Here is a 69,983-nt window from a genome sequence, read left to right as displayed (position 1 = left end):
ACAACGGAGATTATAATCACACTCGAGTTACTCAAACACTCTAAGTGTTTCCCAAGCCCTAATTATACCAAATAGCTCACATAGTGTTTAACCCCACAATTACTCACGAAATAATCTCTCAATCTCACGAAGGAATTATACATAAATCTTAGTATAAGATTTAATCGCTACAAACACTTGAACTCTTGATGTAATTTCACGAACAAAATCACGAACCCAATGCCAAGCACTCGCTTAGAATATCTCACGTTAACCGCGGCGCTTCAAGACTTCTCTTCGCGTCCTCTACGTCGTGCACCCTCGAGTATATATATAAGTCACCGCCAGAGATTAATGAATCTTTGGATTGTCATCAAAGATAACTAACTGTGTTGGAGAAGTAAATAGAATCCAACTGGAATTCGGTCAACCAACCCAACTTTCTTCTTCTTCTTTTTTTAATTTTTTTGTTGCTTTCTGTCTTTGTTTGACACATTAACCGAGTCGATGTCTAACTCAAAGTCCATATTGAACTTTCCAGTTTCTAGCTGCAGACTCCAACTTAAATCTGGAAACTACCTTAAAACACAACTCGTGCACCGCAGCTAATATCCGTAATTTGCAATTTTATATTTTCAACTTTCTTGCACCAAGTTTATACAAAAAAAATCAATTCGGGTCGAGTTCGTTCAATGGGCTCAAACTCGAGACATATTTTCAACAATCTTCACCTTAGCTTGACGTCTGAGGCAAGTCACAATCGCTTCGATAGAATCCGAATTTTGCTACTACTCTCCCACAGCCCCAATGGGCTCAACCGCCATAGACGTCTTTCAAGTTCAAGCCGTGCTTGAACTTCATCATGACCATGGACCTCATCTGAACACCAACTCCATATATGCCTTTAACCGCTTGCACAAGGATTTTCCGACATAACCTCCTTAATCGCAGATAAAGCAAAATCATCATTGCATTCATATCTACGAGGAAATCGAATACGCACCTTGTCAATTTCAGCAGTTACAGCAACTGTCGATTCTATAGGCTCCACCTCGCTATAAGCACAATCTATGTCGATTACTTCGCTAGTACACACTACCTTAGAAGTTTCTAATTGCAACTCCACCTCAAGTTGAACACCATTCAAATCTCTATGAACACTGCCAATAACATTCCTAGCCAGAAGTACTGGAGACTCATCAAATGTAACTTCTCTGTTGATAACAGGTGAATTTAATTCTGGGCACAACAATTTATAGCCCTGCTCACCTTGTGCATAACTTAGGAATATGCATTTTGTTGCCCTTCTATCGAGCTTACCATCACTAACTCGAACATACATGGACAACCAAATATTTTAAAAATAGAATAATTAGCAACGTTACCTGACTACACTTTTTCGGGAGTCCAACATTCAATCGTAGTCGATGGGGATCTATTTTTCAGATAGCACGCCGTACTAAGCGCATCCGCCAGGAATCTCCTAGCTATACCAACATTAGAGAGCATTTTATGGGCCGTCTCTAGTAATGTCCTACTCATCAACTTTGCATCATGTTGTGGTTCATTGGCACTAGTGCGGTGTCTTACTATACCTTCCTTCATGCAAAATTCGTTTAATAGCTTCAAGCAAAACTCCATACTACTGTCAGTCCACACCTGCTTGATTGTTTTACTAGTCTCATTTTCGATCAAAGCTTTCAACTGCCTGATTCTAATAACAGCATCAAACTTGTGCCTAAGCACAAACACCCACGTCTTCCTCGAGTAGTCATTAACAACTGTTAGCATAAATATGGTAATCTACCTCGAAGGAAACCGCGATAACCCGCGAACATCCAAGTAAATTAATTCTGCACTATCCGTAGTTTCTCTAACAGTCACACTGAACTGCACTTTCCGCCATTGATCTAAATCACAACACCTGCATACATTTAGTACGTTAGCCACATAATCACATAGCAAATTTCTTTCACTTAGATCCTTAAGGCTTCTCTCGCTAATGTGCCCCAAACGCATATGCCACAATTCAGACTCTCGAACTGATGCATTCGACGTCTCCATGACAAATTTTATCACTATCTCATCTTGAAGTTCATACAAGCCACTATGCTTGATTCTTTTCATTATCACCAAGGTACCTCGAACAACCTTCAAAATTTCATATTCTGAAGAATACCGACATCCAGCTGAATTCAGGGCACTCAAGAAAATCATATTTTTCTTTAACTCTAAAACATGCCTCACTTCAGTCATTATCCACATAATACCGTTGTGTATTCTGATTCTAACATCATCAACACCTACAACATCGCACTTTGCATTGTTCCCCAACTGCACTTTACTACTATCCGTGCACTGATAAGTAGTAAACTAGTTTTTGTCTAGTGTAGCATGAAACGAACAACCAGAATTCATAATCCATCCGCCAAACGATAAATCATCAATGACAGACAAGACATAATCAGCACTATCCGAATTACTGTATGCTATAACCGCAATATCATCCGCAGACTCAACTTTAATTCCTTTACCCTTGTCGTTTTTCAGCTTAAAGAAATCCCTTCGAAGATGCCCCTTTTTGCCACAGTTCCAACAGACAACACTACCAGTCCTACACTGACTACGTCTATTTGAGTTCATACTATTCCTGCTAACACGTGTACCGATTCTTCCTCTATTTTCACCTACTAAAGCAGCAGCTACATGTTCACCAGATTCTCTTCGACGGATATCCTCATTCAAAATTAAATCTTGAACACCATCAAACATCAAACTTGTTGATCCATAGGAATTACTAACAGCAATAACAATAATATTCCAACTATCAGGCAATGAGGATAATAGAATCAAAGCACGTACCTCATCTTCAAAGTCAATGTTAACCGAACTCAATTGACTAATAATCACATTGAATTAATTAATATGATCAGCCACTGACGCACTTTTGCTCATCTTCAAATTAAACAAGCATCGCATCAAGTAGACTTTATTGATTGCAGAGGGTTTCTCGTACATGTCCGACAAGGCTTTTATCAAACCCGTAGTGGTTGTCTCTTTCACGATATTAAACGCGACGTTACGAGCCAACGTCAGCCGAATAACACCTAAAGCTCGTCTATCCAGCAATTTCCATTTAGCTTGCTTCATCGTCTCTGGCTTCTTCCTAGATAGAGGCAAGTGCAGTTTAATCTGATATAGATGATTTTCAATCTGCATTTTCCACAAACCAAAATCATTCTTATCAAATCTATTGATTCTCACTTTTCCTTTTTCTGTCGCCATCGATTCACTTCAACTTAAGCAAGCCTAGCTCTGATACCAATTGTTACGGAAGCCAAGCGATCGAACAATAAAATTGATAGAATAAGAAAATAAATTGAACACCAGATTTACGTGATTCGATCGTAGTGACCTATGTCCACGGGAAGAGCAGCACGGAATTTCACTATCGATCAAGTGATACAACGGAGATTACAACTATACTCGAGTCATTCAAATACTCTAAGCGTTTCTCAAGCCTCAATTATACTCAATAGCTCACATAGTGTTAACCCTACAATTCCTCACGAAATAATCTCTCAATCTCACAAAAAGAATTATACACAAATCTTACCATAAGATTTAATCGCTACAAACACTTGAACTATTGGTGTAATTTCACGAACAAAATCACGAACCCGATGCCAAGCACTAGCTTAAAATATCTTCACGTCGACCGCAGTGCTTCAAGACTTCTCTTTGCGTCCTCTACGGTGTGCACCCTCGAGTATATGTATATGTCCTCGCTAGGGATTAATGAATCTTTGGATCATCATCAAAGATAACCAACTATGTTGGAGAAGGAAATAGAATCCAACTGGGATTCGGTCAACCAACCCAACTTTCTTCTTCTTCCTTTTTTAATCTTTTCGTTGCTTTCTTTCTTTGTCTGACACATTGACCGAGTCAATGTCTAACGCAAAGCCCATATTGGACTTTCCAGTTTCTAGCCGCAGACTTCAACTTAAATCTGGAAACTACCTTAAATCACAATTCGTGCACCGCAGATAATATCCGTAATCTGCAATTTTATATTTTCAACTTTCTTTCACCAAGCTTATGCAAACAAAATCAATTCAGGCCGGGTTCATTTAATGGGCTCAAACTCGAGATATATTTTCAACACACTATGTATCTAATGAGCTCAACGAAGGTGGAGTTGTTCATGCCGTGAGGAGGAGGAGCTAGTAAGGGTGATGGGGAGGCTAAGGGTGGCGGCTTTGAGCAATAGAGAAGTAGAGAAATGGAAACTTCCATGCTTGTGTTGGTGGAGGCGGCTGAGATGGTCCTCATGACCCACGGTAGCACATTCTCAAGCCGCCGAGTGAAAGCTCTACGCTACATGTCTTATAGCAATAAGGGTATCGTGTTCACTAAGAGTCGCGTATACTGGTAGGGCATGAGGAGGATGTGCACTTGGTATCTAATGAACTTGACGCAGGTGGAGTTGTTCATGCCGTGAGGAGGAGGAGCTAGTAAGGGTGATGGGGAGGCTGATGGCGGTGGCTTTGAGGCATACTCTCCACAAGCTGAAACACTTCATCGGATCACACCAACAGCTTAATTTCACTATTTAAAACTTTTGAGAAATTTAATGTAATATTGTTGTAAGTCTCGAGATTGTAGTCTCATTTATTTCGATATTTAAAAAATTTTCCTTGCACATTCAATTATATGGTGCTAATACATATATGGTGGGAGAAAGATATTAGAAGTACTAAAAATTGTGTACGACGCTCACTTTAGTGTCAAAAGCTTACTTTAGTGCCAAATTTTTTAAAAAAATGCTCATTTAAGTACTAACTTTTATTAGTTTGGTTGGAAATCCGATGTAGCCTTTTTTTTTTATTAGTTTCTTAAACTGATGTGGCTCGTTGGAGAGTTCAGTCAGCATTTGAACCCTAAAACGACGTCGTCTAATACATTTCCCCAAATAAGATCCTAAATACCCAAATTGAAGAGAACTCCCTCAAATTCAAACCCTAACCGGCCATTGAACCCAAATTCACTCTCGGTTTGCCTCCAAAATTACAAGCTCAATCTTGTAAATGGAGTTCAGGAGCTTTAGCAGCTGTTCAAATTCGTTTCAACGAAGCAAATAAGATGGTAAGTATTACTGTTTTGCAACGGCGAGCGAGCAAGGAGGAGTTCGTAGTGTTGTGAAGGAATAGGAACTTAAAGCCCCAATTTTGATCCGCTTTGTACGATGTCGTTTTGGCCGGAGGCTGTGCGATATCGTTTCGTTTGATCGAGCCACGTGGACTTGGTTTTTAATAATTAAAAAAAGCCACATAATCAATTTTGCCCTTCACCAAAAAAAAATCGTTGGAATATCTCGCTGTTGATATTTAAGCGATCGTTTTTTCTTTAATTTGGCACTTAAATTATCTAGGGAAAACTTATGTCAAAGAGCGTATACATCTTTTTTACACTTCTAACGTGTTCTCCCCGTTGACGAAAACGTTGCACGCTCCCCTTAGTACCAAAACGTCGGAATGGATTGGGCAAAAAGCTTTGACTTGGGATCGATTTCAAAATTGAAACGTTAAGAGTCAAAAACCCTAAATCGCATTCGACGCCAACGGCCTTCTTCAAAGGAGCCCGCAGTGAAGAACCTGCGAGAGACACCATCGTCACCACATCAGGACACGAAACCTTCGCCGCCGCGGAATCGCTCCGGTGTCGGAGCGAAACGAAGGTCCAGTCCATTTCGGAGTTTCATGAAAGTCTCGCACGTCCATCGCCGGTCGACTCGATCCCATGCTCGTCAACCTCGCTCGCAGAGCCCTGCTTCAGGCTAGGGTGGTCCTTGCGCTTCCCACCGCCGGAGCTCGAACCCTGCTCCGACCGTCCTCGACCTCCTCGGAATCGCGCTCCTTCACGGTCTCCTACCTCGTCAATGCCTGCGGGTTGTCTCCAGAGTCTGCCCTTTCGGCATCGCAGCGCGTCTGCTTCGAAACCCCTTCCAGACCCGACTCCGTCCTGGGTCTGCTCAAGGAACGAGGTTTCTCTCCGACCCAGATCTCGGACGTCGTCGGCAGATACCCCGGGGTGCTTTTAGTGAGCCCGGATGCGATTCTCTTGCCAAAGATCGAATTTTTGTGCTCCAGAGGCTTTTCCGACTCTGATCTAGCCAGGGTCATCAGTACAGCCCCGAGGTTATTGGCCAGGAGCTTGGAGAACCATTTGAGGCCTACTTTGGATTATATTGGCGATCTGGTGCAATCAGGCGAGGATGCCGTTGCGGCCATCAAACGTTGTCCGAGAATGTTTTACGAGGATCCGGGAGTTCTGCTCATTCCAAAAATCGAGATTTTGAGGGATAATGGAGTGCCTCCAGCAAACATTGGGCACTTAGTTCTGTACCATGGGCCGATATTCCTGGCATCGCTTGAACAGTTCGATGAGGCCGTGAATAAGGTTAAGGCGCTGGGTTTTGAGCCTTCGAAAGTGGGTTTTGTCACGGCTTTGCACATAATTAGGGGCTTGAGCGAGCCGTTGTGGAGGAGGAAAATCGGTGTGTATGGCAAGTGGGGTTGGTCGGAGGAGGAAGTTGCTTTAGCTTTTAGGAGGCATCCGTGGTGTATGGCGGCGTCGGAGAGCAAAATTATGAACGTGATGGACTTCTTTGTCAATGAGATGGGGCTTGATTCTTTGCATATTGCGCGGCGTCCGGTGGTGATCTCACTGAGCTTACGGAAGCGAATTGTTCCTCGGTGTTCAGTGTTTCAAGTCCTGTTGTCTAAGGGCTTGGTCCATCCCCATAGCTTGGCTACATCCTTGATAGTTCCGGAGAGCAGGTTCCTAAAGGAATTCGTGACCCCTTATTTGGGAGAAGCACCCCAATTGTTGGATCTTTATGTGGAGAAGATGGGTCTTGCAAGCTAGTTCTTTGCTTTACGAACTTGTTCAGGCTAATCTAGGATGCTTATGAAAGCAAAAGAAATTCTACTCCTGCTGTTTTGGGCTATTTCTGATAAATTGGGAAGCTGAGTTTTCTTTACTTACCTTCTTTGTTTCATCCCTCCAGTTCTCCATGTCGAGCTGTGTTATATCATAAGATGTTCTGTCTTTTTAGGAATAGTATGCTCGCTCATGAAGAAAGCTTTGCTCTTAAATTGAAACTAAAGTAATTCACTGCAGATTGTTGAGTACGTAGTCTGACTTTACTCTAGTTTAAACTAAACTTTGCACTTTACTCTTTATTTATATTTATTCCCCCAGTTACCTATTGCCACACTCATCGATCTTTATGTGAGACCAGTTTTATTTATTTCAAATTCTCTGATTAGACTTTGCTATAGCTTCTCTTTGTTCTATACCTCCAGAAAAACATGGATGTATTGGTAAGTCTGCGGTTGCTCTAGCTTCATGATGGGTTGCCATCTGAATGCTTATCGAAATTGCTCCAATTTGTACTATCACTGGATTCCATCCTTTCGTGCATGGATCTTGGGCTTATGATATGAGATCATAAGAGCTGAGTTTTCCATTCTGTATCGTTGCTTGTTTTGGGGTATGATGATACTGTGCTACTGGTCCTGTTCTATGTGAGCCTATCACCGTGGTAAGAGGCTAACAGAGCAGAAGTAAATTCTTGAAATCTCTGCAGCTGTTTGATCTACCTTGACTAAATTGATTTTCCGAGCCGTTGAATGAGCTTATGCAGCAAATTGTCAGCTCTTTATTGTTGCTACTCTAATGAGAATACAAAGTGTGTGGAAGATTCACTGAGCTGTAAGATGACCTGCTTTTCTGCAAGCTTTCCCACTATCGATCGCTAGAGTGGCTAACCTTGTTGATTCTTATGTCTTTTGAAGCTTAAACTGCCAGGGATCACAAAGTTGCAACCCAACAAGAAGTGATGTTAATGAAGAATACATCCATTGACTCCTCTTTTTCTTCTGTCTTTAGTGGCACAATGAACTCCCTCGTGGCATCCATGGCTCTTGACATGAGAGATCATCTTGCATTAAACAGGCGGGCTTCAACACTTGTAAGCATCACGTGGATTGCGGGTTGCGGCTGTTCGGTGAGTTTTGGTTTCGATGTTTTGGCTAAAATGTTTATCACTTGCAAGAATCATTTGTTGAAAGCAGCCTTCTATGAGAAAGTGGCTTTAATTTCATTGACTTTAAGGGGTAAAATTTCTGCTTTGCTATTTAGCTTGTCGTTTAAGATGAAGTAATCACTCCTCTCTCCTCCTTGGAGAGTAGAAGAATCCATTTTTGCATGCTTTTTTCTTAACAAACATGGTCTATCTAAAATAACAATTGACATGTCTCGCCGTGCCTCTAATCTTTCTGAAGAGAATTTGGTGGAAATCGTTAACCGATTTGGGTGCGGTCCGTAAACTCATACTTAGGCGAATAGCTATGGTCAACGAATCATGTCCCTTGAGTAAGTCCTTGGAACAGTTTGATCACCTCCTTTGGCATGGTGAGCTTGCTTCACTCTGCATGCTCGCGTCACCCTTGAAACTGTATCCGCTCGTTTTACTATAGTGCAACTCATCTATAGTGGTATATCTATCTCTAGCTGTAGTATATGATTTCTATTCGATGAATTTAAGCTTTGTTGCGTAAACCATTGCGAGCGAAAACATCGCGTTGGATGCTTTTGCACAACAATTTGCTCTCACAAAGCCGGAGCATCTTTCCAATTGCCTAGGTCGATCTGTTTCACCACTTCACCATTCTTTTTGCACCAAACTTGCCTTCTCTAATGGTTTCAGTTTCTAAATGACGACTGAAAATGGAAATAGAGGGAATTTCCATAACCGAACACCATAGAACGTCAACGTTCTTTTGTTTCTTCTTCAATTCACAAGAGGTGATGCTCTCTTGTCGCGGGACTTATATAACCTTCGAGAAACCGATTCTTGATGAGTTTGTGATCGTTGGATTGCAAAGTAATAGAGATCTCTTTGTTGTTTGAAAACTTTGAAGAAAACTTTTGTATGTTACACACTTTTGTCATAGCCTATGTTCTGTCTTTGTACTTTGTCATCTCGTATCTTCCTTCCAATTTAGCAACATTTCATGCTTGAGAATATCATTTCATAGTGTCGTCTTCTTCTTCTTCCTCCTCCCTCTGTCTCCCTCTCGTGTGCGAGCTAGTCTCATTGATTTTGTCTGTCTTTGTACTCCTTTTGTCATGGCCTATGTTCTGTCTTTGTACTTTGTCATCTCGTATCTTCCTTCCAATTTAGCAACATTTCATGCTTGAGAATATCATTTCATAGTGTTGTCTTCATAAGTTGCTAGTACTGATCATGGGTAATTGGCTAATTACTTTTGTCTGTGCTTTGACTAGTAACTTGATAAGCCGTTGAAAATTCCCTTTTTCCTTTTTCTCTAGGTTTGCCATGTAATTTCCAGCAAGTATCAACCATGTGATACGGACGTTTACAATAATCGCAATATAGTTTTCCCTTGCCTTTATAATTATTCTTTGATGACGTGGAAGAATATGAGCCATTGGATGGCTTGAAGATGGGGGTTGTCGCGGCTTCTTGAAGACCGTCCAATCCAGATGATGGTGGAGCAGTCCGCGAGCCGTCTGATCGTGTTATGCCATCTGAGCTGTTCATTCCATTCCCTTTTAAGCCTTTTGTTTCCTCCTCCAGAAAACCTAGCGTTCCCCTTCTCCTCTCTCCTTGTCCTCTGTTCATGGCACCTTTCTGTGGGGCGTTTGCATGAGCCGCGAGCACGACTCCATCTCCGATCTTAACATATTCCGACGAGGCGAGGCGCTGGCTTTCCTCTTGGACGGCGAGTTGGTAGATCTGGCCAAGCGTCGGCATGGGCTCCATGGCCACGATCTGGGACCAGATTGATAGGTACGATTCATTTAAAATCAAGAAAAATCTAGTTACCTTTTCTTTGTCTTTCATCGCCTAATACTGCCGTAGGGTTGATTCCGGCCCTTCAAGTTTTCCCTCGACCGCCTCTAATTCGTTCCAGAGGGCTGATAGTTTGTTGAAACATGCGGCAATGGTCATGTTTCCCTGCTTTAGATCCGAAAGTGCTTGAGTTAATGAAAATTTTTTAACTCGATCGAGTTTTCCATACATTTCCTTGATGTTTTCCCACATTTTCTTCGAATCCTCCGTCGGGGGAAGTCTGGCCGCAACTTCGGGAGTGATGCAATTTTCGATCCACGTTTGGACTAGTTGATTGCATTTTCTCCAATGTCGCGCTAGACGCTTGTTGGACGGAATTGGGATAGTCCAGTCGAGAAATTCGTCTTTATCCTTGGTGACCAGTGCTCGTCGGAACTCTCGCGACCAAGCTGAGTAGTTGTTGGGGCCGGATAACTGTTGGGTAATGAGTCGCAACTCCGGTCCGTCGGCCGTTGATGTGTATAATGGGTCGCCGGGTTCCAGGCGACCACTGGTGGCGGCGATCTTGTATGGCAAAAAACTGGGTTGTGGAACCAGGTAGGGATTTGCTCCCAAACCCGATTCGGATGCTTGACCCGTGTGAAATGGTTGACCCGCATGAAAAAATTTTTACCCAGTGGCAGGGCTTGCCCCAAAGATGGTTGGAGGGCCTCCATTGGGCTGGATCGGTTCTCCGTGGCCTTGATTTGCTAACCATGGAACAGGTTGTGTTGGCCCATAAAACCATAGGCTGGATGGTATCTGGATAGGTAGCCACTGGATGGATTGGCCCATATTCAGCTGGCCTTGAGTGGGTTGGCCCGAGATGGGTTGTCCCTGGTTTGGCTGGACGTGAACATGTTCCTGATTCGCGACTTTAGCAGGTGGGTCCGAGGTAAGTATTTGGACCGATGCATTTCCTTGCGGAGTGGACTCTTCTGGAGTTCGTTCCTCAAAACTTGATGAGTGATCTTTTGTCATGGTATCGATAAGAAAAAAACGATTTTCTTTCCCCTTTTTTTGAGAAAGTTCAAAAACTGATTCCTATATCGGAGTGCTAATCTTGTTTTGTAGGTTAGTGTTCCCACAATAACGAAGGCGCAAAAAATCCGAACGGCAATCAAGGTGTGCGGAAGCTAGGCTAGGAAGAATGGCTCTGATACCATGAAAGAAGTTGAAGAAGAAGTTTTTTTGTAATGTTTTTCTTCTCATTGTATTGTCTTCATGTACAATGTCAAGTATATATAGTACAAAATGTGAGAAATGAAAGGAAAGAATATATCTATTCTAATCCTAGATTGATTCTTATCAATCAAGTACAATCATTGATTGATTATACATATCAATTGTAATCAGGATAGATGACACAAATCTTCGGCATATCTTCCAACATAAGTCTCGAGATTGCAGTCGCATTTATTCTGATATTAAAAAAAAAAATCCTTGCACGTTCAATTATATGGTGCTAATACATATATGGTGGAGAGAAGGACACTAGAAGTGTTAAAAATTGTGTACGAAATTCACTTTAGTGTTAAAAGTTTCTTCCGGATAACTTAAGTGCCGAATTTTTTGAAAAACACTCATTTCAGTGCCAACTCCGATATATTTGGTCGGAAATCCGACGTGGCCTTTTTTTATTAATTTATTAAGCCATCGTGGCTTGGCAGAGAGTCTAGTCAGCATATAAACTCTAAAACGACGCCGTCTAGTACCTTTCGCCAAATAAGAGCCCTAAATCCCCAAATTGAAAGAGAACTCCCCCAATTTCAAACCCTAACCGGCCATTGAACCTAAATTCACTTCCTATTTTAGTTTGCTCCCAAAATTACTAGCTCAATCTTGCAAATGGAGGACAGGAGTTTCAGCATCGGCTCAAATTCATTTCAATGAAGTGAATAAGATGGTGAGTGTTACTGTTTTTGCGGGTTACCGAGTCAAATTCGTTTCAACGAAGCGACGGCGAGTGAGGGTGAGCGGCGAGCCAGCGACGGCAAGCGAGCGAGGAGGAGTTCGTAGTGTCGTGCACGAATATGAATTCAAAGCCCCAATTTTGATCTGCTTTGTGCGACGTTGTTTCGGCTAGAGGCTATGCAAAGTTGTTTCTTTTGAACAAACCACGTAGGCTAGAAATCCACTGTCCTTTTTGTACTCCACGCGGACTTAGTTTTTAAAAAATATGCCATGTCATATTTTTTTAATTAAAAAAGCCACATATTCAATTTTATTGAAATATCTCGCTGTTGATATTTAAGTGATCATTTTACTTTTTAATTTAACACTTAAATGATCCAGCGAAAATTTTTGTTAATGAGTATCAAAAATAAATTTGGCACTCCCCCTTGGTACCAAAACGTCAGAATAAATTGGGCAACAGCTTTGACTTGGGATCGTTTTCAAAATTGAAACATCAAGAATCAAAACCCTAAATCGCCTTCGACGCCAACGGCCTTCTTCATAGTAGCCCGCAGTGAAGAAGTAACCTGCGAGAGAGACATCGTCACCGCATCACGACACGAAACCATCGACGCCGCGGAACAGCTCCGGTGTAGGAGCGAAACGGAGGTCAAGTCCATTTCGGAGTTTCATGAAGTTCTCGCACGTCCGTCGCCGGTCGACTCGTTCCCATGCTCGCCAACCTCGCTCGCAAGGCCCTGCTTCAGGCTAGGGTGGTTCTTGAGCCTCCCACCACCGGAGCTCGAACCCTGCTCAGACCGTGCTCCGCCTCCTCGGAGTCGCGCTCCTTCACGGTCTCGTACCTCGTCAATGCCTGCGGGTTGTCTCCAGAGTCTGCCCTTTCGGCGTCGCGGCGCGTTTGCTTCGAAACCCCTTCCAGACCCGACTCCGTCCTGGGTCTGCTCAAGGAACGAGGTTTCTCTCCGACCCAGATCTCGGACGTCGTCAGCAAATACCCCGGGGTGCTTTTAGCGAGCCCGGATGCGATTCTCTTGCCAAAGATCGAATTTTTGCGCTCCAGAGGCTTTTCCGACTCTGATCTAGCCAGGGTCATCAGTGCGGTCCCGAGGTTATTGGCCAGGAGCTTGGAGAACCATTTGAGGCCTACTTTGGATTATATTGGCGATCTGGTGCAATCCGGCGAGGATGCCGTTGCGGCCATCAAACGTTGTACGAGAATGTTGTACGAGGATCCGGGTGTTCTGCTCATTCCAAAAATCAAGATTTTGAGGGATAATGGAGTGCCTCCAGCAAACATTGGGCACTTAGTTCTGTACCATGGGCCGATATTCCTGGTGTCGCCTGAACAGTTCGATGAGGCCGTGAATAAGGTGAAGGCGCTAGGTTTTGAGCCTTCGAAAGTGGGTTTTGTCACGGCTTTGCACGTAATTAGGTGCATAAGCCAGCCGTTGTGGAGGAGGAAAATCGGTGTGTATGGCAAGTGGGGTTGGTCAGAAGAGGAAGTTGCTTTAGCTTTTAGGAGGCATCCGTGGTGTATGGCGGCGTCGGAGAGCAAAATTACGAACGTGATGGACTACTTTGTCAATGAGATGGGGCTTGATTCTTTGCATATCGCGCGGCATCCGGTGGTGATCTCACTGAGCTTACAGAAGCGAATTGTTCCTCGGTGTTCAGTGTTTCAAGTCCTGTTGTCTAAGGGCTTGGTCCATACCCATAGCTTGGCTACATCCTTGATAGTTCCGGAGAGCAGGTTCCTAAAAGAATTCGTGACCCCTTATTTGGGAGAAGCACCCCAATTGTTGGATCTTTATGAGGAGAAGATGGGTCTTGCAAGCTAGTTCTTTGCTTTACGAACTTGTTCAGGCTAATCTAGGGTGCTTATGAAAGCAAAAGAAATTCTACTCCTGCTGTTTGGGCTATTTCTGATAAATTGGGAAGCTGAGTTTTCTTTACTTACCTTCTTTGTTTCATCCCTCCAGTTCTCCATGTCGAGCTGTGTGATATCATAAGATGTTCTGTCTTTTGAGGAATACTATGCTCGCTCATGAAGAAAGCTTTGCTCTTAAATTGAAACTACAGTAATTCACTGCAGATTGTTGAGTACGTAGTCCAACTTTACTCTAGTTTAAACTAAACTTTGCACTTTACTCTTTATTTATATTTATTCCCCCAGTTACCTATTGCCACACTCATCGATCTTTATGTGAGACCAGTTTTATTTATTTCAAATTCTCTGATTAGACTTTGCTATAGCTTCTCTTTATTCTATACCTCTAGAAAAACATGGATGTGTTGGTAAGTCTGCGGTTGCTCTAGCTTCATGATGGGGTTGCCATCTGAATGCTTATCGAAATTGCTGTACTATCACTGGATTCCATCCTTTCATGTATGGATCTTGGGCTTATGATATGAGATCATAAGAGCTGAGTTTCCATTCTGTATCATTACTTGTTTTGGGGTATGATGATACTGTGCTACTGGTCCTGTTTTATGTGAGCCTATCACCGTGTTAAGAGGCTAACAGAGCAGAAGTCAATTCTCGAAATCTCTGCAGCTGTTTGATCTACCTTGTCTAAATTGATTTTCCGAGCTGTTGAATGAGCTTATGCAGCAAATTATCAGCTCTTTTTTGTTGCTACTCTAATGAGAATACAAAGTGTGTGGAAGATTCACTGAGCTGTAAGATGACCAGCTTTTCCGCAAGCTTTCTCACTATCGATCGCTTGAGTGGCTAACCTTGTTGATTCTTATGTCTTTTGAAGCTTAAACTGCCAGGGATCACAAAGTTGCAACCCAACAATAAGTGATGTTAATGAAGAATACATCCATTAACTCCTCTTTTTCTTCCGTCTTCAGTGGCACAATGAACTCCCTCGTGGCATCCACAGCTTTTGGCATGAGAGATCGTCTTGCATTAAACAGGCGAGCTTCAACACTTGCAAGCATCACGTGGATTGCGGGTTGCGGCCATTCGGTGAGTTTTGGTTTCGATGTTTTGGCTGAAATGTTTGTCACTTGCAAGAATCATTTGTTGAAAGTAGCCTTCTATGAGAAAGTGGCTTTTATTTCATTGACTTTAAGGGGTAAAATTTCTGCTTTGCTATTTAGCTTGTCGTTTAAGATGAAGTAATCACTCCTCTCTCCTCCTTGGAGAGTAGAAGAATCCATTTTTGCATGCTTTGTTCTTAACAAACATGGTCTATCTAAAATAACAATCGACATGTCTCGCCGTGCCTCTAATCTTTCTGAAGAGAATTTGGTGGAAATCGTTAACCGATTTGGGTGCGGTCCGTAAACTCATACTTAGGCGAATAGCTATGGTCAACGAATCATGTCCCTTGAGTAAGTCCTTGGAACAGTTTGATCACCTCCTTTGGCAAGGTGAGCTTGCTTCACTTTGCATGCTCGTGTCACCCTTGAAATTGTATCCGCTCGTTTTACTATAGTGCGACTCATCTATAGTGGTATATCTATCTCTAGCTGTGGTATATGATTTCTATTTGATGAATTTACGCTTTGTTGCGTAAACCATTGCGAGCGAAAACATCGATGTTGGATGCTTTTGCACAACAATTTGCTCTCACAAAGCTGGAGCATCTTTCCAATTGCCTAGGTCGATCTGTTTATTCACTTCATTATTCTTTTTGCACCAAACTTGCCTTCTCTAATGGTTTCAGTTTCTAAATGATGACTGAAAATGGAAATAGAGGGAATTTCCATAACCGAACGCCGTAGAACCTCATCGTTCTTTTGTTTCTTCTTCAATTCAGAAGAGGTGATGCTCTCCTTGTCACGGACTTCTATAATCCTTCGAGAAACCGATTCTTGATGAGTTTGTGATCGTTGGATTGCAAAGTAATAGATCTCTTTGTTGTTTGAAAACTTGAAGAAAACTTTTGTCGAGGCGTAACTTAAAATGTATATGATTACGACGGGTTACGTTAGGAAAATTGATCTTCCATAGGACTATACAGGTCCCCTTTTGTCATAGCCTATGTTCTGTCTTTGTACTTTGTCATCTCGTACCTTCCTTCCAATTTAGCAACATTTCATGCTTGAGAATTTCATTTCATGGTGTCTTCTTCTTCTTCTTCTCTGTCTCCCTCTCGTGTGCGAGCTAGTCTCATTGATTTTTGTTGCTGCATTTAATATCCAACGAAATATCAATGAAGAAAAATTTGTATTATGGACATGCACAAATTACAGTCGTTCACCTCCTTGTGATATATTATTAAAAATTTTCCATATTAGCACCAGTTGTGCCACGTTGGATGGCCGGTGTTCAAATTAATGTCAGCTGGCTAAAATTGGCTGGATGGACTGGATTGGCACAAATCCGAAAGGCTTAGGATTCAATCTATATAAAAAAAAGTTTAGGACTGAATTGACACAATTGCAATAAGTTTATGATTATTTAGGGTATGCTCTTTTTAATATTTTCTAGGACGAGCTATAACATTGCGGTATCAAGTGGGCACCATATAGAAAAAAAAATTGCTCATTTTTTAAAAAAGAATCGAGGAGAGAGAGAGGGGGTTGTACGTCGGGGAGAGGAGTGGAGAGGAGGGGGGCGGGGGTGGAAGGGGTGGCATCATTGGCAAGGAATGTTGAGTCAACTTGAGATAGAGTTGGTAACAAATAATTCGACCCATTTGCTCGACACAAGGTAAAATGCAAATTATAAAGAAAAAACCCGAATACGACACAACCTAACTATATATGTTGACACGTATTGACACGAAGCGCATTTTTATTGTAATTCAATCATTTGACATGTTAAATTCAAAACGTTCTAGGAAAACATGAATCGACATGAATCACAAGAACAATCACGATACGTGAACACAAGTTGCTAGTCTTAACACGAGCTAGTGAAGGCAGGGCACCGGGCGAGCGTTAAAGACCCGTGTCAACAAATACAAGTCTACAAATGCAGGGTGGCGGTGCCGTCCCTTCGAAAGATCAATGCTAGGATCTCCGTCTCACTCTTGCTTCTCCCTCCTCAATTTTTGTTCTCCTTTTTTCATTTTGGGTTAGTATCATGAAAAATCCCAAATCAATATACTTGTGACAAATTTACTCCAAATTAATTTTTTGATCACTAAAAACCCTAAATTGATACATGCGTGACAAGTTTACTCCAAACCAGTATATTTTGTGATCCAACTATTTTTTCTAATTCCAAGGTAACTCAACTCACTCAAGGTACCATAAACTCGCCCTCGCCGATCGCTGCCAGCGGCCGCCATATGAATTCTACATCGACTCTATCAAACGAATTTTTGTTCCGAGAATGGAAATTTTGTGTCATTATTAAACGTTACTTTTTTTTTAGAAACTCATTCAGGGAATAAAAATAAAAAAAATCTATTTATGAGCAGAAATTGGGCCCGGAAAGAAAATGATTATCATTCACAACCTAAGTGATTGATTGAAAACTTGCGGCGCTCTGAGTGATCAGAAAAAAAATTAAGACGTCCAAACATTCAAAAAAATAGTTACCGAGCGTCGTTCGCAACTTAAGTGATTGATTGAAAACTTGCGGCGCTCCGAGTGATCAGAAAAGAAGTTAAGACGTCCAAACATTCAAAAAAAAAAGTTACCGAGCGTCGAATGAAATGTAGGAACCAAAAAGGATATAGACAAACTTTGAAGATTTTTGGTGAGAAGTACACAAATACACAAACGAGAGAATAATATTCCAAATGCTTTTTTTTTAGTCTTTACACAGAGAAATAAAACCTTAGCTCTCACAATTCTTAACTCTCTCTTTCTATGGCTTTTCATACACTAACACAAATGGGGTGGAGATAACCTATTTATACTACTCCTAAGGTGGTGAAGTTTTCTTAAAGACCAAGTTTGACTTGTTAAACTTGAAGAGCAAGTTTGATCTACAACCTTGAGAACCAAGTTTGATCTATAATCTTGAAGACTAAGTTTGATGAAGACAAAAAGCAATTTTAATATTTCCAACAGCCTCCCTTAAAATTGATTTTGGAAATCAACAACACCAAGCATCGTCTCCAATTTGTCGAACAAATATGCCTTCAATAGTTTTGTCAAAATATCTGCAATCTGATCCTCGAATCTAAAGAAATTAAGTTCATTCTCTCCATCTTTGACCAGCTCACGGATATAATGATACTTGATGTCTATGTGTTTGCTCCTGCCATAAAAAACTGGATTCTTGGCTAACGCAATTGCCGACTTGTTATCACATGTCAATTTTGTAGGACCTTTCTGTTCATGCATCAGTTCACAAAGCATCCTACGAAGCCATATCCCTTGACATGCTACCGAAGCTACTGCCATGTATTCTACTTCGGTTGTTGAGAGCGCAATAACTTGTTGTTTTTTCGAGGATCACAAAATTACTCTTGATTCGAGAAAGAACACATATCCAGAAGTACTCTTCCGCCTTTCAATATCTCCTGCCCAATCACTATATGTATACTCTACTAAATTGAAATTGTCAGTGTAAGAATATAAAATTCCATGATTATGAGTTCCACTAACATACCGTAGAATTCTTTTTGCTGCATGCACATGTGATTGGTATGGTTTTTCCATGAACCAACTAATAATTCTCACGCTATAAGTAATATATAGCCTAGTAGAAGTCAAATATCTTAAACTGCAAACAATACTTTTAAAATAAGTGGGATTTACTAGTTCACCGGTTTCTTCTTTCTTCAGCTCCAACCGTTCTGCTACAGGGGTCCGAATTGATTTGAGCGATTCCATATTGAGTCGCTTCAAAATATCATTAGCATATTTTCGCTGTGAAACAAATGTGCCATCATTTATCTGCTTCACTTCCAGGCCTAGAAAATATGATATCAATCCCAAATCTATCATCTCAAACTGGCTCATCATGGCCTCCCTGAATTCAGCAAACATCTTTTCACAGTTTCCTGTAAATATCAAGTCATCAACATAAAGGCATATAATTATAATATCACCATTAGTATTTGACTTGATTTATAGTGTATGCTCATATGGACACTTTTGAAAACCATGCTCTAACAGGTATGTGTCGATGCTTGTGTACCAAGCTTGAAGTGTCTGTTTTAGCCCATACAATGCTTTCTTCAATTTGTAAACTTGATTTTCATGTCCTTTCTTCTCATAGCCTTGTGATTGCTCCACATACACTTCCTCATCAAGGAACCCATTTAGAAATGCTGATTTCACATCCATTTAATGGATCTTCTAATGATTCTGAGTTGCGAGTGCTACCATCCGAATGGTATCCATTCGAGCCACTAGTACAAATACTTCAAAATAATCAATCCTTGACTTTTGCTTATAGCCTTTCATGACCAGTCTGGCTTTGTGATGGTCCACCTGACTGTCGGGTTTGTATTTTGTCTCATACACCCACTTGACACCAATGAACTTCTTACTAGATAGTAAAGAAGTTAGCGCCCATGTGTCATTCTTTTCAATGGAGTGGATTTTTTCATCCATTGCTTGGATCCACTTTTAATCTACAGTGGCTTCATCATAGGATATAGGGTCACATTTAGCAAATAAACAAAAGTTTACCATAGCTTCATCAGTGATTCCATCACTATCACTGTCATCATCCCTTGTGACCACATAATTCCTGAATTTTGCTGGAGTCTCTCGCAATCGCTGTGAACGACGTAAATGTGGTTCTAAAGCTGCTATTGGGGAAGAAAATGCACCACCAGTCGAAGATGATGAAGAAGATGCACCACTGGTCGAAGATGATGGAGGTTTTTCTGTATCTCCTTCAATGGTTCATCTTCGATAGTAATGTTTCTTTGGTCACCTTTTTGGTTCCAGTCCTAAGCTTCATCTTCTAAAAACTGGACATCCCTACTAATGATTACCTTTTCAATGACTGGGTTATACAGTTTATAACCTTTAGTTGTGTCACTATAGTCAATGAAGATGCACTTCTCGCTTTTATCATCCAACTTCTTCCTCTGTTTGTCTGGTATATAGGAAATGCCAAACAACCAAATAATCGTAGGAATGAAACATCTGGCTTGTTGCCGCTCCAAGCCTCTCTTGGGGTTCTTCCAAGAACACTCCTTGTTGGGCACCTGTTTAGCACAAATACAGCACAAGCAACAATTTTTGCCCAAAACTTATTTGGTAAATCTTTAGCCTTTAGCATACTCCTTGCCATTTCAAAAATCGTTATATTCTTTCTTTTTGCTATACCATTTTGCTGAGAAGTGTAGCTAGCAGTTAACTGACGTTTCACTCCATGAATTTTATAATATTTGTCAAATTCATTTGAGGTAAATTCTCCACCTCTATTTGATCTCAACGTCTTCAAATTAAAGCCGCTATGTTTTTCAACATAGACTTTAAATTTTTTAAATTTGCCAAAAGCTTCAGATTTTTCTCTCAAGAAATATATCTAAGTTTTTTTGGTAAATTTATCCACAAAAATTAACATGTACTTTTTTTGTCCGAATGATTGAACCTCAAGAGGGCTGCATATGTCAGTATGTATCAACTCCAATGGTTGTTTTGCTCTTCTGGCTTTTCCAACAGGAAAAGTTTCTCGATGTTGTTTTCCAACAAGACATCCTTTGCATGGACGATCTGGACAGTCAATCAAAGGCATGCCGGTCACCATCTTTTTTTGGACAAGTAATTTTAGTCCACAAAAATTTAGATGCCCGAATCGAAGATGCCACAACCAGTTGCTGTCTTTCATCATCGCTTGAAGACTCAAGAGATTCATCGTCTGAAGAGTCAAGGGAAACATTCGGTTCTTTGTCATTTGCACCTTCGTGATCAACTTGTCGTTGACATTTCTAATGGTGCAAACTCCATTTTCAATATGAACCTTGTAGCCTTTTTCGGAAAGTTGTCCAACACTTAGCAAATTCCCAAAAAGTCCTGGCACAAAGTAAACATTCGCAATAGTAACATTAGTATCATCTTTTGACTTGATATTTATGTTACCTTTGCCCATCACAGAAACTTTTGATTTATCCCTGAAGTTGATTTCACCTCGACTTGTCTCATCCAGCTGCGAGAATAACTCCTTCCGGCCAATCATATGATTGCTACAACCAGTATCTAGGTACCATATGTTGGTGTCTTCGATACTCGAGTCATCCTTCTTACATGCTAGTAGCATGTGTTCTTGGCATGTGCATGTTCCACTTGTTCGTACGTCGCCTTTGCCCGGCATTCGGATTTGTAATGTCCAAATTTATTGCATTTAAAACACTTGACTTTTGATTTGTCATGTGGTTTAAATTTTCCGGTGAAATTTGGATTTCCACCTCTACCTTGGCCTCCTCCGCGACTTCGACCGCCTTGATAGCCTCCTCGACTTGATGGAACGAACCGACTTCGCAATGCTTGCTCAGGATTTGAACCGATGGACTTTTGATTCATTCTTTGCTCATGCGAGCACAATGAACGCATCAACCACTCCAACGTCACGATTGATATATCTTGGCTTTCTTCAATTGCCGCAACAACGTAGTCAAATCTCTCAGTCAAAGACCTTAATATTTTTTCTACAATTCGAACATCTTGGAGTTCTTCACCATTAACTTTCAGTTCGTAAACGATGGTTTGCACACGATCAAAGTACGACGAGATAGATTCAGAGTCATTCATGCGTAAAGATTCAAAATCTCCTCGAAGTGTTTGGAGCCGCACCCGCCTGACACGAACATCGCCTTTGTAGGATTTTTGCAAAATATCCCACGCTTCTTTCGCGGTCTTTGCACTCGATATTTTTTCAAATATCATTTCATCCACGGCTTAAAAGATTGCATATAATGCTTTTTGATCTTTCTTTCAAAACTTCACCAAAGAGTCTTTTTCCTTATTTCTTAAAGCCTCAAATTCTTCAGCATCGGCTACTTCGGTGTAGCCATTTTCCACTAGATTCCACAAATCCTGCGATTTGAAGAAAACCTTCATCTGGACGGACCAATTGTTGAAATTCTTTCTGTTCAACTCTAGAAGTTGTAATTGAACGGAACTGTTGGATAACATTGCTAGCTCTGATACCAATTGTAGGAACCAAAAAGGATATAGACAAACTTTGAAGATTTTTGGTAAGGAGCAAACAAATACACAAACGAGAGAGAATAATATTCCAAATGCCTTTATTTTAGGCTTTACACAGAGAAATACAAGCGTAGCTCTCACAATTCTCAACTCTCTCTTTCTATGGCTTTTCACACACTAACACAAATGGGGAGGAGATGACTTATTTATATTACTGCTAAGGTGATGAAGTTTTCTTGAAGACCAAGTTTGACTTGTTAAATTTGAAGACCAAATTTGATCTACAACTTTGAAGATCAAGTTTGATCTACAATCTTGAAGACCAAGTTTGATAAAGATAAAAAATAATTGTGAAAAAACCACCAAAAACCCCAAATTTTACCATATGTGACATATTTATCCCGAACTTTTTTTGTGACACCAAAAACCCCGAACTTTGCTTTTTGTGACACATTTACCCCAATGTATTTAGTCCATGGGCATTTTCGTATTTTTTGCTTTTTCTTTTTTTTTTTTTCCTTTCCGGCGAGGGGGGCCCTAGCCGGCATCGAGCGAGGGCGGCCCTCGCCGCCGTCCGGCGAGGGCGGCCCTCGCCGGCGTCGGGCGAGGTTCGCCCTCGCCGGGCGAGCGAGGGCGGCCTCGCCCGACTCAAGCGAGGTCGACCTCGCCGGCGTCGAGCGAGGGTCGACCTAGCCTCGAGCCTCGGGTGAGGGCCGCCCTCGCTCGCCCAGCGAGGGCGACCCTCGCCGGCGTAGGGTGAGGTCCGCCCTCGCTGGGCGAGCGAGGGCGGCCTCGCCCGATCTGGCGAGGTCGACCCTCGCCGGCGTCAAGCGAGGGCGTCCTCGCCCATCCGGCGAGGCGGCCCTCGCCGGCGTCGGGGTGAGGTCGCCGCTGGCGAGCGAGGGCGGCCCTCGCCCGACTCAAGCGAGGTTGACCCTGCGTCGGCGTCGGGCGAGGGTCGACCTCGCTGAGCCTCGGCGAGGGCCGCCTCGCTCGCCCAGCGAGGGCGACTCGCCGGCGCGGCGAGGTCCGCCTCGCCTGGGCGAGCGAGGCGCCTCGCCGATCTGGGCGAGGTCGACCCTCGCCGGCAGCCGAGCGAGGGCGGCCCTCGCCGATCCGGCGAGGGCGGCCTCGCCGGCGTCCGGCGACCGTCGCCCGACGCGGCGAGGGTCGACCTTGCCAGACGGGCGAGGGCCGCCTCGCCGCCCGGCGAGGGCGACTCGCCCGGCCGACGAGGGTCGCCTCGCTCGGGCGAGCGAGGGCGGCCCTCGCCCGGCTCGCGAGGTCGACCTCGCCCGACGCCGGCGAGGGTCGACTCGCCAGCCGGGCGAGGGCCGCCTCGCTCGCCTGGGCGAGGCGAACCTCGCCCGACGCGGTGAGGGCCGCCTCGCCGGATCTGGGCGAGGGCCGCCTGCTCGACGCCGGCGATGGGCAGCCCTCGCCGGAAAGAAAAAAAAAAAAAAAAAAAACAAAAAAGACGAAAATGCCCATGGACTAAATACATTGGGGTAAATGTGTCACAAAAAGCAAAGTTCGGGGTTTTTAGTGTCACAAAAAAAAGTTTGGGGTAAATGTGTCACTGATAGCAAAGTTTGGGATTTTTGGTGGTTTTTTCCCAAAATAATTTTAATATTTCTAACACGAAAGTTATAACATTTGTGATATCTTTTTTCCGGTATTCAACAAAGCATCCATAAGAGATTCCAAAAATCAAAATGTGCAGGAATCAAACCCTACTTGCGTTCGACCCCAGCGGCCATGAGAAGCCCTGAACCACCTGCGAGGAGAAAATATTCAGTGGTTAGCTCGCACCAGGTCATCCGCCTACGTGGCGTGGTGAGCTTAGTTGGCTCCACTCAACGGGAGACACGTGGCGCTGAGTTGGACTTGCTGAAAAATTGAAAAAAGGCTTTCTTTTCTCTACGTGGGGACAGAGCTGAAAAATTCAGCTCCCGCCTAAAACTTCCCCCCTCTCTCTCTCCTCTTTTCAATTTCCAAGGCCCTTCTTTACCTGCACTCCTGCGGAAGAACAACCAAAACACACTCTCTCTCTCTCTCTTTCTCTACCGCCTTCGCCTTCGCCTTCGCCTCCGCCTCCGCCTCTCCCAAGAGCCCCGCCGGTCGCTCCGAGCTCAGATCTGCGCCCAAGAGGGAGAGCCCCGCGTCGCTGCGAGCTCGGATCTGCATCTGGCACGTCGCCTCCCCCAAGAGCCCCTCCGTCTCGGCTGCTGGATCCCGAGCCCCTCCGCCTCCGCCGAGCTCAGATCTGCGCTCAAGAGGGAGAGCCCGCGTCGCTCCGAGCTCAGATCTGCGCCTGGCACGTCGCCTCCCCCAAGTGCCCCTCCGTCGCGGCTGCTGGACTCCGAGCCCCTCCGCCTCCGCCGAGCTCAGGTCTGCGCCCAAGAGGGAGAGCCCCGCGTCGCTCCGAGCTCAGATCTGGGTCTGGCACGTCGCCTCCCCCAAGAGCCCCTCCGTCGCGGCTGCGCAGATCTGTTGTGCCGTCTCCGACTTTTTGTATTGTGTCTGGATAAGTTCATTGCAGGGGATGGAAGGCTTTGGTGGAAGATTTTTGCCGCGGCACAGAGGATGTTGCTGGTTTTAATTTACTGCACAAACATTCTTGTTCTTTATCTTGAGTCCCCCATATGCTGAGTTTTCTTTACTCCCAGCTAATGCTCTCCATCACTGAAAACTTCACTTGGCGAGCTCACACTCTCGGACTTCGCCGCGAAAGAATCCGCGAGATGGTTTAGTCGAGCGCTTTGATGGCGTCCCTGAAAGCCCCGCTCGTGTCGACCTGCGCGATGTCCATCGCCGTTGCCGCTCTCGGGGCTGCTATTCCATCTATCCCCGGCCCTCTGGGTCCTCGGCTGCCTCCCGCGCTGGGCTCACTCCTCTCGTGGTTCAGGCCTCCGTACCCCCTTCGTCGTCGTCAATGGCATTATCGCCGCCACCTCCAGGTGCTTCCGCCGCGCACAGCCGGAGAGGATCGCGATCGTGGTCGCAGAGGAGATAGAGGTCGTGGAGGCGACGCTAGCCGCGGAGGCGGCGTTCGATGAGCTTCAGGATTTTGAGGAGAAGAGGGTGGTGATGGTGGTGGTGGGGAATGGCGGGGGTGTCCGGCGGCGGAGATGGATATAATTGTGACTGCGAAGGGGAGAGGAAGGTGGCGTTCGGGAGGTCCGCTTCGGCACGGTGGAGGCGAGTGGACTTGTCGGAGAAAGCTCTGGTTTCGCCGGAGAGCCGCCGACGGCGACCACCTGCAAGTAAGAAGGGCGAAGTGAGGCGTTATGAATTTCGAAATTCGCATCACGTACGAGCAAGAAAGTGACCAGGATGACGGGGACGGTGTCTTTTGATATTTCGGTCAACGGATTCATGAAATCAAGTCAACATATTCACATAATATTGCTTTTTTTTCATGAGATTTAATTTTTTGATGCCATTCGTTAGTTGAAGTTGAATGCGCAAAATCTTAAGAGGTTTAAGGTGTTAAAGTTGGGAGATTGCTCGGATCTTTCGCTAATTAAAATCGATGCTCCGAGCCTTCGCTCGTTTTATTTCTATGGTCAAGTACCTCTCTTCCTCTTTGAAGATATATCGTAGCTGATGCAGGTTGTGTGTTCAGGGAGGCAGACTTACTAGTTACAAGTTTTAGAGAGCGTCTGAGTCTGTGATTTAAGCATTTATTCGTCTTCAAGAAGAGTCTGGCAATCAAGCATGAAAATGGAAGCAACAACATCTGAATCACCCACCCTTTTTTTTCTCATTTTCTTGTTGCAATAAATTGGACTTTGCCTACCCGCTTAATAATTTCAAATTTTGTTGCATAGTCTTTTACAATCTGTAATTACAAGATGCGTTTTTTTATCAGGTTGTTCCTGTATTTAATTGTCAAGAATAACATCAATCTTCTTAAATTCATACCCAAGAGGTGTAATGCCCTCCATTTTATAGGATGAGATTGGCGAATTTAGGTAATCTCAGAACAGCACATGACTGTTTTTCAAGCTGACGATAAAGTTATCGAATGTTGAAACAGAATCGTTTGCTTTCAGAAAATAACTTTTGACAACGTTTATTGATCCATCATTTGTTTGATCATGTCATGATCTAAAAAAGCAATCAAAAAGTGAACGATTCAGGAATCATCTCTAAGGTAGCAGCCCTAAAACCCTATACCTTTCCATGACCCTTGGAGATATCAATGCAAATCACCAAAGATTCAAAGTTAAAATTGTCAAAAGCATACAAAAGTGATGGTGGTGGTGCAAGTCAGGCCACAGATTTCAAAGTGATCACACACAAGAACAGATGAAACAAAGATAAGAATAGAACAACAGAAGCAAATATATCATTGCTTAGGTTTATTACACAGAACAAGGAGAGTGTGCAGGATTAACTCTGCACTCCTCTCTCATGTTTTTATCAGCATGGGAAGCGCCACAGGATAGCCCATGGCCCTTCAAACAACTCGGAAATCACCTAAAAATCTGTCTCTTTACAATGTACACAAAAAAAATAAGCTTATGAAGCCAATCCATCCTCAATGAAACATTTGAAGAAACCGCAGCTCAATGATTCTTTCTACATGTTCATCATAACCCTATTCATCGTCTCTCCGTCTCTCTCCCCGCCTAATCTGTGTCAACCAATCTACAACAAGAAATTTATCTACACTCTACAGAACCCAGATCTGGAGCACTAAACTGATTAATTCATATCTCAGTTTCCATGAACAGACCTCTCCGGGTCCACTGCCTTCATTGGGCGAGGCGAACAGCACCGTCGTGACATCCACGAGCTTCCTCCAGCTGATACACAACTTGAAAGTCCTCAACAGGGCGTTCGGGGCTTCAATCTCCTTGCAGTCACTCGAGTTCTGCGGATCGATTGAGTTCCTGAACACGCGGATCTTCGCGGGCATCGTGTACGCAAAATGGCACTGCTTCGCCACGACAGTCTGCAGCAGAAGAAACGAATCAACCGCCGCCCCGCAAGAAACAAATTGAGCATAGAAAAATTGCAATACTATTACTACAGATGAACTTACAGCTTCTTTGATTGTCTTGGACATGCGAACCAGCTGCTTCAAATCGCCATGCACAACGTGACCGAGTATCCTAATCTGTTAAACCCAAAATGCTCAATCATTAAAACCCGTTATAAATGATCATATCATAATCCAAACCGCGCATTGATTTAAGCAGCATTCGAGCAAATCGAAAGCGCAAGCCAACTCACCAGAATGTCCTGAGGCAAGGCTTCGAGACCGGACTTCTCGGAGCCGTCGAGCAATGGCCTCGCGCTGCACTGCCTCTTCAGCGGAGCTCTAAACTCCGCCGACTCGGCCCGCCACGCCGCCGCATCGGGGCCCTCCGAGATCCCGACCCTCTTCCTCCCGAGACCACGCGTGCACCTCACGAGTCCGAACCCCAATGCCTCCTCCCCATCCCTCACCTCGCTCTGCCCCCCAACTACGCATGCCTTCAAGTCCGACACCATATCGCCGCACAACGCCATTTCTACTACTCCCCCCTCTGCAGAAACCAAACCGTAGTCAGTCAGTCAGTCAAATGAAGAACACCCACAAACAGGAAACGAACGAAGCGCGCAAAACCGCGCAACAAAACCACCGTCCGAGAACGAATTCGTCGGACATCGAAGGAGCTAAAAGACACGAACCTGGTCGGATTCGATCGATTCGTGTGAAGTGTGTGTGTTCGTGAGTGATTTCGCTGCTTCTCCTTCACGCTTTGCGTCAAGAAACCATTTGACGGTGCTGCTCAAGCACACAGTAAAGAAAACTCAGCATATGGGGGACTCAAGATAAAGAACAAGAATGTTTGTGCAGTAAATTAAAACCAGCAACATCCTCTGTGCCGCGGCAAAAATCTTCCACCAAAGCCTTCCATCCCATGCAATGAACTTATCCAGACACAATACAAAAAGTCGGAGACGGCACAACAGATCTGCGCAGCCGCGACGGAGGGGCTCTTGGGGGAGGCGACGTGCCAGACACAGATCTGAGCTCGGAGCGACGCGGGGCTCTCCCTCTTGGGCGCAGACCTGAGCTCGGCGGAGGCGGAGGGGCTCGGAGTCCAGCAGCCGCGACGGAGGGGCACTTGGGGGAGGCGACGTGCCAGGCGCAGATCTGAGCTCGGAGCGACGCGGGCTCTCCCTCTTGAGCGCAGATCTGAGCTCGGCGGAGGCGGAGGGGCTCGGGATCCAGCAGCCGAGACGGAGGGGCTCTTGGGGGAGGCGACGTGCCAGATGCAGATCCGAGCTCGCAGCGACGCGGGGCTCTCCCTCTTGGGCGCAGATCTGAGCTCGGAGCGACCGGCGAGGCTCTTGGGAGAGGCGGAGGCGGAGGCGAAGGCGAAGGCGGAGGCGGTAGAGAAAGAGAGAGAGAGAGAGTGTGTTTTGGTTGTTCTTCCGCAGGAGTGCAGGTAAAGAAGGGCCTTGGAAATTGAAAAGAGGAGAGAGAGAGGGGGGTAAGTTTTAGGCGGGAGCTGAATTTTTCAGCTCTGTCCCCACGTAGAGAAAAGAAAGCCTTTTTTCAATTTTTCAGCAAGTCCAACTCAGCGCCACGTGTCTCCCGTTGAGTGGAGCCAACTAAGCTCACGCACGCCACGTAGGCGGATGACCTTGTGCGAGCTTACCACTGAATATTTTCTCACCTGGGAGACATCTCATCACATCGCGACCACCTTCGACGTCGCAGGATCGCTCCGGTCTCGAGAGCGAAACGAAGGTCAAGTCCATTTCGGAGTTTCATGAAGTTCTCGCACGTCCATCGCCGCTCGACTCGATCCCATGCTCGCCAACCTCGCTCGCAAGGCCCTGCTTCATGCTAGGGTGATCCTTGCGCTCCCCAACGCCGGAGCTCGAACCCTGCTCCGGCCGGCCTCGACCTCCTCGGAATCGCGCTCCTTCACGGTCTCCTACCTCGTCAATGCCTGCGGGTTGTCTCCGGAGTCCGCCCTTTCGGCGTCGCTGCGCGTCCGCTTCGAAACCCCTTCGAGGCCCGACTCCGTCCTGGGTTTGCTCAAGGAACGAGGTTTCTCTCCGACCCAGATCTCGGACGTCGTCAGCAGATACCCCACGGTGCTTCTAGCGAGCCCGGATAAGATTCTCTTGCCAAAGATCGAATTTTTGCGCTCCCGGGGCTTTTCCGATCCTGATCTAGCCAGGGTCATAAGCGCAGTACCGAGGATATTGGCCAGGAGTTTAGAGAAGCATTTGAGGCCTACTTTGGATTATATAGGCGATGTGGTGCAATCCGGTGAGAATGCTGTTGCAGCCATCAAACGTTATCCGAGGATTTTGTATGAGTCTCCGGGAACTCAACTCATTCCCAAAATCACGACTTTGAGGAATAATGGAGTGCCTCATAAAAACATTGGGCACTTTGTTCTGTACCATGGGCCGAGATTCCTGGTATCGACTGAACAGTTCGATGAGGCTGTGGATAGGGTGAAGGCGCTGGGTTTTAACCCTTCGAAAGTGGGTTTTGTCACGGCTTTGCATGTGATTAGGTGCATGAGCGAGTCGTCGTGGAGGAAGAAAATCGGTGTGTATGGCAAGTGGGGTTGGTCGGAGGAGGACGTTGCTTTGGCTTTCAGGAGGCATCCGTGGTGTATGGCAGTGTCGGAGAGCAAAATTACGAAAGCGATGGACTTCTTTGTCAATGAGATGGGGCTTGATTCTTTGCATATCGCGCGGCGTCCGGTGGTGATCTCGCTGAGCTTACGGAAGCGAATTGTTCCTCGGTGTTCAGTGTTTCGAGTCCTGTTGTCTAAGGGCTTGGTCCATACCCATAGCTTGGCTACATCCTTGATAATTCCGGAGAGGAGGTTCCTAGAGGAATTCGTGACCCGTTATTTGGGAGAAGCACCCCAATTGTTGGATCTTTATAAGGAGAAGATGGGTCTTGCAAACTAGTTCTGAGCTTTACGAACTTGTTCGGGCTAATCTAGGATCCTTATGAAAGCAAAAGAAATTCTACTCCTGCTGTTTTGGGCTATTTCTGATAATTGGGAAGCTGGGTTTTCTGTACTTACCTTCTTTGTTTCATCCCTGCAGTTCTCCATGTCTAGCTGTGTTCTATCATAAGATGTTCTGTCATTTTAGGAATAGTATGCTCGCTCATGAAGAAAGCTTTGCTCTAATTGAAACTAAAGTAATTCACTGCTGATTGTTGAGTATGTAGTCCGACTTTACTTTAGTTTAAACTAAACTTAGCACTTTTACTCTTTATTTATATGTATTCCTCCAGTTACCTATTGCACGCTCATTGATCTTCATGTGAGACCAGTTTTATTTATTTCAATTCTCTGATTAGACTTTGCTATAGCTTCTCTTTATTCTACCTCCAGAAAAACATGGATATATTGGTAAGTTTGTGGTTGCTCTAGCTTCATGATAGGGTTGCCATCTGAATGCTTATTGAAATTGCTCCAATTTGTACTATCACTGGATTCCATCCTTTCATGTATGGATCTTGGGCTTATGATATGATATCATAAGAGCTGAGTATTCTGCGTCATTGCTTGTTTTGGGGGTTGATGTTGCTGTGTTATTGGTCCTGTTTTATGTGAGCCTATCAGTGTGTCAAGAGGCTAATAGATCAGAAGTTAATTTTTAAAATCTCTGTAGCTGATTCATCTACCTTGTCTAAATTGACTTTCCGAGCTGTTGATTGAGCTTATGCAGCAAATTATCAGATCTTTATTGTTGCTACTCTGATGAGAATACGAAGCGTGTGGAAGATTCACTGAGCTGTAAGATGGCCTGCTTTTCTGCAAGCTTTCCCACCATCAATCGCTAGAGTGGCTAACCTCGTTTGATTCATGTAATTATGTCTTTTCGAGCTTAAACTGCCGGGGATCACAAAGTTGCAACCCAACAAGAAGTTATGTTAATGAAGAATACATCCATTAACTCCTCTTTTTCTTCGGTCTTCAGTGGCACAATGAACTTCCTCATGGCATCCATGGCTTTTGACATGAGAGATTGTCTTGCATCAAACAGGCGAGTTTCAACACTTGCAAGCATCATGTGGATTGCGGGTTTCGGCCGTTCGGTGAGTTTCGGTTTCGATGTTTTGGCTAAAATGTTTATCACTTGAACGAATCATTTGTTGAAAGTAGCCTTCTATGAGAAAGTGGCTTTTATTTCATAGACATTAAGGGGGGTAAAATTTCTGCTTTGCTATATAGCTTGCTGTTTAATATGAAGTATTCACTCCTCTCTCCTCCTTGGAGAGTAGAAGAATCCATTTTCGCATGCTTAATTCTTAACAAACATGGTCTATTTAATAAAACAATCGACATGTCTTGTCGTGCCTCTAATCTTTCTAAAGAGAGTTGTGGTGGAAATTGTTAACCAATTTGGTTGCGGTCTGTGAACTCATACCTAGGCAATAGCTAAGGTCAACCAATCGTGTCCCTTGACCAAGTCCTTGGAACAGTTTGATCACCTCTTTTGGCAACGCGAGCTTGCTTCACTTTGCATGCTCGTGTCACCCTTGAAACCGTATCTGGTCGTTTTACTTTAGTGCGACTCGTCTACAGTGGTATATCTATCTCGAGCTGTGATATATGATTTCTATTCGATGAATTTACGCTTTGTTGCATAAACTATTGCTAGCGAAAACATCGAGCTGGATGCTTTTGCGCAACATTTTGCTCTCACAAGGCCGGAGCATCTTTCCAATTGCCTAGGTTGATAACTTCACCATTCTTTTTTCACCAAACTGGCCTTTTCGAATGGTTTTAGTTTCCAAATGAAGACTGAAAATGGAAATGGAGGGATTTTCCATAACCGAACAACGTAGAACCTTGGCGTTCTTTTGTTTCTTCTTCAATTCACATGAGATGATGCTCTCCTTGTCACGGGACTTCTATAATCATTCGAGAAATCGAGTCTTGATAAGTTTGTAATTGTTGGATCGCAAAGTAATAGATCTCTTTGTCGATTGAAAACTTTGAAAACTTTTGCGTGTTGCAACTTTTGTTGAGGCGTTACTTAAAATGTATGATTATGCAGGTCCCCTTTTGTCATAGTCTATGTTCTGTCTTTATACTTCATCATCCCTTCATTATATTTACTCGAGGTTAAAGATCGATGAGAGGTGAAAGTATCTTATGCAACTGTGGTATCACATATCACGGTCCAATCCTGTACTATATACCATGCGAACCAAGGAAAAGGTCTCTCTTTACCATATAAGTAGAGCGCACTAGAAATTTCAAATGTGATAAATCCAAGCAGATCTTGATGTTTCCGAATATAGCCTTCGTCCTATACTTTTTACCATCCTGGATATTACCAAACATTGTAGATATAGAAGTTCATGCTGTCATGACAAATTACTGTATATGTGCGCCGACACCAGTGTTGCTCGTATAGAATTTTTAGAGCTGAGGTACTACTTCCAGGTTTTATAAGTCAACGCTTGGATAAAAATTTGCTTTTCTGCAATGGTATTCGTGTTAAAAATCCACACGCATATGCGTAATCGATTTACTCTATGGACTTCAGTTTCTGGTACTATTACTTGGTTTGCCAAGAACGATCATAACTTCCATGAGTCCAAAAGCAGAGCAAGGGCATGCATGTTACCTGAATCCGAAACTGCGATCGTGTTTAAGGATCTTGGGGCAGGTCCTCCTGAACCGTCAGATCTCTCTTTTCGATCTCGTTGGCGGCCATTCGTCAAAACCGACCCCCACCTTAGCCCGGAGGACCTGGAAGCCGGCATCGTTCCACTTGACTTCCCAATGGCCATCCCCATCCCTCACCAACCGACCAGTGGACGACGGGTAAAGAGAAAGGAAAAGGAGATCTGCTTAGGGTCCAAGTCGAAAGACCGGAACAGGCTGACCCGGTAGTAGAAGATCGAGCGGACCGAGTGGCGGCCCATTGCGTGGTCCTGCGCGGATAGCTTGTGGGCCTGATCCGGTCCGACCGGCTTGCTGGATACTCTGCCGTTAGAGTCGATTGGATCTATACCCGGCTCTCACTAGAAGAGTCCACCATTCTCTAATTTTGCTTGCACCAATTTTTTCTTTTTTGGTTTATTGGTTATGCGAGAGAAAGATCAAAGTGCTCCTTGCGCAACAGAATGAAGGATTGGCCACATTTATAAATAAGAGAACTCGTACAAAAAACTTGTTTAAGGTTCAAGTTCCATATTTCAGGTTCAAGGTTTTAGGGCCTAACACTTGAAACCTATCCTGTATATCTAAGAATCTGGAATCTACAATCTACAAATTCCCACCAATCAAGTTCTTAAATTTCGGGTTTTACCCTAGTGAAGGAGGGATAAGGTAAAGGAAGGAGAAGGTGTCGTTTGAATTCATTTAGCGGGCAACTTTTTCAAGAAAGCACAAAGAAACTGCAGATAAAGCATCATATGACACGAGCTTTCAAAATGTCATAGCACACATGACGGCCGTTAATTACATAGAATTCCTTAAAAAAGGGAGTAGATTACAGATTGGTTAGAAACTTGTCACTTCATTTCTTTCATTGGCCAGAAGAAACCTTGTCTCTTCATCTAGCAGACAAGTTTTTGCAGACCTTTCTTAAGTTTGTCATGCACTTCTCACCCCTTTTTACCACATCAAGCGCAAATATGGAATCAGACATCTACCTTAGGATGCCCACGGGAGCCAAGTTCTGGTACGAAGCATGCCATACTCCACCCAGGAAGAAAAAGAACACATTTTTTCAATGCAATTGTAAGAGCAGGAGGGCTCAGATTTGAGTACCGAACATTAATTCACCAAAGCAATGCCGCTAAATGTTGCTCGGCAAGAGAGAACATCAATTCAACCACACATCGTCAATAGATCCTGTTCAGTAAGACATGTTTGTAATAAAGGTGTCACAACAATGCCAAAAGAAGTTGATTCTTCTCTATGACACAAAGTGATATAAAGTTATGCAGGACAATTGATCACTGTAGATCCATCTATCAGTAAGGCGAGCAAAATTTCGAGAGAAACTGGAGGATTTTTGCACTGATGACATTGCTTCCCCTTGATATAAAAATATCCAACATTTTCATTTTCTCTGACATCAATGGTCCTCGACCTTCTTTAGACCCTTCATGTCTGTTGTTTCCACCCTGCACAGCAAGCCAAAAGACGAAGAGCTATGAGATTCAGCAGAAATGCAGATCCAGATGAACGGATATTGCTTGCAGCAGCACTACCTAGGCTGTGTAGAGTGTGTATGGCAACTAGTACGCCAATAAGCAAAGATATCAAAAGGAAAGAAACAAGAAAAGTATAAATGAAGAGAAACAAAGCGATTGATGCACACCCAACCAAAGATTCACTAGATTAAAAAGACGGGAACAAGCCATTCAGGGAGGCCAAAGGCCAGGCAATCGAGAAAAAGTGAAAAGGAGGATTGTCTTTCACCTCCCAAGAGAAGAGAAATGCAGGTTGATTGAGTTGAGTTGAAAGCTATAGGAGTTGCTCAAGTCCCACATCTAATATCAAGCAACCTTCAATAGCATTCGCAGGACAATTGCTATTTGGGCAAACGTAGTAACTAAGGACCTGTTTTTTATTTTTTTATTTTCGGGTCGAAACTGAGGACCTGTTTAATAACCCAATTAAGTGTTGAAAACTGAAAATTCAGCCCTTAAATAGCTTGATCTTGTTTGGGTAACCTTAATTAGTATTGACTTATTAGACCCAATTAAGTCAAAAATCCAGTTGGGATTTCTTAATTCATTCAATAGCAAAAATAGTTGACGATAACTAAAACCGACCAACAATTGTAATGGTTAAAACCTGCCAATAATTGTAATCGTTATATCTTCGGTAAAAGAATAGCTATTATTTTTCAATTATTGTCAAGTAATCTTTTATTTTTAATACTTAAAATTCAGTACTTAAACTTACAACACTTAATTTTCAGTTTTATCAAAGAAGCCCCAAGAGACATTCCAATTTATCTTTCACCAATTCTACCAAGCATAACCATATGGAAAACAACACAAATGGTTCATGATCTTTGGCTCAACGTGCATTGTGGTCCTTGAACTTTTAATTTGTTCAATGTAATCCCTGAACTTTTGATACATGTTCAATCTAGTCCCTGAACTACATGAAATGGTTCAATGTTGTCTTTAAACTTGAAGTAATGGAAGGACAGCATTGAACACTTACATATACTCCAGGGACTAAATTGAACATGTACCAAAACTCTAGGGACCACATTAAACAAATTAAAAGTTTAGAGACGACATTGCACATTGGGCTAAAGTTTAGGGGCTACATTGAACAAATTAAAAGTTTAGGGACCACATCGCTCATTGCGCCAAAGTTCAAGGACTATTTGTATCATTATCCCCATAACCATACATCATGCCACTCCTCAGGCTTTTTGTGGATCATATGTAAAGTCGCCCTAAGTTCTTTTAAGCCGTGGGCATATTCAGATACAACCTAATAGTATCTAATACATTCCAAATGCAATCAAGATTCCTTATAATCCAGCCTAGGCCTAGAACCCCATTTTGCCCAACAGATCATAGATAATTGTTAGACCAGCCAATCTGCTTCGACTGTCTTTAACAATGATCCATTCTTTCTTTTCCTTGCAAACTCCTACTTTTGTTCCCCTCTTTTGCAAATCGTCCAGTATCTATTAATCTTGCCAATTCGCAAGCATAACTTCATGGGGCTAAAAGGGATGTCAATAGCTGTTTTTTTTTTTTTTTGGTAAGGAAGATGTCAATAGCTGTTACTCTTTGCAATATCTATTAATCTTCCCTTACGCTGCCCTGCCTTACACCCAACCACTCACTACACTTATGTTCATGACATTGCAGTTGAATATCTTGATAATGACAATGGACATACACAAGCTACAAAACTATCACTTCAGTGGGATTATGTAGTATTTCATCCAGCAAGCAGCCATCACAATTTACAAAAGCAAGTTTAATAGGCCAGAAAACTCCAGAAACTAACGCTGGCCAGTACCCATCTCTTTTGAGTCTAACTTCCTTTTTCCAATTAAGCGTTTATCTCTTTCATCCCTTTCCTTCTTAACTCTGATTGTTGCACCAAATGCATGTGATTATTAATCCACAAATAGGGAGAACATACGTGGTTCCATGCAGCGCAATCTTCTGTACTTTTGTGATTTCAGAACCAGACTGATTGTCTTCAATAAAGATGGTCAAGCTGAAACACATTTAAAAAGAGAAATATGTCAAAAACTGCAAATCATGAAAGAAAGTAAAATTAGGATATCAACACTTAATTACCTGCGAACATTTTGAAATTTGACATACTTTAAGACAACTGGCTTTCCCTACACAAAAGAACAGCAAGTTCTTAGAAGCAGACATTAACAATCATTATTCTCACTTTAAAAATCATAAGGATGAAATTAGTACTAAGATGCATCTTTCGGATATCTTAAGTGCAACAACTCAGCGAAGAATCTGTCAAATAACTAACAAAAGCAGGACCTCTACCTTAAGATTATCTTCTGATAAAACTGCTGTGTCACTTGGAGGGAAATCATTGACATTGCTGCCATATTCATTGTCAGAAAGAGGAACAATAAGATTCTTCCTTCATCAACGTAAAATCAAATCAAGCAATCATCAGGTTATCTCACCTAAAACCCATGTGTTCTCTGTTAGAAAACAGCTTCACTGTCTTAGGACCTAGATAAAAATTCGCTCGTTAAAATTCTCAAAGGTGTGTAATTCTACATGCTTGATCAAAACTGCATCGGGGAAAGATAGCCACCATAATCATTATACCTTCCTCTTCAGACGCTTTTACGACAAGAGCGTACAATTTGACCACTTGGGTGAAAGGTATATAAATTAAAAGCTGTTCATCTGCATCACTCTCTAGAAGCAAACCATCATCTTCTCTGTAACCCTATTCAAAGGAAAAAAAAAGGCCATAAGAACAAATCCATGCCTATAACTATGAAATATCGTTTGCATGTCAAACAATGGAGACCTACGTACTAGAGAGCTTCTATGATGCCCAATCAAGAGTTCGACAGTTCATGTGAAAATTTCAATGCCCAAACTTAACTTCAAAGTTCGGCAAACAACGGTCTCCAGTCATCAACAAAGGTATAAACATAAACAGAAAATGAAAGGACAGGAGCTTTCAAATTTTTGAACCTGTCAAATTGTGTTCTTCAACGTAACCTATGAAAATTATATATATGAAGTACTCTTTCAGTCCTAACTTCTAACTGCATGATGTGTAAAGTCAAATTAGTTATTTTTCACCTTAGAGCCCCCTTGTAGATAGATATATCTCGGTGCTATAGGTTTTGACATAGACATCAACAAAGACAAAAAATGACCAATGATAAAACATAAAAAACATTCATAAAATCATCCATAAAAAATAAGTTTTTCTATGATTGAACATATATTAAATTTCGTTAAGGATGAAAAGTGCAGAAGGAGGTATCTTATACAAATCCGACACAAATTTGCTACTACATGAAGCCTAGTCCCTAAAGTTTATCCTGTCTTGCACTTAAGCCCCTATTGCTAAACTGCTGGCTCTGAAGAATTCAATTTGATTGATTGGTTGCTCCCTCCATCTCATGTAATGAAAATATTGATAATGAAGCTGAAGGAATCCAACAAATATGAACAATATAATTGTGATCTGGCTCTCTAAAGGATTCTTTTGATAAAAAAAAAACATGTACCACATCATCCAAAATGTGGTTGAGAGACCAATAGATGTAAAATTATTTACATTCCCAGTGGCTCTTCCAAAAGCGAGTATGTCCAAGTCTAAACATTGACTAATTTTAAACTTCAGAGACTAAACCAAAAAGCTATTTTTCGAAAGTGTGATGGCCAATCTTTAAGGACCATCAGTTGATACCTGCTATATTCCCCTTGAATTGCAATATTCAAAAATGGAGAATTGATTATTTTCCTTTACCATTATGTATCAACCAAACACTGCAAGCAATTGGAAGCCCGCAACCTGGAGTGACAGCACAAGGACATCGACCTAACGGCTCCAATTACAGCTTCTACATAATTTTGTCCATTAAAAAAGAAAAAAAGAAAGCATATTAATCCCAATTCGACAGCGGCAAAGACGGACCTAAGGGGGCCTCAGCGCCACCGCCCTCGGGCCATCTGCCGGGCAGTGTAATTTTTTTCAGTAATTGTCTACTATACAGTACATGAAATCTAATACGGAGTTCATGGGTTTTTGGGTCCCCCCCAAGTTCAGATTTTGCAGGGTCTCTCGGTCTCGAAACCTCGCCAACCCTAATCAAAAGTTCACCCCCGCCCGCCGCCACTGCTTCGCGGGTCCGAAAACTCACGACTTAAAAAAACCGCCCCAAATCACAAAACTCAAGGCGAGATAATGAAAAAGGAACACCGAAGTAGTAGCCGTTCACCAACCTGCTTGAGGGCGTTGGGGAGGGAGTGGGTGGCGCTCTGGTTGAGGCATTCGACGCCGGACCAGTCTATGAAGTCCGACAGGTCAACCTGGGGGACAACAAGTCAAATCGCCCCGCAACCCGAGAAAAAACACACACAACTTCCGACAATCAGATCCTCCGCATGTCCCAGCCGCGCACGCGCGCGCACGCACACAGAGACAAAGAATACGAAGAAGGTACCTGATTCCTTTGGATTGCGTTGGCCGATTGTGCAGACATGGCCCAGGAATTCGTCCCGATCGGAGAGAGCTTTCGCAGCGAAATTGGAGCGCAGCGATTTCGGATGCTTCGGCGAGCGAGAGAGAGAAGAGAGAGAGAGAGAGAGTTTGCTTTGAAGAGAATTCGGGGGAAAAGGGGAACCTTCGCGAGCGGAGCGACGGCGTCGTTTCCCCTACTTGGGAATTTCTAAGGTACCCCCGTTTCCACGGGAAACTTCTTTCTTCTTTTTTTTCTTCTTTTTTTTTTTTCATAACCCGGGCTTACGATGTTTTTGTACTTAATGAAGACATTGCGTCTCGTACGGTTGTCTGGTACGTCGATTGTACTGTAGAATGAAAATGGTATGGTTTTAATCTGACGAGCTAGTTAGGGGAATCGCGACGGGCGCATTTTGATTTGTGTGTGATAAATAGTGTATCTGTTTGACTCCGTGCCCAAAAATCTAGGCCCGAGCATAAAGAAGTGTATGTGATGGCTAGGACCGGGCCATGACAATGCACTTAAACCATGAGGCTCAATCGATGGATGACAAGCTCATTGATCATTAAGTCCGTGATTATACAAGCGACTCATAAGGCCTATCAATGGAATGTCTGATAAGCTCATCGATCGGTAGCTTACAATTGATAGAGTTTAAGTGGAGGCATGACATGTGGCCACGATTGAATGATCCTAAGCATGCGCCAAAGTTGAAGACTGAATCAAGGAGAATCCATCACTTCAGGAATAAATGCAGCTAAGTAGTCAAGAGCGGTTACGAATCATTTTCAAATGGTACTAGGGATGGAAGACCGCCACCTCAGTCTTGCGCGCAAGAATGTGCAAGAAGATACTTTTGATTGATCCACTCGAATCGTCTTAGAAATTCAGGATAAAGCTTTTAGTGAAATAAACGAACGTTTGAGGCCTTGGACGCAAGCGTTAGGAATGAAAAGGTCAAACGAGTCGAACACATTACAAAAAAGAATCTACACTCTGGCAATATGGTAAAAAGAAAAGGAATTCGAATCGTTAATTATCTTGATTAACAAAATGGGATGCTGATAATAACAATTCGTGGAGTTTTCGAAAGGACGATCGATCCCATGACTAACAAAGTGGTTGAACGAGCAGTTTAAGCCTTAGAGTTGACCTTTGAAAGATAGGGAATCATCCATAACGATTGCAAAACTGAGGTCAGAAGACTTATCGATTCTGTTAAAGGCAAAATGAATGTAAGGATAATTCGTCGATAAGGCTCCCGGAAGAAAGCCAAATGCAGCGTGCAGGAACAATGGCCATGTCAATGAATACATTCCTGTTAAGATTGATCCAACTAACAAATCCCTCGCGAAAAATGGTCATTCCATGGATCGTAATACAGAGGCAGTTGTTGCTGCTGGAGAGTGCCCATCATTCAAATTTGGGATTGTGAACTTAGGTCCACTTCGACCAAAAAAAAAAAAAACTTAGGTCCACGGCATACACATTTTTAAAAAATGTTTTGATAAACTAATTCATAGGATCTATTTCAGACTTTCATAGATATACTATACTATGAAATCGAGGAAAAAATTTCATGCTAAATACATGCATAAACAAGCCAAATAATAGCGACTCCAAATAATAGTGACTCCATGGTTATCAAAATATACATTGCTTGGGAAAATTTCATAAAAAAACCTAAATCATGTGCATGAATTGCAATCGAGTCCTAAACGTTACAATGAATGCAATCGAGCTCTAAACTCTTATTGGAAGGTGCAATCGAGTCACAAATTGGCCCAATTCCCTAAAAAACCCCCAACTTTAGCCTTTGTCCCAATTATATCCCAAATTTTTTTTTGTCTCATAAAAAACCCCAAACTTTTACTTTTGTCCCAAATCTACCCGCTTACTATTCATCCAATTTTTAATATTATTTTTATTTTTTCGAATTTTTCTTTTCTTTTTTTTTGTTTCACTTCAACCTTTCGACCGGTCGCGTCACCCGGCTGGACCGGCCTGTAGGCGAGGGCCACGAGGTCGGCCCCGTCGCCGGCCGGGCGAGGCTCGGCCTCGCCCAAAGAACCTGCCAGGCCGACCTCGCCATCGGCCCCGCCGGGCCGCGGCGAGGTCGGCCTCGCCCAAGAATCGGCGAGGTTCAGCCTCGGCCGACCTCGCCCGGCAGACTGGCAAGGCCGACCTCGCCCAGGCTGCCGGCGGGCCGAGCCTCGCGCAGGATCTGGGGGGGCCCGGCCCCGCCGGCCGTCGGCGAGGTCGGCCTCGCCCGGTAGCTGGCGAGGCCGAGCCTCGCCGAGGCGGGCGGGGGCCGACCTTGCCGGCCACTCGCCTCGAAATTGAGTCACTAGGATCGGCGACCAAATCGTGAGGTTGAAGTTGAAAAAAAAAAGAAAAAAAAAGAAAAGAAAAAATAAAAAAATTCGAAAAAATAAAAAATAATATTAAAATATTAGATGAATAGTAAACGGGGTAGATTTGGGACAAAAGTAAAAGTTTTTGGTTTTTTATTAGACAAAAAAAAGTTTTGGATATATTTAGGACAAAGACTAAAGTTGGGGGTTTTTTAGGGAATTGGGCCGTCACAAATTAATACCAAGGGTTGTATTTCCTCCAATAAGCTCTTATTACCCTCGATCCATTATTTGGGTAGATTTGTTTACATATTACCTATTTTAAAATTAAGTGTAATCAAAGTTTAATGTAGCCAATTTTCACTTGACACATCGATAATTTTCGGCATTCTTCATCGACAACAACACCGCATTGCATAATTTGATAAAAAAAATTAGGAATTGATTATACAAAATAAAAAATTTAAAAACAAATATTATACATAAAATTTAGGATCCTATGGATATTCAAGAGAAAAAAAAGGGCAAAAAAGGCATATTTTTGACATATCCCCAAACAGCATAAAAAAAAAAAGGAACAAAAAAAGAGGATGAGCAGCAGTAGCAAAGACCAGCCTCCCATTGCTCTCTCTCTCTACCCCCTCTCTCTCTCTCCTCGCCATGGCCACCGCCGCCGCCGCCGCCGCCGCCGCCGCATTACCTTCCCTCTCCTCCGCTGCCTCCACCTCCCGCCGCCTCCTCCTCCGCACCCCGAGGGCCCTCACCCCGCGCGGCCCCCGGCCGAGACGGCCCTTCTCCGTCAAGGCCCTCTCCGCCCCCGCCCTCACCCAGGACGACCTCAAGAAGCTCGCCGCCGACAAGGCCGTCGAGTACGTGCGCAGCGGCATGGTCCTCGGCCTCGGCACGGGCTCCACCGCCGCCTTCGTCGTCGCCAGGCTCGGCGACCTCCTCAAGGCCGGGGAGCTGAAGGGCATCGTCGGGGTCCCCACGTCGAAGCGCACGGAGGAGCAGGCGCGGCAGCTGGGCATCCCGCTCTCCATCCTCGACGACCACCCGCGTATCGACCTGGCGATCGACGGCGCCGACGAGGTCGACCCGGACCTGAACCTGGTGAAGGGGCGGGGCGGCGCGCTGCTGCGGGAGAAGATGGTGGAAGCGGCGAGCAAGGAGTTCGTGGTGGTCGCCGATGAGACCAAGCTCGTCGACGGGTTGGGCGGGAGTGGGCTGGCCATGCCGGTCGAGGTCGTGCAGTTCTGTTGGAAGTACAATCTGGTAAATGTCTCAGACACTGAATTCGATCGGTCCGTTACACCATGTTAATAGGCTTCGAATTCAGGGCAAATGGTTCAGAATGTGGCGAAAAAGGCGGAATTTTTATTTGTAATTGTGAAATTATTGCGCTAGGAGGGAAAAAAACTTGCTTTGAGGATTTAAGATGAGTGTAGGAAAATGGACTATTCGATCATGAAATGGGCTGTTAGATGGGTGATGGTAACAGGAAATCTTTGTTCCTCGACCGGTTAGATAATCATTGTGGTTAGCGGGAGTTAAGATGAGTGTTGGAGAATTCGAATTGTGAGTTCAGTTCTTAGACGGATTGGATGTGTCATATCAGTTAAGCAGAGACAATTCATCTTGTTTCGAAGATAATGTCTCGGAAAAAAAACTCGAAAATCGGCTTTGTATTTCGTTTTTCAGTCAGCAAGTAAGTGAAGATGTGACCGGATGGTTTTGGTTACTCGTTAAATTCAAGGCACGAAGTCAGAGCGTTTTAAGTACTCAGAAACTCTGCATTAGTTGTAGTTTAGAGGACAATGCATTGTCAGTACTCGGTCGTCATTTTGTGATCCAACTGAAATCGACAGAGAATTTAGCTAGCAGGAATTCGTCATGATACTATTCAGTTCTTGATGTTGCGAGAAGCTGATCCATTTCGGGATTCTGATGTTGATAGGTGAGACTTCAAGATTTGTTCAATGAACAAGGGTGTGAGGCAAAGCTACGTTTGAATAAAGACGGGAAGCCTTACGTGACGGATAACTCAAACTACATTGTAGACTTGTATTTCAAGACTCCAATTAAGGACGGTCCTGCCGCAGGAAAGGAGATATCTTCGCTGGAGGGAGTGGTGGAGCACGGCTTGTTCTTGGACATGGCAACTGCCGTGATTATTGCTGGAAAAACCGGTGTAGATGTGAAGACGAAGTAACATTTTTGCCCTGCAGTCACCTTGGTGAGAATTGTAATCTTCATTAGATTCACATAGATTGTATTTTGCATCTCTTTAATGTGTAATCATGTTCAATTTGTTCTAGACGACTCAAATGTCCAGATGGGTCCTCCCATGCTTACATTGTAAATCATTCAATTTGCGGCGACCCTTGTAACGCTCATTATCAAGCCATTTCGAATATACTCTGCTCATCAGTTTCTGCTGTTATGATAGATAATTGCATTCATGGTTGTAACTTGTGAGTACACTCCTGTCAACTGTAGCATATCCTTCGTTTATTATTCAAACTTGCTAAAAAGACTATGGAAGTGATTCAACTGAAGGGAGATGAAAACAGTAGGTTTCTAGCATGAAGAAATTTGGCCTTCAATTTTGAACCGTCACATTTTTGCATGACTCATGTCTTATTTTTTATTTGGTCAGAATACATGTCTTATTAGATAACAGACTGTTTTGTTTTAGTTTTGTACTGAAGAAATTGAAATTCACAAATTCTGGCTATTGATTTAGAAATGGAGAGAATGTGACTAAAAGCTGGACCTGCTAATTGAGGATGTTAAGATGTCTAGGTTCATCTTCAGGATTCAGCAAAATTTGATGGATTTTATCTTTGTTTGTTTCCATTCTCCCTGTTTGCTGTTGCATGGACTATCAGTTGTCTACGATTTGTCATTTAATTTGGGACTAATGTTAGTTAAGCATCAGAATCTCTCTGTGAAGATCATATCTTTTTCTGTGAAATTATTTTGGGACGATGCAATGAGCCTGAATTTGGGCTAAACACAAGGAGAGTTTAATCCAAGACATGACTCATGATTTTGAAAAACAGTGCTATGCCTAGGGCGTCACTAGCTCCGTTTGCACCCGCGATCAAGATGTTTTGCAAAATGCCAGATTCATTCGATCCTAGAATGATTTCAAGCTTTGGAAGCCTCAATGAAAGCAGGAGCAAAATCACTCGTCTCTTTTATACATGTAATATAGCGTAGTGAAGTGTTAACCATACAATAGACATGTTTCTATAACAATTTTACACAAGAATGTCACTTCAACAAATAAAGAACAAAGTGCAACACAAGCCATTGCACGTATCGAAACTGAGTATAATCTATCTATACGTCTTTAGTACAACTCCAAGTGAAGACTTGGTCTTGCGATGCTCCCTTCTAGTTCCATAGAACCAAAGCCATAGACGCTGTGAAGATGGTCATCCACAGCAATTTCCCAGGAAGGAACATGTGGGCTGGTGAGAAATAAGAAATGAGGCATTAGGTCTGGTGAAAATTTCACTGGATTCTACTTCATAAATGCCCTGTTTAATGTTCTTAAAGGAAGTTGATGACTTGGATTGTTTTCATTCAACACCAAATGCACTGTCAAAGGCTATTCATTACTGTAGTAGGTGTGACTCTGTTATTAGCCGCCATTTCAGATTGAACTTTATGGTCATCAATGAGCACTGATTATGAAGGATGAACTTCTCTTTTTTGACTTACTGAACCTTAAAAAGCAAGTATCCTGTTCTTTGGAAAACTTGTTTTTGCCATAGAAAAAGATAAGATCAAGAGAGAGAGGTTTTTGGAATCTCACCGTAGCTTCCGCTGTCTGATCCTGTAGCAGATGAGTTGGAAAGTTTTATTCCGAGCTTTGAACAGTCATTACCGATTGCGCCTTCAGAGAATCCAACACGAGACACGTTAGAGGAAGGTATGCATGCGAGGAAAAACTGGGAATTAGTATGAATTGCAATCTTGAGTCTCTGAATATATATCTTACAATCATTGAAGCATGGGTAGACGCTGACATTCATGAGATTCGTGTAACCGGCATTGCACTGGCAAGTGTGCTCATAAGTTGCGGACTGTATGCACGTCCCTCCTCCACAATATATCCAGTAGCAAGCTAAAAATAAAACCCAGAAACCGCTTAGAATTTTTCCTACAATACGACTTATGTAGCAAAAGGATGAGCGAAGTGAAGATGATTTACGATCGAAGACAGATGTGTTGTATGGAACGGATGGGACCGGCGGAGGCGCGGGCATGCAGGAGTACTCAACAGAACCTGCAGAGAGAAGATTTGGAACTTAAGCATCTGTCCACAAAAGCAACACAATTTATATGAACCTCAAGCATATGGCTCTCAAAGTTGTATGTTTATGTGAGGAAATGCAGAGAGTTTGCAGATCAAACTCTCGAGCTTCGTGTTCGAGGATTAGTTTGTCTTTTTTCTCAGAGTCGCATCATCCATGTATTTTGCCATTTAACTCGAGCAAAAATTGGCAAGTTATACTTTTTTTCCCATTCTACTGCAGAGAACTAGTTAAATGATTTCTAGCTTCAAGGCAAAGTGTTTGCTTTATCTACTGTTCAATTCCTGCAACCTTGTGAAGACAGAGAGTGATTAGAGAAGAGTATTCTCACAGTTTGGAATGACACAGGGAAGGAACTTGAGGTTATCTTCATTGTCGAGGCGTGTCCGCTTCCAACCATCTTCGCACTGGCATTCGAAGGCAAATGGAGCGCTAGTGTTCACGACGCACGACCCCTTTCCACATTGCACTTCGTTGCACAGCTCCTCTGCAAAATTGATTGAAACCGAGCAAGAAGATCAGTCCATTATCGGTTGTTGTTATTGAACGCGATGAAGATATAAAAATCGGAAGCTGTTATTGCAGGCCCCGTGACCGGCGACAATAGCTGAGGAAGAAGTGTGCGCAATATATATACCAATGACAGGAGTCAAACTGTCAGCAGCAGTAGCAGCCATAGGCAGGAGCACAACAAGAAGAGCTAAAAAAGCCATGGTTGTGGAAGAAGCCATCTCCTCAGGAGCAGAGAAAATATGAGAGAGGGGGAGCGAGAGAGAGAGGGCTAGGAGGTGAGTAATGTATTTGGGTGTTCTACAAGGTTGTGGAGATTGAGATTACTAAACCTTTTCATCGTATATATACACACACATACAAAAGGAGATTGGTGACCATTGACATTGTTGTTAAGGAGGATATGATCAGTAGAGAAGCTTCTTCGGATATTAGAATGCATCAACGTTTGAAACGGGTTGTTGAGGTTGTAATTTATTAAAAACTCTTCTAGAGTTACACGTTTTTCCTTTACTTTGAATTCTTGGTTGGAGGTGTATTATTTCTTGTTCCCCTTTGAATAGTTCAACAAAAAACAAACATCAGTTTTCCATAGGTTCTCATGTCATGTTTGACTTCATTTTGTTTCTGTTCTAAAATAACACCGGATATAAGGACCTTTTGGCTCGATAATTCCTACGAATTTATGCCAGTCGCTCCAATAACGCGAACCACATAATCGGATAAGTTACCATCTATAGAGTAACGAGTATGATTTCTGAGATCGCTCCGAGCGAAAATCGCGGTGATTTGAAGACGGGTTCTGCCTACATCCGAATCGAATGCCGGACCGAGTAGCCTACTTGGGTTGACTCCCATTTTCTTTCAACTAAATCCATCCTGAATATTTAGGGGTTTCATGAACAAGTCTGTTTGACTAAGAGCCACATACAATCATTATTTGGGTACATATGTATTGGAAAAGTCAACAAAGGATGGCAGTTGCTTTATGCCTGAATTTTTATAGAAGTTTCCCAATCTTCATCGCCTCCCCTCGATGCTTAAGATCACGGAAAAGACTGCCTTCTTTTCTAGAAGCCTACCAGAATAACAACAGTCCCGAGGGGAAGGAAGAGGAGGCAAAATTGATCAAGCCACCGGATTAGCTTAGTGATTAAATAATTTAACACACAGGAGAATTGTACGCCTGTGTAATTTGAATTTTTCGTACCACGGGATGCAGATAATTCTACGATTAATTAGGTAATTCAACCAAGTTTTTCTTAATGAGCCTGTTACCTAACTCATAAAAATAGTAGAGTACTTCATGGATTTAGATTTTACCTAGAGAAGGTAGCTATCTCGTTGTCAAGAAAAGGATATCATTCATGTCAGCAAAGAATCTTATTATTTCTTCGAGTGATGAGAGGAATGGTAACGTATATTAGGGGTAAATTACAAAAATGTTGTGTTTTAAGTTCCCTTTAATTACACTTTCCATCCTCTTGTTTAAAATTTATAATTTGCATTCTTTTATTTTAAAAGTATCCTAGAATTCAAGTCTAGAGATATTAAAAAAAAAACTTAATATTTTGCATGCTCTAACTAAAGGGTTAATACCACGAAAAACCTCAAACTGATACACCTGTGATAAATTTACCCAAAACTAATTTTTTTACCATAAAAAATTTCAAACTGGTATATTTGTAACAAATTTACTCTTTTTAATATCGTGAAAAGTCACAGATTAGTACATCTATGATAAATGGAGGGTAAAACCCCAAATCGGTACACCCATTAACTGTCATGTGCCATCTAATTAAAAATTTTACGATAAAATTTAACGAAAACTAAAAGAAAGGTAAAATTATCACAGATGTACCATTTTAAAGTTTTTAGTAGTAAAAAAATTAATTTAAAATAAATTAATTATAAATATATTAATTTGAGGTTTTTCGTCATGTTATCGCCTAATCAAAATCATGTGAACGGTTGATGTTTAGGGTTCGAGTTTTCTTGTGAGGAGAGGCTTCCCAAAAATCTGGCTGTTGGAGACACATGGCAGCTTCTGAAGAACTTCCTAACGAGCTACGTACACTGCACACTTCAAATCTTTGACTTAATGGCCCATTTCTTCCATCGTGACAAGTCTTTTTGGGCCAAAAAAGAGAAATTGTGACAAATCTGTGAATAGTCCTAATGTTTCATCAACGAGGCCACCAGCAATGCAATTGAGACACGCATTACATTTTTCTGATGCTGAATCATCATCCTCAACGAGAAGGATCCTGTCGAGCAGGTAGGTGTAAGAATTTCAACATCTCCAGATCTTCTGAGAAGGACAGTAGGTATCAACAAGATGAAACTAGAAATAAGACATATCTGGCTAGTTAAGTAGCACAAGGAAAACCCATAAAAAATAGAGAGGAATAACATAGGATAATGCTAGGATACCTACCACTAGTTCACCAATTCGATAAAGTGAGGTGATCGTTTTTAATTGGCGGGGAATATGACTCCCGCTTTAATTATCTCATTTGGAGACCAATCGGGTGTTTTTATATCAAATCAATATTATCGGGTATGCACATCGAACAAATGTGAGATTAATATTAATATTATATAAGTATTCATATATCACATATATGATTAGCGTGAAACCAAATATGTTGGCCTTTTGTCAAGATTTTTTTTTTTTAATTTTCGCCTGTTTTTCGTGTCAAGGATTGCGAAGTACATAAAAGTTCATAGTTTTTAGAGAATTGCATAAAAATGAGGAAAAAAAGGCTCGAAGGTGGGAGTAGGCAAAGGCAAGAGCAGCATTCGAAGGCCACTTTCCCCCAGCTTGTATGTTCAACGAATTGGTCAACAATTTCATTTTAATGTATTAGATTAGAATGGGGTTTACAGAGTTTTCATATAGGTCGGTCTTCTAGGGTTTTTGTGTACTCCTCAAGGGGATGAGATCCTTTATCCCGGTTTGTATCCCCGTAATTTAGTAATTAATATCTCATTCATTGCGATCAGTACTAATTCATATGAATAGGAATAATCGTGAAATTTGTGACTGAACATATTGATAGTCGAGACTTATGGAGAAGCTAACACAACTATCGCGCGCGATAGAGAATTTCAAACCTTATGCGACCGGCACTAGTTAATTGCTACCGCTTACCGTCAATTTTTTTTTTGGCTCCAAACACTCCCCCACAATAGTTTTCCTTTTTGTTTGTCGCTATTTTCCTGCACGTCGCTTGAAATTATATGCTAAAATTTTCTCATTCTTTCTGTTCTGCTTTCGTATCTCGCAATAATACCTAATCATACAAAAACCTTGCGATAAATATATAAAAACGAACAAACCAAACAGACCCAAATAAATCACTTTCAGAAGCAAACTATGAGCGCAAGTTAAGCACACAGTCTTCCCAATTCCACGCCGTGAGATTACCAAGTCACCGTGTTATCATTACATTAATATATAGCCAAGTTTCCCAAGTTGTCTCCTTTTTTTATTTCAATTTTTTAATTTATCGTTTTCGAAATAGTTTGAAGGACGCGAGTTTGAAGTGGGCAAAATTGCTTCGCAAGTTGGATTTTCTTGTCAAAGACGTAGGGCTGCTTCTTGGAAGAGGTCTTCATCCGGCACACATGCTTTTCATTGAATAAAAGTAATAAGCACAACCACAAACACCCTCACTAATTCCAAATTAATTTCTTTATTCAAATGATGACGATACTATGATGAATAACTACAAGAAGAAGGTTGAATTTCCTGCAGGTATAACCGAGTGAAATTACCATGAACCAAAAAAAAGAAAAGAGAAAAATCTCTCTTTGAAACTTGCAGTTAAATAAAATTGCTACTTTCTTACTCTTATAGCAACTCCCTTTCATCGATTGGGATTCTTCCTCAAAAACTATTTGAGGAAATGGGAAGACCAGTGATATAGAAATTGGACCTCATAAAGATTGGAAGCCCAAACAGGAGGGTCGAAGTTGACATCTGTATCACAAGCACAGAGACGACATAGAGCAAAACATGCAACTCTACACACCAAAGAGCAACGATAAGCACAACCTCAAACAAACCTTACTCTAGCTGGGTGGTTTTCACCAAATTTAGATTCCAAGCAACACACAACTGACGGTGCTTATCAGTGCCGTCTTATTTTTAAGGCTGTGACAACTCTCAAAACTATTCTTTACAGAACTTGATAATTTTTTTTTTTGGTAAGTAAACAGAACTTGATAAAATTTTTTTTTTTTGGTAAGTTAAGTATTGTGTAAACTTTTCAAAGCCATGCTTACAGGGATGGTAACCGAACACAAAAACCCCGCACATATAGCAGAACTTGATAATTTTGATCTCACTAAACATCAAGAATTAGATGACAGCGAGATTCGGTGATTAGTTTGACGGAACAAAGTTGCAGTATCTTGCTCCGTAGTTGATTAGAGAAACTCAACTCAAAAAGTAGACTCGACAGCGAGATTCAACGCTTGATCTTTGACTAAACAAGAAACAAAGCCAGATCTTGGCACATTGGGGGAGAACCACACAAGTTTGTGCCAGTCAACATTAGCACTCTTGTTTCGACAATTTCCCAAGCAACTTCTGCTGGGTGGTGATGTAGGCCGTTGGGATGAGTTCACTGTGAAGTCTGATCGAAGTTATTGATGCAAATCATTGATTCTTCAGTTTCTTGCAATTCTGTTTTAGATAAACACAGCACCTTTGTAGACATAGCCGATCATTAGTTCCCAACCGTGGGGCATTCCTATATATCCACTCATGTGGTACTTTATTTGGTTGTCTGATTGAAGTTTTCGATACGAATCATCGGTTTTACAGTTTCTTGGATGCTGTTTGAGTTAGATACATTTATTATTACTTGTTGTCTCGGACTTTCCAATAGAACTAACTCGTTTTTTAGCCTTTCCACATGTTACCTGAAAGCTTGGGGCCAGACTTTACGAACGTTTCCTTTTCTCCTTTCTACAGGTTGACGTAATCTGAAGTTTAGGGACTTGAGGATGCATCATTGTAGACTGACTACTTGAATGCGTGTAATGAGTGGGCGTGTTTGCTTGCTTTGTTAATGGAATTTCGTCCATGAAATGAACAGATATGGATATATATGTTTGCTTCGTCTTTTGCTGGTTCCTTAGAATTTTCGTGTGCGTGAATTTAAAGAGGTAACAATGGTACAATGTGTGCATGTGTATCTTGCCAATTCTCGTCATTCATTTGTCTCATTTATGGCTGAAGCTTGAACTTTGTCTACGTGGCCTTGCAGCTTTCTTGGGTCAACCTATCAAGGACTTCGATATTAGCGTAATAAAGCACCGGTGTTGTGTACGGAGACCTGAGCACTTCGCCTCTTCCTGACTATACTAGCACATTTGCTGGTATGTTACAGAAACTTGTCTTGCTATTTATTTATCATATCTTGCTAAGTCCAGACTTCAGATTCATCTAGTGGATTGCACATCAAGGGAAAACAGACACTTATCGAACAGGGAAAGAGAACATATACCCACCTATCCATGTGAGAAATTCCATGAGAAATTCGAGAACCAACGAATCATGGAAATGTTTCCACCAAAGTCAAGATCTTAGCAAGAAAGCCTGCAGTAGCATGTCCCTTCGTCTCTACAATGAGGAGAAATCTCACGTCCAGGGTCCCCCTTCAGCAACTTCTCCTAGACTCGATATCGGTGAGGCGACGGTGAAGGAAGGGTATATAGACCTTTCCATAGGTCAACGGGCCGTTGGGACAAACTTCACCATTGGAATTCCAATGTAATCTGCAAGGCAAGCCAGATCGAGAGAACCTTGGCGGATGAGACAGAGCACAGCAATAACAAAAGAATTGGATGAGGGAATGCAACAATCTGCTAGAATGCAAAACTAAGCTGAGAAATCCAAATTCAAACGCGACAGTTCATTAATGACATCCCGGATTTATTGACATATTTGCTGGTTTGTGGAAATCAGCAATTCATTAATGACGTGATATGCTGGATGGGTAGCAATGTAGGCTGTTGGGATGAATTCACTGTGAAGTCTGATTGAAGTTATTGATGCAAATCATTGATTCTTCAGATTCTTGCAATTCTGTTATTGATGCAAATCATTGTTGGGTCTCCTACCAGTGTTGCTGTCAACTATTTCTCATATTGGAAAATAGTGCATAGATGAAAGTCGCGTTCTTTGATGTAAAGAAGTGAGTATTTTGAGCTAAATCTTCACTGCATCATGTTGACATCCCTGCTTTGAGTTGGTCTCTTAAATCCTCAAAAAATAAAAAAATAAATCAAAAGTACAAAATGAAAATTCAAAAAATAAAGAACTGAAATCGAATTTAGGTAGTTGCATCTTAGGAATATTTTTAATTTGATACCATTTAGTTTAAGATTGCATTTAGGGAATTATCTCAGTACATATTTTACTTTTAGGTTCGAATCAACCACACATAAAAGTGACGTCATTCCTAACGTAGCGTGACTATAAATCTATGTCCCAAGAGCTGCCCTAAAACCAGTCCATCCTTCACATAGCTGGAATGGAGCAGCTAAAAGTCTTGGACATGTCATGTGTAAATATCAAAGATAAGGCCACAATGTAAATGACGTTCGCCTCTCCCCCACCCGCTTTAACACCAATCAGCTTTTCATTCGGAGATGCTAATTTGCTCGCAGATTGCTTGAAAACAATAACCTGCAAATGCAAAAAGAAACCTAGCTCTGAATTCTGAACATCTATCATGTGTCTTCATACAAGCTGGAAGGAATAACATATCCTAGAAGTACAATGATGCATAAGACAATCAATGTGTCACAACGCTCAATCTTTTTTTGAAGCTTTCGCCCATCCATTGGTAGGGATTTTATAATTATCGAAAGTGATAGACCGCACAAGGCAAAGTGATAACTTTTGCATGTAGCATGCATAGGAAGTATTAGTTCTATCAACTAACGACAATCGTGATAGGATTTGAATAATCATAAGACTGGAAGATTCCGATGAAGTCGGGTAGCCGTAGTTGATCAACATCTATTACTCTGCGTGAATGCTCCAATATTAAATAAGTTTACGAAAGTCCATGGATTGTGTATAAGACTCCCTCAACAACGAGCACCATCAGTATGGGGTCCTTCAAAATGTTCAAGAACTTTCCTTCAATGGTCCTCAAGAAATAGGCGAAGGAGAAAAGGTTTCATAAGTTGGATTTTCTTGCAAAGACGTAGGGCTTCTTCTTGGAAGAGGTCTTCATCGGCAAACGGGCTTTTAAAAGTAAGCCCACGCACAAACACCACCGACCGTTCCAAATAATTCATTTATTGAAATGTTGATGATATTATGCCGAATAACTACAAGAAAAAGGTCCGAATTTGGAGGTTGAATTTCCTACGGATGTAACCGAGTGAAATTACGATGAATGCAAAAAAAAAGAAAAATGTTGTAAGTCTCTCTTCGAATCTTAGTCAATGAATATTTCTCTTTTTAATCTTATAACAACTCTTTTTCATCAATTGTGCTTCTTCCTCTGATAACTATTTGGAGAAATGCGAAGGTTAGTAACTGGACCTTATAAAAATTGGACCCGAAAAGAAGAGGGTTGAAATTGACATCTGTCTGCCGTCACTGGATAGTTTTCAGAGCAAAACATGCAACTTTACATGCCAAAAAACAACAATAAGCACAACCTCAAACAAACCTTACTCTAGCTGGATAGTTTTCACAAACTTAGATTCCACGCAAGACACGACCTACAATGCTTATTGGCGCCAATCTTATTTTGAGACCAAGGCAACTCTCAAAACTATGCTTAAAAGAGAACACGATAATGTTGATTAGATTAAACATCGAGAATTAGATGACAGCGAGATTCAATGATTAGTTTTGACAGGATTAAGACCTTCTTCTGTACTTCATTAGAGAAACTACATTCGAAAATTAGATGAGAACGACAATCAATTGCTTAGAATACAGAACAAGCAGAGAGATCTTGTTCTCCCAACAGACCAACAGTTAATCAACTGAAAAGTATTGAGTTTATCATGTATTACTAACCAAGAATTAAAGCCAAATCTTGGCACATTAGGGGAGAACCACACAAGTCTCTGCCAATTTCCCGAGCATTCTTGTTTCTGACAATTTCCAAAGCAACAAAAGAGTTGAGGCAACCAGTTGAAGAAGCTGTGCATACAACATTCTCTGCAGCTGAGGAATTAGGAAAATTCACAACACAAACAGCAGCTTGGATGGAGACCAACTCTCTAGACCTAGCAGCAGGCAATGAGAGTTACGAAATACAGCAGATACTTTGGCCTGCAAAGGAAGAGAAGATTCATAAGTTATTCTCCTACAGAAATGATTCCAGCAAAATCCCAGCATGGTGTCACAAGTCATACCAAGAGAAATATTATCTCCATTACCCACTATATATCTAATGCAGGGTTTCAAAATATTCCCAACTTTTAGTAACTTTTTCCAAGCATAAGTAGCATCTGGTTTACAGTCGAGATGATAGCTATAAAGCCAGGCAAAACATAGAGACCAGACCTCAACAAAATACTCCACGGACAATTTAAAATACAAGCAAGATTTCACAAATCCAGTCTTCGAATGCCAAGGCCTCCAAACTGCTTAGGAAGACAGACAGTGTCCAGTCTAACTTTTGCTCCCTCTTTAGCATTAGAATCTCCCTTCCAAAGGAAAGCTCTACACTTTCGCTCAACCATTTCAAAAACTTTCTTGGGCAGCAAAAAGAGTTGACACTAACAGTTAACCAGACTATGAATAACAGATTCAACAAGTTGAAGTTTGCTGGCATACGAGCGGCTTTCAACTGTCCGAGCTTTAAATCTTGTTGTAATTCGATGAATTTATGAGAGGCTTATAATCCTTGTCTGAAAGTCTTCCAAATAATCCACAATTACTAGAAGAAAGAACCAAACAAGAACATAGGGTTGGCTGATTGGTCATGCCGTTTGATTTGATTGCTGCATGTTAGACAAATGCATTTTTAAAAAGCTTAAGCTGTTAGGAAACGTGCCGAGCAATGTATATATAGCGTATAACTTAACACTCCCCTTCCGTAGAACCAATCCCTTACACACGCACAACAGAAGATGTACGTAATCATGTCAATGAGATAATTGGGGAAATGATAACAAACAACATAACAGACAAGAAACTTTAAACCATTTTGACACGTGCATTGATAAAATACTAGAAATGAACAAGTAGAATGCGGACAATATGCTAATCCTTCAGAAGAGATTCTTTCTAGATTCTGATTATACCCCATGATCATTACCCGCATCTTAAATAGCAAGTCAAAAGAAAGAGCAGAGACAGATCCACTCACCCTTTAAACTTTGCCAACCAGCGACTCCAGGGCTATGCATCTTTGATTCCATGAAGCAGAATATGAATAGTTATCAAAATGAACAATGGGCAGAGATTTCATTGAGTGCTACCCAGTCCACGAAACACCTTCATTTGTGTCTGTACTCGAACCAAATAAACCTTTCCTTAATCTTGGATGGTGAGTAAAATGCTGGAATGGAAGGGTTGAGGCGCAATAAATCTGTTTGCCCCATAGATTTCGATGTGCGTCACACTATGCTCAGAAATGATAAGATTGCGTGTGTGGGAATGAGTACTTTATATCGGTAAATGCAGACAGAAAATTAACACCGAGTTCCTTCCTAATCTGGTGAATGCTACAAAAGTAATTTTCGCATTTTATCAGAATCAGAAATACGGGAAATTAGTCAAGTGCATTCCACAACTTTGTAAATATGTTCAGATGGAGTTTCCAAACTAAAACATGAAAGAGGATTTGAGGCACCGTACTGCCATTAACATGACATGGACTTGCTCTATCCATCTGAAGTTCTGAGCTACACTTTTTCGATATGATGCAACTTTCAAACATTTTCAAACTTGTCTTTGCTACTTATTTATCACATAAATTACGTCCAGAATTTAGATTCATCTAGTCGATTGAACATCAGCAAAAAGCAGACACTTATTGAACAGGGAAGAAGAACATATACATACCTATCCCCGTGAGTAATTTGAGAACCAACTAATCATGGGAAAGCTTCCACAAAATTCAAGAACTTAAGAACCAAGCTTGCAGTGGCATCTCCCTTCTTCTCTACAATGAGGAGCATTCTCACATCCAGGTCTCCCCTTCAGCATCTTCTCATGGCGAAGTCACTGATTCAAATGCAACGGTCCGTTAATAACATCCCAGATTTTTTTATGACATTTTTGTTGGATGGATGAAATCACGCAAAAGCATTTCGATGGACGGGGGAAGTGATGCCGAATCTGAGAAGAGAAAGTGACCACGAGTAGAAGAGTAGTAAGTGGAAAGATCGATCATACCCTGATTTCAATGTTATATACGGAGGCATAGAAATCTTCACGAGATCGAGATGGAGATCGAGGTGAGGACGACGGGGTGGGAGAGCCGAAGCAGACTTAGCAGAGGAGGTGATTGAGGCGCGCACAACAAAGGCGGGGAAGGAGACGATGATGAAGGGGGGTTTATTCTTGACACGCCCTTAGTTATTCCGAATCCGAATCCGAATCCGAATCCGAATCCTCACCTGCCAAAATTAAAACAAACATTTTTTTTTTAAGTGACATAATTTTGGGCCTAAAATACGAACCCCTTTTCAAAGAGCCAGCTCAGATAATTATACCCATTAATGAAAGGTATGGGATTTCGCGGATGAGGGGCCAACAGTAGCCGGTCCCTTTCTTGCATCGCTCCTCCAGAATCCCACATTCTTCGATCCAGAGTTCTTCAAGGGAGGGAGGGAGGCCATCCTGGGGCAACTCCCTCAGCTTCGGGCATCTGGCGATCCATAACATCCGTAGAGAGGGAGGGAGACTGCAGGACAGTCTTTCCACTCTCCCCATATCAAAGATACGGAGATCGAGCAGAGAAGGAGGGAGCGGAAGCACGAGATCCTCCTCCTCCCCCGCTCCTCCAACGCTGCCGTAGATCAACAGCTCTTCAAGGGAGGTAAGAGGGCTAAGCCACTCCCCCACCGGCTGCTTTATATTCCCGCAATCATATAAAGAAAGTGACTGTAGTTGAGGCGGCAATTCTCCATCAGGGAAGTGCGTAATACCCTCACACCATCCAATATCCAGGCTACAGAGACGTGTGAGTCGATTCAACTGATTAGGTAATGATTTTATCTTCGGACAACCGATAAGATGAAAGCTTGAGATGCTGGGAGGAAGAGGAGGGAAGCAATCCAACTCCAGAGCAGGACAGCGGGACAAATTAAATGAAGCGAGATGGGACAGCGTGTGTAGGCCCTGGGGTAAGCTTCTCAAATTCTCGCAACCCCAAATTGAAATCTCTTGAAGCGACTGAAGGCCGTCTACATTTATCTCTGCGAGCGACTCCACTCCCCTGCACCCCCTAATTTCAAGTCTCTTGAGGGTGGCGGGTAAAAATCTACCGTCGCTGAATGGAGAGGCTGGCAGAGAATCGCATTCGGAGATTGTTAATTTTTCTAGACAAGGTGTCATGTCACCGTGGGTATTGCTACCGCTGCTGCTTGGTTCATCCAGATGAACACTTAATCCTCCTCTGGGTAGAGATTGCAACATCTCGCACCGGCTGATGTTTAATGATATTGTTGATGTAGGTATACCTGTTTCGGGGAAGGACACGAGTTTCGGACAATCATTGACCGTCAAGCCTCTAAGAGCGGAGAGGGTGTGCATCTTGCTTGGGAGCTTCTCTAAATTGACGCAATTTGTCAATTTGATAGTGTCGAGGTTGCCAGGCAGCTCTATATCTCTTTCTCCAGCGACAAAACATCTTAATTTCGGACAATTTCTGATGAGCAAGCTCTTCAGACATGCAAGATTTCGAATTACATCTCTATCTTGCCACAAGTATATTAACTCTGTACACCTTCCGATTGTCAACTTCTCCAGCTGGGTCAAGGAGCTTGTAAACCCATGATTTAAGCAAGTCAGATCAGAAACATCATCTATGGCAAGTGCAGTTGGAGAAGCTAGGTGTACCAAATTCTTCAGCACCCCCTCATTACAATCTCCAAAGTTTAATTCATTGAGAGATGGAAGGCTCATGATAGAGGACGAGGCATCCATACACGGACAAGAGTAGATTTCAAGCTTTATGAGGGAGCTTAATTGACTAGGCAATCTTCCGACCAACGCAGGACAGCGTCGAATGATGAGATGCTCAAGACGAGGGAATATAACTCCTACTTCTTCAGTGTCAACGCAATGAGACCAGTCCTTCCACAATGGCATATCCTTGAATTCCAAAGTTATTAAGGATGGAAAAGGACTTTTACTTCCATAAAATTCAGACCCTACTGTGCATATTGCATTTAAACCTTCGATGTACAGATCTTTTAGCAAAGATAGCTGCCCGAGTGATGGTAATGCTTTGATGCTTTGACACCCGTGTAAACGTAACTGCACTACGTTAACATATGAGGGACATCCTAACCATGATGGGAATTCTTGGCCACCGTAGTAGGAAATTCCGAGCTTTTCGAGGTTTTGGTGAGGGCGAAGAAATTGAAGGACTTCTGCTTCAAGCTCTTCATTCCGGAAATTTTCAAAATCTCTACTCCACTGCATGGTCAACCGACATAGTCCCATCTTCGTGTGCAAATTGGCGTTGATGGCATCTCTGGAATCTTGAACCATATGCAAATCAGAGATGCACAATTCCCCTTGAAGGTTCTTTAGGTTTTTTAACTCCTTCAACCTTGAGCCATTTCTCGTTCCCACTACGAACTTAGACAACATCTCAAGACCCATCAAATTACCTATATACAACGGCATCGCTTCTAGTCTCTCAGTGTCGGTAATGTCGAGAAATTTCAGATTGATCAGTTTTTCAATACCTTCTGGTAATTCAACAAGGTCTTCGCAGCCCCTCAACATCAAAGCCTCTAGGTTGTACAATGTAACAATTGACTTTGGAAGCTTTTTAATACAAGTATACGATAGATTAAGGTGCCTTAGGTGTCTCAGTTTGCCAATGGATTCCGGTACCTCTGTGATGTGGTATTGACTTAATGAAAGCACCCTCAAGTACTTCGATGCCGACAACAAGTCACATAGCACCTTTTGGGACACAAAGACGAAATTCTTATATCTTGAATTAGATGCCTTATATACTGATATGAAGCTCCTAAGGCTCTCCATTTCATGATATATCTTGAATTCTTTTGGCAGAATGTATTCACCGAGAATGAATGAGGCATGACGAGCTACAAATGCAGTATTGTGATCACCCTCAAACTCGGCCAAGTCAAAACAAGTTGCACCTGCAACTAGCTTTGCCAGGTCATTCACAAGATCATGCATAAAAAATTGTGACTCATCGCTATCTGACTTTTGAATTAACGATCTAGATACTAACTCGTTGAAATAATTCAAACCAGTATTCCAACGGCTCTTTCGTTTTTCTCCCTCCAACAAGCCCTCTGCAGACCACCAATGAATCAACTCATCCCGTTCGATCTCATAGTCCTTGGGAAATATAGCACAGTAAGCAAAACATCTCCTCAGATTGGGAGGGAGATGGAGGTAGCTAAGTTTCAAAGCCGGAAGGATGCCATTGTTTTCTTCTTGTGCGTTCCAAATTTTGCTCTCCAATACCTCTTCCCATTCATGGGGACTGACATAACAGCGTAGCAGCCCGCCCAATGTCGTTGCGGCTAATGGCAACCCTTTGCATTTTTCCGCAATTTTCCGACCTAATACTTCAAGATTGGGACGATCATTGAAATTTCCGACTCCAAAAGCATGAAATGCCAACAAAGTCATACAAGCATCTTCTGACAACTTTTTGAGAGAATACTCTTTAGCACGGGTTATTTTAGCAATGTGAGAATCACGAGTAGTGACAATGATCTTGCTTCCCTCTGCTCCCGATCGAAAAGGTTTCAAGAATTCATCCCACTTTTTTGGATTCCTGTTCCAAATATCATCTAAAACGACAAGAAACTTCTTCCCCAAAAGGTTTTCGTTGAGCTTATTCTGTAGCCAATTGAAGTCCTCATCTTTACAGGACAAAGTGCTGCCGATTTGCTGTAAGATACTCCTTGTAATATCGGGCACCTTGAAATTATCGGAAATGCAAGCCCATGCTGTCACATCGAAACAACCTTTGACTCTAGCATCATTGTAGACTTGTTGAGCGAGAGCCGTTTTCCCAAGACCCGGCATACCTACGATGGCAATCACTTCTCCACCCACACATGTTCCATCGTCTTCTTTCTGGGTGAGCAATTTGAGAATCTCCCTTTTGTCATCCTCCCTACTAACGAACCAAGGCTCGCACAAACTCGTAGTGGGAGTCCGCTCAGTTGGCCGCTTCTCCTTGTTCTCTCTCAGGCCCAGACCATCTTTCAAAGTTACGATCTCCTGTAACGTATTATCCATCTTCTCTATCTTAGATCCCATTTCGTGGTCGAACATCAATGCTTTCGGGCTCAATCCGAAGCAACAACTGGGAAGAAGGGAACGCGCCTTGCTAGTGCTAGGTTCTGCCTTAGACTTGCTTTCAGCAGATTCTATGGCGAACTCATCAAGCAAGTCTTCAATGTCATAGGCCAAGTTCCCGAGTTTTTTGAGCCACGACGTCACCTCGCCATTGCCGTTCAGTTGCTCCTGCTCCGCAGCATCCAGCACCTTTTTTATCTCGATAAGGTTCTGCTCCCATTTCTTCAGTCGCGTACCAATACCCTCACGCCGCGCAAAGTTGAGAAGCTCGGGAGAGGCCAACCTATCAAACAGCACTGAAAGAAAGGCGCCAAGAAAGAGCTCTGCAATGGGCATGGCTTGACTCGTGAGCGGCAGAGGATTAAACAAGAGTGCCCGGAAGGGTCGAAACAAAGCGTAGAGAGCGGAGAGGAAACAAAAGTTCTTCCGTCCAGGACAACAGCATCAAATGATGGTTTGAATCAAAAGACTTTTTAAGCGCTAAAGTGCTCTTTCTTTCTCGGAAGCAAGTTGGTCGGACGTGGGATCAAGTCTGGGCATCATTGAAGCCACCGACGGCTTAGAAGATAAAGAAGTGGGCCCGTATCCAACCCAACCCCAAAACTTCTGCTTTATTATTGTTCATCGTTTCTCTCTCACCACTCACATAACGCAATTCCCAAATGCACCCATCAACCATCATCATGCATCACACATATCGTACGGCATCATTGTTTCATTGGTGCAGCCTCAGGAACTCCATCTCGTCATCAAATAAGGGAGGAGTTATTACACATGTATGTAAATCGTATCATCATTAACCATCGATTATACGAGTCCCAACCACTATTTCACTGTCACGTAACGCGAGAGCCCAATGCATTGAAAAAGCTGTCAAATTTTTGTAGTCGATTGCTCAACAAGTGTCCGAAAACACTTGATAACAAAATCAGTTTTAAATGATGATTAGAAAGAAAAAAAATTGTTACTTTCTCTTCAATTTTGTCGTCGTCACCTGGATACGATCTCTCAAGAATACATAATCGGATTATTAGATTAATGGAAAAAAAAACCGGGTTTGTATTAAATTGAAAACCTTCAAGCTTCAATTTGTTTTTTCCCTTTTTGCCAGGCAACAATGATTATATTCATGGCAAAGCTTCCTTTCTTTTGTTTGGTCCACGGCGTCAAAAAAATATATGCTTATTGTTTTGTCCCAAGAAGAGAGGAGCTACCTAACTTCAATATGCCCACCAGCCATTCAAATAGGTGGAATATACTTATTCACACCCTGTTATTATAGTGTGCACAAATATTTTATTAGCGGTAGAAAGTAGCCAAATCCCTAGATTATACTATTTTGTTATGGCATCATATCATAACAAATGATCGATGTGGGGAGTGTGCTCTTAAAATGACCCTGGAAGGTGGACTAGTTGAAGCGTGTGAGAATTGGTTCAGTCACCACTTGGCCACTAAATACAAAAAGAAAAAAAAATCATACATAGTTCGTGGGTCTCGAGGTCAAATAAAATTTCAAATTTCGAGGACTCAAGGTCAAATAAGATTGCTTATGTTTAATTAAAAGATCAGTGAAAGTACTTATCTACGATCTGCCCACCGGGTAATTATTTTTTGTAAAACATGGAATTACAGGGTTCCTATTGAAATGCCTTCCTATCCTAGAGAAGGTGCATTCTCTTTAGGGCGAAGTGCACCCTCTTCACTATAAGTTGAATACTTTCTTATGGTAAAGCGCATGCGTTTTGCTCTCATTCAGGTCAAGGACATTCCTTAAAGGTCAAGTGCATGCTTCTTAGGTATTTGAAACAGGGCATATAATGATTATCGGGATAAAAACAGCATGAGTGCCATAATTTTCGTATGGCACTCATTTAAGTGTCATAATTTCTTTTTCGCTCATTTAAGTGTCACATTGGAGTAAAATCGATCATTTGAGTGTCACTTCTGACAAATTGTCCTACGTGGATTTTTTTATTTTTTTAAATGATTTTTTAATTATTTATTTTCCTTTTTTTCTTTGTTTTTTTTTTCTATGCACCGGCCGCAAAGGCCTCACCCTCGGCCGGCGGGGCCGCGAAGGCCCTAGGCGAGGCCATCGCCGGCCGCGGGTGAGGGCCTTCGCGGCAAGGCCACCTTCCCCGCGGCCAACGAGGCCGCGATGGCCTCGCCCGCGGCCGACAAGGTCGCAAATGCCCTCGCCAAATCAATATTGACGATGAATATGACCCATTTATTAATCTCATTTGAAGATTAACCTAGTGTTTTTATGTAAAATCAATATTATAGCGTATGCACAACAGACTAACGTGAGTTTGAAATACATTGGTTTTTTGTTGATATTTTTTTTATTATTATCACCATTTTTCGTGCCAAGGATGGCCAAGTACATAAAAGTTTATAATTATTAGACATTTACATAAAAATGAGGAAAAAAAGCTTGAGGGTGGGAGTAGGCAAAGTCAAGAGTAGCATTAGAAGGCTGCTTTCCCCTGTTTATGTTCAACAAACTGGTCAACTATTCCATTTTAATGAATTAGATTGGAATCCGATTGACAAATTTTTCATATAGGTTGGAATCCAAATTGACTTTTTCTGGGCGAGGGCCGCGACGCCCTTGCCAGGGTCGTTGACCCTCACTCCAAAAAACAATAAAAAGGGAATAAAGAAATAAATTATAAAAAAATTCAAAAATTATTAAAATATCATTAAAAAATCTCCATGTCAGCGCTAGTTGTGTCACGTGGGACAGTCAGCATCCACGTTAGCAATTTCTGATAAAAATTGGGTGGATGGACTCAATTGGCAAACGTGAAAATATTTATTACTCGACTAGCACAATTAAAAGGTTTAAGACTGAATTGACAAAAGTGCAATAGGTTTAGAATTTTTTTGATAATTTTCCCCCTCTCGAGGGGATGAGATTATTTCTCTTTGTTTGGTTCCCTGTAATTTGGTAATTAGTATCTCCTTCATCGTAGTCGCTAATCCATGTGAATAAGGATAATCGTGAAATTTGTAACTGAATGTATTAACAATTGAAATTTGTTGAGATAACAGTAGAGACATTGCGCACGACTGAGAATCTCCAACCTTAAGCGACCAACACTTGTTAATTGTTACCAGTTACCTTCAATTCTTTAGCTCCCGACTCACCCACAATAGTTTTTCCTTTTATTTCTTGTTTTTTTTTTCCAGCACGTCACTTGAATTTTACGCTAAATTTTCTCATTCTTTCTATTGTGCTTTCATTTCTCGCAATAACAACTAATCATACGAAAGTCTTGCAATGAAAAAAAGAAAGCGAACGAACCCAATAAAATCACTTTCAACAATAACGTGCTATATTAATCATTAGGATTTATCTAAGAAACACTGCTAGTATCAGTCATTATATATAGATCTCGCAAATACAATGACCGCAAGTAAGCACCCACGTTCTCAATTCCACACGTATTGAATATGTGGCCTAGGACTATAGTAAATATACCCAAGTTTCCCCAAGTTATTATAATGTGTCAATATGACCCCATGAACCCCATCACATTATCAAATAATGGAGAAGTTATTACATGAACCTACTTTGTATAGATCGAAACAATCATGACCATTAATAATATGGGTCCCAATCATAATTCTATTTAACATGACAACTCAATGTTTTGAAAGCTGCAAAACTTCCTGATTGACTGCTCAACTATTCTCCAAAAGCACTTGATAACAAATCATTTTTAAATAATGGTAAAAATACATAAATATTTGTTACTTTCTCTACGTTATTGTCGTTGCTGCCTAAATTTGCTCTCTCAAAGATACATAATGCATAAGATTCGGGTAAAGAAATTGAGTGACCGTACATCGAATTAAATTGTAAACCTTCAAGCTTCATTTTCTTTTTCCCTTGTTGCCAAGAAACAATTATTATATTCATAATGAAGCTTCCTCGTTTTATTTGATCTGCCAGGTCAAATGAAATATGATTATTATTTTGTCCAAGAAGGAGAGGAGCTACATAACTTCACTATGCCCACCAGCCATTTAAATGGGTAGAATTTAATACTTAATAAGTCATATCCTATAATTATAGTGCTCGAATATTTTTAGCGGTAAAAAAACAGCTGGGTCCTTAGATTATAGTTTTTGCTATGGCATCATATCATAAAAAATTGGCCAATATGGAGGATTGCACTCTTAAAATGGCATGAGGAGATGGACTAGTTGAAGCGTAGATCTTCAAATGTTCGGGAGTTCCTCTATTCAATCCTTTTCCTTCTTCTTGTCGCTACATGTATCGTTCGTACACATCTTCTCTTTGTTTCCCGAGCAGGCTCATGTTTCATTAGGAGAATAGTTGGAGGACCTAACTACAGTCTGTCTAGTACGAGCATTTTGAAGTAGAGATGAAATTTTCTCCATTAATTTAATCATTGGTGAGTGTCCACCATAAGTTCCCAACCAAAATTCCCAACTCATTGTGTTTTGTCCCCTGGGTCAAAATTGAAGCAGAGGCCATCCTTCTCGCCGGCAACCACGGAAAAGGTCCTGGAGCTCCCGAACATCATCAATGGAAGTGATTGCAAGTTAGCCATTGATGCTCTACTCTGCACTCTCGCGCCTTGTCCTCGAGAGATTTAGCCTCTCGTCTATGCTTTGCTCTACTCCACGAAAAGGCAGGATTAAGTGTAACCCGGTCCTCCCGTTTCTCCAACAAATAATGTTTTCTTGTATGGCTCTTTAGATGATCACTAAATCACATTACTTTCTAGCCAAAAAAAAGAAAAAGAAATGGTATATTAAGACTCATTTATTAAATTGAAGAATTATGCAAGGTTTCAAACTTTTCTTAATTGTTGCATATGACTTTTTTGTTTAACGGTCTATTTACAGTTTGTTATATAACTTGATATATCACTCTAGTTGATTGTTTTTAACATTATCTATCTTAGTCATCTCTTACAAATGGAGAGCGTTAGCTAACATTGACCGGCGATCGATTTAATACTCTACTCCTCTATTTTTTTTTCTCCATAGCTCAAGTAGTTTAGACATAAATATATTCATTGCGTTCTTAACGTGGGATAGTGCATATTAAGATCTATCATCCTTCAAACACGAAATTGAACATGAGAAAATAAAACATTAATTTATTAATACGATCAAACAGTATCATAGAAGTTAAGGTAGTCTATCTAGTGAGTTTGGAAAGGTGACTTGATAATGGGAACATCATTAAAATGTCACCATTCTTTCAAAGTTTCAATATCAAATGTAATATCTTCAAAGTCTTTATCATTTCTCAAAATTGTTCTACTTAAATAGGGTGGGATTAAATGTGATTTACAATGGTGGCCTAAATCTCTCACTTTTTTCTTGTTTTCATCGGACATTTATTCTTAACTCGAGTTCAATAATATTGGTAATCAAATAAATCCAATTCTCGACAAGAAAACTCAATTCGAGTTAGTGATTAGATAGTATCTATGAATCATACTTGAAATTTGTCTAGGTCAGATTGCTGGCATGCCACGTCGGATAGTCGACAATGATGGGCCGCCACATTAGTAATATTAAATGAAAATTGATTGAAAGGGCTATATTGAAAACTCACACATAAGTGTAGAATTACATTAGTAAAATTGAAAAATTTAGGACTGCATTGAAATACATAAAACAAACCTCTATAGGACTGAATTGGTAATTTTCTTATTTAAAATTTTTTTGCAACAAAATGGATGTCGTACAGTAGTTATGGTAGTGATATCGTTCATATCCCAGTTTGTTTGGATGAACATTTGCAAACTTAGGCTCCGTTCGTTTGGCGGAAAATATTCTCCTTTTGGAAAATATTTTCCCGGAAGTCATTTTCCTGAAAAATGTTTTCCTGAAACACAATTTTCTGGTGTTCGGCTAAAATTTGAAAAAGTTTCAAAAAATATTTTCTGGTGTTCAGCGACCGCCGATTCGGCGGCGTCCGGCGACCGGCGGCGGCGATCGGCAATCGGCGGCGGTCGACGGCGGCGGGCAGCCGTCGACGATCGGCGGCGGCGACCGGCGGCGATCGGCGGTGGATCGGCAATCCAGCGGCGGCGGCGACGGCGGGCGGCGACCGCGGGCGGTGGCGATCTGCCGGCGGCCGCCGCAACCGGCGACGGGCGGTGATATCGTTACCATGTGTCATTAAACTTAGCAATTTGACAGTAAAATTTAATGGAAACTAACGGAGGGTAAATTTGTCACACATGTATCGGTTTGGGGTTTTTGGTGGCCAAAAAATTAGTTCGGGAGTAAAATTATCACAGGTATACCAGTGTGGGGTTTTTGATGGTCAAAAAAATAGTTCGGGGTAAAATTGTCACAGATATACCAGTTTAGGGTTTTTTGTGGTCAAAAAAATAGTTTAGAGTAAATTTATCACAGATATACCAGTTTGAGGTTTTTCATAACGTTAACCCTAAGCTATATATAATAGCGGGTCCAGTTAATGTCTGTCCCACTCTACCCAGATTTGGGGGGTGGGGACCGACCAGGGCACGAAAAGGAAGTATTTTTTTCTATTCTCCGCGGCGCGACCGAATCGTTTATTACTAAGGTCTAGAGGTGATCAGTTTCAGGGTGGGCTCGTTCCCATCCTGAAATTGAGAATCACCCATAAAGGACCAGTTCTACAAACTGGGAATCGGAAACTGCCCACTGATTCTTGGACCCACCCGAGAACTGGACAGCCGGTCCGGTCTGATTCGATTCCCGGGTCATGTTTTGATGAAGGTGACATTGAGAAGATGGTGGGCTCTTATCTTCAGCATTCGCGAGAGGTGCTCCCTTTCGCGAGAGGTGCTCCCTTAAATCAGCAGTGGCGGTGATGGTGTCAGAGCCGAGGACGCGATCAAAAGCGAAGTGGTTCTCAGTTTGGGTGCTCCAGGATACTACATGAGTAGCTTGCTAAGAGAAGTGAGAGAAATTGAGAAGGCCATGAAAGAACTCGTGCAGTGGGATAATCCTACTAGCCAAATTGGGGATAAGTACGTTAGGATTGTCATAACTTTCATATGTTGCTTACTTGAATGTCATTATATTTTTTTTTCGCTCACTTTTTTTTTGGTCGGGATATTTTTCTCTCTCGTGAGTATCACAAATTTGAAAAATTAATCACTTGAGTAGTATCGGCAATTTGCCTTGTCGGAAAAGCCGACGTGGCATTATTTTATAATACATCATCTAACATTGCGTGTCGAAAAGCGGAATTCAACACTTAACAACATCGCTTGAGCGTCTGATTGAAAAACAACAAAAGTTTCAAAAACTTCACGAATGATTATTTCAGTGCCATGAATTTTTAGAAGTAAACATTTAGGTTAATCAACTTTTTAAAAGTGACCACTTAAGTGACAAGAAGAGAGGGAGTTTGAAAATGGCGTCGTTTGAGGAAGAGAGAGAGTATGAAAGCAGTGTCATCTAATTGGGGAAGATTTTAAAGAAACAACTAGAAATGACGACTTTTGTTATACTCTTGCTATGCTGGACAAAAATTTCCACATTGGACTTCAGTTTATTTTTAAAAAATTCCACATTGGAATGGAAAATTTTTGAAAAAAAATCCAAGTAGGACGATTTACCGAAATTGGCACTCAAGTGATTAATTTTACATTGATGTGGTACTCAAGTGAACGAAAAAAAAAAGTTATGGCATTTAAGTGAGCGTTGTGCGAAAGTAATGGCACTTCTAATGTACTTATCCCAGCCAAATTGTGAACTTGCACGACTTGTTTTGTAAGATTCAAGTCTTGCACAGTAGAGACTTGAGAACGTTATTTCTATGTAAATGTTGAATTGTTATCTAAAAAAGTTTTGCTCCCATCGTAGGAGTGCAAGGCAAGAATATATGGGCACGAGAAAAGTTTTCACTAGCAAGATAAATGTTGTTTGTAGCTTAAAACGGATTGCTATTTTCTATATCAAACGAGTTTAGTTTTAAATAGTTCTAACGCTTCATAATTAAATATTTCCCACGAATGAAATATATATATAAAAGAAATGTGGCTGCTGAATTTCAAGCCAAGGTCTCCATGGCCACAACGTGGAACTCTTACCACTAAACTACAGCCCAGGACTCAGGGTCTCATTCATCAAAACTTATATACATATATACATATAGAGAGAGACATACACAGCGGTCTGGTTTAAGTGGGTGATTCCACACCTGAAACCGAAAATTAAGATGTCTATAACTAAACTTTTTAATGCGGTGAAGTAGGATGAGCAATAGGTACTTTCTTATCATTATTATGATTCAATCTAACTGAACACATATAATGACTCGAGCACTCAACGTGGGTCAAACTCCCAATAAAAGATTTTAGGTTGTGAATTTTTTGGGACGGGTTTCAACTTACATCTTAAGTTCTTTTTTATTTCATGTGAGATTTGGAGTGTCACAAACTCTCCCATTTATAATGCTAGTGTCCTCGCCATTGTCAACTCATAATGGACAGTGACATTTCCTATTCTGCCGAGAGTAACACTTTTTCAAGCTCACACATCATGGCGATCAATCGCTGCTTTGTTGGATTAGCCGTTCAGTCCAATCCCAAGTCACAGATATACCGAAAACAATCTTGCTAAGATTCAAGGTGTCATGACGCATTTATTGTCAATGTCCGTTGCATGGCTTCACCTACCATTTAACTGGGAGCTGAATCGAGCAATGTAACCTGTGAAAGCTGCAAAGGCTTGAATCAAACTATTTATTACTATCATGGGAAAAAAAAAAGAGAAAGGTTTGGTCTTGAGGTGATCATATGTATCAAGATGATATTCCCAAATCACATATCCACCTCTTGTTTTATTTGGACACGAATAAGGTCCAGAGTCCCACTACAGATGCTTAGAGGTCAATAATGTCTGCTTCTCCTTTTGCTTTTTTCCCATAGTAACGCATAATGTCGGGAATCATTTGTAGCTCGAAACGTGGCGCGCTTCACATGGCCAGGAGGCGTTTGATCGGATGAACAGACCGGCAACAGTCTTTTTTTAATATTTAGTTTGGGCCTTAACTTAATATTTAATCAATTGTCCATCAGTGGTGGAGGTAAGAATGCGGACTTAAACACACCGGTGGAAGTGACCGGTCAAGTAAAATAAATATAAAATGCAGAAAATCATCCATCTCTCTCTATATATAATTTATGGTCACCATTTATATTACTCGATTGTTTATAAGTGTGATACTCTTGTTTCGATTGAAATGATTGGCAGTAGTCTTTTTTTAAAATTTAATTTGGCCCTGGACTTATTACCTAATCAACTGTCCATTAGCAGTGGAGGTAAGAATGCGGACTTAAACACACCGGTGGAAATGACTGGCCAAGTAAAATATATATAAAATGCAGAAAATCATCCATCTCTCTCTATATATATATAATTTATGGTCACCATTTGTATTACTTGATTGTTTATAAGTTTGCTACTATTGTTTTGATGGAGACGATTGGCAACAGTCTTTTTTTAAATTTAATTTGGCCCTTAACTTGACACCTAATCAATTGTCCACTAGTGGTGGACGTAAGAATGCGGATTTAAACACGCTGGTGGAAGTGACCGGCCAAGTAAAATATATATAAAATGCAAAAAATATCCATATCTCTCTCTCTATATATAATTTATGGTCACCATTTGTATTGCTCAATTGTTTATAAGTTCGCTACTCTTGTTTCGATTGAGACGATTGGCAACAGTCTTTTTTTAAAATT

General features: G+C 41.9%; 7 protein-coding genes, 1 long non-coding RNA gene and 2 pseudogenes across 12 annotated transcripts; 6 read left to right on the top strand and 4 right to left on the bottom strand.

Moving 5' to 3' along the window:
* Positions 1-5,566: 5,566 nt before the first annotated feature.
* LOC115680912 (transcription termination factor MTERF15, mitochondrial-like) lies at positions 5,567-7,260 on the top strand. The gene has a single exon (XM_030604750.2). The coding sequence runs from the start codon at positions 5,782-5,784 to the stop codon at positions 6,907-6,909; it is 1,128 nt and encodes a 375-aa protein (XP_030460610.1). The 5' UTR covers positions 5,567-5,781; the 3' UTR covers positions 6,910-7,260.
* Positions 7,261-12,447: 5,187 nt separating this feature from the next.
* On the top strand, positions 12,448-14,928 carry LOC115681013 (uncharacterized). Its single transcript, XM_030604866.2, has 2 exons — positions 12,448-14,500; positions 14,584-14,928. Exon 1 carries the CDS (start codon positions 12,532-12,534, stop codon positions 13,657-13,659), a length of 1,128 nt encoding a protein of 375 aa, XP_030460726.1. The 5' UTR covers positions 12,448-12,531; the 3' UTR covers positions 13,660-14,500; positions 14,584-14,928.
* A 9,660-nt stretch (positions 14,929-24,588) lies between these two features.
* LOC115686440 (uncharacterized) lies at positions 24,589-25,262 on the top strand (annotated as a pseudogene).
* A 910-nt stretch (positions 25,263-26,172) lies between these two features.
* Positions 26,173-27,766, bottom strand: LOC130137649 (F-box protein SKIP27-like; annotated as a pseudogene).
* Positions 27,767-28,527: 761 nt separating this feature from the next.
* LOC115664414 (transcription termination factor MTERF15, mitochondrial-like) lies at positions 28,528-30,316 on the top strand. The gene has a single exon (XM_030586349.2). It carries the CDS (start codon positions 28,661-28,663, stop codon positions 29,786-29,788), a length of 1,128 nt encoding a protein of 375 aa, XP_030442209.1. The 5' UTR covers positions 28,528-28,660; the 3' UTR covers positions 29,789-30,316.
* A 3,296-nt stretch (positions 30,317-33,612) lies between these two features.
* On the bottom strand, positions 33,613-38,668 carry LOC115664413 (PITH domain-containing protein At3g04780). 2 transcript variants are annotated; one of them, XM_030586348.2, is made up of 8 exons: positions 38,510-38,668; positions 38,289-38,375; positions 36,648-36,771; positions 36,500-36,548; positions 36,354-36,411; positions 36,141-36,187; positions 35,980-36,057; positions 33,613-33,980 (listed from the first exon to the last, which is right to left on the bottom strand). In XM_030586348.2, the coding sequence occupies exons 1-8, from the start codon at positions 38,546-38,548 to the stop codon at positions 33,932-33,934; spliced, it is 531 nt and encodes a 176-aa protein (XP_030442208.1). In that variant the 5' UTR covers positions 38,549-38,668; the 3' UTR covers positions 33,613-33,931. The 2 variants fall into 2 exon arrangements, with proteins under 2 accessions (XP_030442208.1, XP_056166175.1); XM_056310200.1 differs by lacking the exon at positions 38,289-38,375 and having other exon boundaries at positions 38,510-38,657.
* Positions 38,669-41,470: 2,802 nt separating this feature from the next.
* LOC115680950 (probable ribose-5-phosphate isomerase 3, chloroplastic) lies at positions 41,471-43,305 on the top strand. The gene is made up of 2 exons (XM_030604799.2): positions 41,471-42,153; positions 42,836-43,305. The coding sequence occupies exons 1-2, from the start codon at positions 41,542-41,544 to the stop codon at positions 43,088-43,090; spliced, it is 867 nt and encodes a 288-aa protein (XP_030460659.2). The 5' UTR covers positions 41,471-41,541; the 3' UTR covers positions 43,091-43,305.
* Positions 43,306-44,058: 753 nt separating this feature from the next.
* On the bottom strand, positions 44,059-46,147 carry LOC115680925 (uncharacterized). Its single transcript, XM_030604765.2, has 6 exons — positions 45,844-46,147; positions 45,538-45,693; positions 45,104-45,178; positions 44,891-45,016; positions 44,705-44,785; positions 44,059-44,357 (listed from the first exon to the last, which is right to left on the bottom strand). The coding sequence occupies exons 1-6, from the start codon at positions 45,935-45,937 to the stop codon at positions 44,281-44,283; spliced, it is 609 nt and encodes a 202-aa protein (XP_030460625.1). The 5' UTR covers positions 45,938-46,147; the 3' UTR covers positions 44,059-44,280.
* Positions 46,148-50,266: 4,119 nt separating this feature from the next.
* LOC130137752 (uncharacterized) lies at positions 50,267-51,834 on the top strand. The gene is made up of 2 exons (XR_008816146.1): positions 50,267-51,107; positions 51,179-51,834. It is a non-coding gene; the product is annotated as an uncharacterized LOC130137752 (long non-coding RNA).
* A 1,855-nt stretch (positions 51,835-53,689) lies between these two features.
* Positions 53,690-60,897, bottom strand: LOC115681037 (putative disease resistance RPP13-like protein 1). 4 transcript variants are annotated; one of them, XM_056309830.1, is made up of 4 exons: positions 56,107-60,897; positions 55,774-55,935; positions 55,076-55,220; positions 53,690-54,033 (listed from the first exon to the last, which is right to left on the bottom strand). In XM_056309830.1, the coding sequence occupies exon 1, from the start codon at positions 60,571-60,573 to the stop codon at positions 56,413-56,415; it is 4,161 nt and encodes a 1,386-aa protein (XP_056165805.1). In that variant the 5' UTR covers positions 60,574-60,897; the 3' UTR covers positions 53,690-54,033; positions 55,076-55,220; positions 55,774-55,935; positions 56,107-56,412. The 4 variants fall into 4 exon arrangements, with proteins under 4 accessions (XP_056165805.1, XP_056165804.1, XP_056165807.1 ...); XM_056309829.1 differs by having other exon boundaries at positions 55,076-55,215; XM_056309832.1 differs by lacking the exon at positions 55,774-55,935.
* Between the last annotated feature and the right edge of the window lie 9,086 nt (positions 60,898-69,983).

This window comes from Syzygium oleosum, unplaced genomic scaffold (genome assembly GCF_021117445.2).
Source record: "Syzygium oleosum isolate NSW1041296 unplaced genomic scaffold, Sole_v2.1 Sole_v2.03, whole genome shotgun sequence".
Lineage (NCBI taxonomy): Eukaryota > Viridiplantae > Streptophyta > Magnoliopsida > Myrtales > Myrtaceae > Syzygium > Syzygium oleosum.
Note: the sequence above shows the minus strand (reverse complement) of the source record. Positions and strands in the feature narration are given on the sequence as shown.

Bases quoted from the DNA above. Each gene is read 5' to 3' on its own strand.
- LOC115681013 (XM_030604866.2), top strand. From the start codon at position 12,532: ATGCTCGCCAACCTCGCTCGCAAGGCCCTGCTTCAGGCTAGGGTGGTT.
- LOC115664414 (XM_030586349.2), top strand. From the start codon at position 28,661: ATGCTCGCCAACCTCGCTCGCAAGGCCCTGCTTCATGCTAGGGTGATC.
- LOC115664413 (XM_030586348.2), bottom strand. From the start codon at position 38,548: ATGTCTGCACAATCGGCCAACGCAATCCAAAGGAATCAG. The intron at 36,412-36,499 runs GTGAGATAACCT...TGAATATGGCAG, and splicing joins AGAGAACACATGGGTTTTAG to CAATGTCAATGATTTCCCTC. The intron at 33,981-35,979 runs GTATGTTCTCCC...CTTGCTGTGCAG, and splicing joins ATTGCGCTGCATGGAACCAC to GGTGGAAACAACAGACATGA.
- LOC115681037 (XM_056309830.1), bottom strand. From the start codon at position 60,573: ATGCCCATTGCAGAGCTCTTTCTTGGCGCCTTTCTTTCAGTGCTGTTT.
- LOC115680912 (XM_030604750.2), top strand. From the start codon at position 5,782: ATGCTCGTCAACCTCGCTCGCAGAGCCCTGCTTCAGGCTAGGGTGGTC.
- LOC115680925 (XM_030604765.2), bottom strand. From the start codon at position 45,937: ATGGCTTCTTCCACAACCATGGCTTTTTTAGCTCTTCTTGTTGTGCTC. The intron at 44,786-44,890 runs GTAAGATATATA...GATTCTCTGAAG, and splicing joins CTACCCATGCTTCAATGATT to GCGCAATCGGTAATGACTGT. The intron at 44,358-44,704 runs GTGAGATTCCAA...ATTTCTCACCAG, and splicing joins ATCAGACAGCGGAAGCTACG to CCCACATGTTCCTTCCTGGG.
- LOC115680950 (XM_030604799.2), top strand. From the start codon at position 41,542: ATGGCCACCGCCGCCGCCGCCGCCGCCGCCGCCGCATTACCTTCCCTC. The intron at 42,154-42,835 runs GTAAATGTCTCA...TGATGTTGATAG, and splicing joins TCTGTTGGAAGTACAATCTG to GTGAGACTTCAAGATTTGTT.